Source organism: Rosa chinensis, chromosome 1 (assembly GCF_002994745.2).
Source record: "Rosa chinensis cultivar Old Blush chromosome 1, RchiOBHm-V2, whole genome shotgun sequence".
Taxonomy (NCBI): Eukaryota; Viridiplantae; Streptophyta; class Magnoliopsida; order Rosales; family Rosaceae; genus Rosa; species Rosa chinensis.
In genome coordinates this window covers 16,623,055-16,694,941 of record NC_037088.1, presented here as the reverse complement: position 1 = coordinate 16,694,941, position 71,887 = coordinate 16,623,055, and the positions used below count along the sequence as shown (strand labels likewise).

Sequence of the window (71,887 nt, the reverse complement as noted above, 5' to 3'; positions counted from 1 at the left end):
CAAAGTGCCAATTATAACCAGAAAACGATAAAACTAACTGCTTAAATGATATATGTGTTGAATACATATATACTTGAACTAACAATTTTAAAACAAATTATCCGTTTGTTTAACTATTTGGATGACCAAGTAATATCTGATGTGTTTAAACACAAATAATCTTCCGATTGATTTGGGTCATGACACAATATTTTACAGCAAGAGACTGGAATTTACAGCTAGAGTAACCCACTCGATCTGCGGGCCATTTTTAGGTAACTGTTGGTGGGTTGTTTTCTCTATTATTCTGCGTCTTGTTTTCATGTTTTGGGTCCTGAACGCCTTAACTCTTTTACTTTACTACAACTTAGAATAATTTACTAAGGATTTGCCACTCAATTCTTTGCTGAATACCCTTGTCATGAATTCCGAAAACTTAAACTCTTTGTAGAGAGCTGGCTTCTCCGGAGAGACCAACTCTGGCAGCGGACCAAACAACCCCTCTCTATTGCTCGGGTTCAAAAACACGGCTACTGAGACACGAGGCTCGTGGTGTGGATTCGCCAACACCCGGTGATCCACGCTTTTGTATTCCTCATTTGAAATAATCTGAATATAAATTTCAAGCTCTCTTAGTAAATTCAAGAATAAAACCCGAACGAAAATGATAATCTTATTTTAGTTTTACCTGAAGTAAATCACCAACATTAATCACAAGAGCACCGGGGATAGGTTTCACATCCACCCAAGCCCCATCGTGCTTAACCTGCAACCCACCAATATGATCTTGAAGCAGGATGGTCAACACTCCCGGGTCACTATGTGAAGTAAGCCCAACTGTTAGATCAGGCTGTGGGCAGGGCGGGTAGTAGTGGCCCAACATCACCCTTCCTTTCAGACACGTCATGTCCTTCAGCTTCTCCGTGCGCAACCCCAGTCCTTCACTCATCAACCCCAGCAAGTCCTCTCCCAACCGTTGGATCTCTCGGTTCCATGCAACAATTTCGTCCCTACAAACCTCCGGAACATCGGCGACCGCCAGCACAGGGCCGAGCCTCACCTGAAGCGTGTCGCGCCAGCTGGCAGCTTTGGCCTTGTACAGGTCGACGTTGGAGAGATATGACACACCTAGGCCCCTCCCTCTACGGTAGAATTGCGCTTTAACCTCCGTCGGCTGCTCATGGAAGACCTTGATGGCGGCGATCGTACGGTCCATTACCACCGAAGGTATGCCATGGTTGGTGATCTGGAAGAAACCAAAGTTGCGGCACAAGGCGCTGACTTGGTCGACTATGGCAAAGCGGCGATCAGAGTGGAGGTCGGAGAGGTCGATGGTGGGGATTGGTTGGGCGTCGGGTCGGGTCTTGGACTGCAACTGTTGTAATGTTTCGGGCGGGTGGATAAAGATTTGAGGGATGGAGGAGAGACCCGAGTCGACCAGGCCTTTGACTCCAAGCTTGGAGTCGTCGAATTGCTTCACTTCTTCAGCTCTATCATAACCCTGTTCGCCAATATTTGCCACCATTTCCTTTCTGTTAAATTGTGACTATTTTTCAGTTTTCTGGTATCTTGTTCGTTTTTAGGTACCTTGAGCTAGCCAAGAGGAGTTGAGTGATTTATAAGGAAAGTTTTTCTAATGACGTGTTTGGCCTAAACCTTAAATGATTCAAACAACACTGTAGCTAGAGGCTGATATAATTGCTGATTAAAACATGTTAGTTGCCCAAAATCTAGCTAGCATGGACCATGCCAGGAAATTCTGAGCCATTTAGTTAGGAGCCAGAAGTAGGTTGTAGGATGGAGTTTGGCATGGTAAGGTCATAGAGGTCGATAGGGGCCTGTAGTAGGGACCAGAGCAAGGAAAGAATAAAAAACAAATAAATTCAAAACATACTTTTTCATTCATACCTTGAAAATGGGGAAAGGCTAAAATTTAAATATGCTGAAAGATTCCTATAATGCTTATCCTATCAGCTAGCTGGCAAAAGCTAGCAAAAGTTGCCGTTACAAAAAGATGAGGATGAATTCTACTTTTAACTTTAGGTGACAAAAGGTGGGTGACCGTATCAATCCTACCCCCTCAAGAGTAGGCCTGTCCTTAGGTCCTGAAGTGTGGAAAGCGGTTCATCAGAGAGTGGGCTTCCTCCCACGTCGCGTCCTTAGCTGGCAGTCCTGTCCATTGCACAAGCCACTTAGTGATTAATTTGTTCCTCTTCTTCTCAATGGTCATGTCAAGGACTTTCAAAGGGGTCCAATTGATTGAGCCATCATCTCCAAAGGGAGGCAGAGTGGTGGAGACCTGGGTATGATCACCGATCTTCTTTTTGAGGAGCGAGACATGGAAGGTGGGGTGGAGTTTGCACTGAGGTGGCAGTAGGAGTCTATAGGCAACCTCGCTGACTTTGGCCGTAATCTGAAAGGGACCATAGTATCGTGGAGCTAGTTTCTGTGAAGGCCTGTGAATGAGCGTTTTCTGGCAATAGAGGTGGAGTTTGAGATAGACCCAGTCTCCCACTACAAAGGTTCGTTCAGTCCTATTCTTATCAGCCAGTTGGTTCATCCTATTCTGGGCAGTCAACATGTGTTGTCGGAGCTTAGAAAGAAGCTCATCACGGGTCTGCAAGGCTATGTCTACAGCGTGTACTGCTGTGGAGCCCGGTAGGTAACTGTTGACCATTGGCGGTGGTGTTCCATAGACTGCTTGAAATGGAGTGGTTTGAATTGTGGAGTGGAAATTAAGAGGTGTTATACCACCATTCTGCCTAGTGGAGTAGATTGGACCAGGATTTGGGTTTGTCAACCACAAAGCATCTGAGGTAATGTTCAATGGAACGGTTTACAACCTCAGTTTGGCCATCTGATTGAGGGTGGTAGGCCGAGCTCCTGCACAATTTCATCCCTTGAAGTTTGAATAAGGTTTCCCAGAAATGGCTTGTGAAGATAGGGTCTCTATCGCTGACTATGGAACGAGGTAAACCATGAAGACGGTAGATCTCTTTGGTGAAGGCTTCCGCGATAATCAGAGTAGTGTATGGGTGTGTCACAGCAACAAAGTGCCCATATTTGGATAGCCGATCGACCACCACCATGATTGCATTCTTACCATCTGAAAGAGGGAGGCCATCGATGAAATCCATTGATATGTCAACCCATGTATGTTCCAACACCGGCAAGGGTTTGAGTAAGCCTGGGGGTTTGAGAGTCTCATAGTTCTATCGTTGACAAATATCACAAGCTGCTACAAACCTCTTTACATCACGGTGCATGCCCGACCAAGCAAAGTTGAGGCCCAAACGCAAGAATGTACGCAGGTAACCACTATGGCTAACCTCTAATGATGAATGAAATTCGGTGATGACTTTGTAGCACCACTCTGATGAAGCCGGTATGAAGATTCGATCTTTGTAATGAAGGCGGCCATTAGACATTGAGAAGCCCTTCTTGTGCGGTTGACCAGCTTGGATGGCTTGGATAATAGACTGGGTTGCTGGATCTTTGTTATAGGCAATATCTATAGCTTTGATGTTGTCAAAGATTAGGCTCGAGACGGCCTGGATGGCGTGGAATTCCTCTCAGCGAGACAAGGCGTCGGGTACAGTATTAAGGTTGCCTCTCTGTATTGTATCCCATTTATGCTGAGAGGGGGTTGTAATCCTTTGGTCCAGGAGATGTTTGAGAATCTGATGATCGGTTATGATCGTGAAAGGGCGGCCCAAGATGTAATGGCACCATTTCCCCATAGCAGATAATATAGCAAACATCTCCTTGTCGTAAACTGACATGGATTGGTGTTGAGGTGACAAGGCCTTGCTGAGAAATGCCACTGGGTGGCGTTGCTGAGATAGTACTGCTCCTATTCCAACCCCACTGGCATCAGTTTCAATTGTGAACTCTTCCTCAAAGTTTAGGAGCGCCAACACAGGAGCGGATGTAACAGCCAATTTGAGTTGGATAAAAGCTGCATCTGCCTGGGGTGTCCAAATGAAGTTGTCTTTTTTCAAGAGGTCTGTCAAAGGCTTTGCAATGAGCCCATAATGCTTGATGAATCGACGGTAGTAACCAGTGAGACCGAGAACGCCTCTTAAGGTTTTCAAGGAAGTGGGCTTAGGCCACTGTGATACACCTTGTAACTTCTCTGGATCCATTGTAATACCATTAGCGTAAATTATATGTCCCAAAAAATGAACAGTAGGCATGGCAAAAGAACATTTTTCCAACTTTACCTTTAACTCATTGCTGCGCAAAACTTCCAATACTTCTCTTAGATGAACTATATGGGTATCCATATCCTTACTATACACAAGAATATCATCAAAGAACACAAGGACAAACTTACGCAAAAAAGGGCAAAAAATGTCATTCATAAGAGATTGAAATGTAGAAGGTGCATTAGAGAGGCCGAATGGTATTACCATAAATTCATAATGTCCCTCGTGAGTCTGGAATGAAGTTTTTGGGATGTCATCGACATGCATTTGGATTTGGTGGTATCCAGAATGAAGATCAAGCTTGGAAAAGCATGTAGCACCATGTAATTCGTCGATGAGCTCATCCACTGTAGGGATAGGAAAGTGATCCTTGACCGTTACGGCATTCAAAGAGCGGTAATCAACACAAAACCGCCAAGTTCCCTCTCACTTTTTGACCAACAAAACAGGGGAAGAGAATGGGCTAGTGCTGGGCCGTATCAATCCCCAGGCCAACATGTCACGAATCTGGGCCTCAATTTCATTCTTTTGTGAGTGGGCGTAACGGTATGGGCGGACGTTGACTGGGCTAGTGTGAGGGAGTAAAGGGATATGGTGGTCTATGGCTCGCGCTGGGGGAAGACCCTTGGGCTCATTGAACAAATCACCGAAATGGAGGAGAAGTGAGTCCAGGTTGTGGTTGCGCACAGAGGGTGGAGTAGTTGGTCTAGGGTCCAGATGTTCAGCTGGAATAAGACCCAGTAAAGACTCGTCGTCCACAAAACGATGCTTAGAGCTGATTCCTCTGAGAACATGCTTCTTGCCATTTAAGCAAACACCATGGTTTTATATAAAAAGTGCCAGCCAATATAACCCAGTGTGTCGAGCCATTGGGCTCCTAGAACCAAGTCATAGCCCTCTACAGCCAGGAGAAGGAACGAAGAGGTGAAGGAGTAGTCCTGGATTTGCACGGTGATGTTGTGTGCAATCCCAGTAGGTGAAACCACATGGCCGGAGGCAGAGGTGAAAAGCGGCCCAATGTGGGGTTCCACAGGTATACTGAGGCGTTTCACAATTGCAGGGTTTAAGAAATTTGTAGCAGCTCCGCTATCCACAAACACTTGGATGGGTATGTTTTCGATGACACCGTGTAACCGCATCATCTCACCAATTTGATTGCTCGTAATGGCATTGAGAGGGTAAGGGGGATCCGGCTCCGAGTTGTCCTCCAAGGAGGAGGGACAGTCATAAAACTCCGTTGGGTCCTCGGTCTGGGTTGGACGTTCAAGGATCACCAAAAATGGGTTTTTACAAACATGGTTTCTAGAGTACTGACTGTCACAGTTGAAACAAAGACCTTTGGCTCGGCGTTTGCGTTGCTCAGCTGTGGAAAGAATCCGGGTCATGGTGCCTTGTAGTGGTTGTGGGGTGGGAGGTGTATATATGGCTGGAGCTAGGGAGGGACTGTTGTTGGACAGGTTGGGTTGGTGGTCTTGGTGGGAATGGTCTGGTGGGTGGTGCGAAGCGTTGCAAGCGGCTCTGCCGGAGTTCTGTAAGTTTGGTTTCGAAACTCCTTGCTAACCGCTGAGCCTCTGCAAGGGTGGACGGAGAGTGAGCCATCACATCATGCTTGATTTCCATCCGGAGACTGCCACAGAAAATGGGTAAGAGTTGTGCATCGGTCCAATCAGTTGCTCTGCAAGAAAGTTTGGTGATAAAATCGTCAACAGAGGCTATTTGTTGCAAGTGGGAGAGGGAGGCCTTGAAGTCAGTGTTGTTGCCTGAGCCAAAGTGCTCAAGGAGAGCCTAAACAAAGGAATCCCAAGTGGGATATGGGTGGCGTTGCTCATAAGCATTCATCCAAATGGATAGGTCTAGACCGAAATGGGTGGCCACGGTTTGAATTCGCTCGTGTAAGGGAACATGATTGGCACGCAAGTACCTCTCGGCCATGGCGAGCCAGCCCACCACATCGTCGCCATGGAATCGGGGAAGCTCAAGCTTAAGGGGTTTGTATATGGGTAACTCGGAGTGACCAAAGTTGGGGGGGAGGAGAGGAACGAGGGAGGAAGTAGGGGAAAGGGGAGCTGTGATGTGGGGGTGGAGAGAAATTCTCAGAAAAGATGGACGATGTAGTAACTGTGGAATGAAGGGGTGAGGAGAGCATCGGTAGGGTGGAGGAGGGCTGGGAAGTGAGTGGTGGTGGTGGATTAGACATACCCAAGCCAGACCAAGCTGATGTAGGGCCTGGAATGGTGCCAAAGGTGAGCTGAAGGGGGTGAGTGGTGGTAGCAGAAGAGGCTGGTGGGGTGTGAGTGGTGGTAGCAGAGGAGAGTGGGGGTGGTTGCATAAGAAGGAAGCTATCGAAAAAGGCCTGTTGGAAGGAAGCCATCTGAGCAGCAAGATGGTTTTGAAAGGAGGCCTGATTGGCTTGTAAGGAGGCGACTGTGGTGAGAATGGAATCAGTTTGAAGTTGGAGCTGGGTTACAGAGGTTTGGAGGTCGATGGGAGGGTTGCTAGAGCCGGCTGCGGAAGTGATGGGTGGCACCGACAATATAGCCACCGTCGTCGAGGACATTGGTTGAGACGGTGTGCTATTTTGCAGGCCACGAAGAGTCATGGTCCTGATACCAAATAGTAGGACCAGAGCAAGGAAAGAATAAAAAACAAAGAAATTCAAAACATACTTTTTCATTCATACCTTGAAAATGGGGAAAGGCTACAATTTAAATATGCTGAAAGATTCCTACAATGCTTATCCTATCAGCTAGCTGGCAAAAGTTGCCATTACAAAAAGATGAGGATGAATTCTACTTTTGACTTTAGGTGACAAAAGGTGGGTGACCGTATCAGCCTGCAATTGCTGTAATGTTTGGCCTAGACCCTGAATGCATGATTCAAACAACACTTTAGAAGTGGATAGAATTGCCGAATGAGACTTGAAACATGTCAGTTGCCCAAACTCTAGCTAGCATGGACTATGCCAGGAAATTCTGAGCCATTTAGTTAGCTAAACGTTATTCTGGGCCACTCTCGTCCTGCTTATTGTTATTTCATTGATGATGAGATACTTTTGATGCTACTCTGAATCGATCGTTAATTATAATCACTTGGGGCATTTATGTGTTCTCTAAAGTCTAAACTTTAGGCCAACTGCTCCAAATTTTGACTCTTCGCACATTTCTTGTGAGGCAGTTGCTTATTCTTAGGGGGAAATTATTAGGTGGTCCCGGATTATAGTACACGTGGTGGGTCTAGATTGATGTTGTTGGCCCATACGATTTGTGTTTGTTTCTTATTGATCTTTTAATTTAACTTAATTTTTATTTTTTCACCCCTCTGCATGGTCCCATAAAATTTGAGTGATGTTATTGGCTTGGATCACCACATGGTAGTGCCACGTGTAGTCCAGGACCACCTAATAATTCCCCATTATTAGGAGCTTTTGCCGACTGATAGGTTGTACTATGGAGTTTGGTGAGGGCGATGCTCATAATGGAACATTGTGAGACTCACGTAGCTCTCGATAGATGCTTGTTGATGGTCATTCTTGTTCATTACCAATCAAGTCCTTTTATGTACCTAGAGATAGTTGTGTACTCGATAAGGGTGATCCTGTAGGAAAATATAGGAAAGGATCGTTGTGATTGGCGTCGTCAGACTGTTGATCACAATGGTATGGTGTCTTTAATCTAGACACAACAAGGGAAATCAAATTACTGAATTGTAGTGACAATGCAAAGGGCTGAGGTTCTATTTATAGACCTCAGCCATTGTACCTCTTGAGTGAACAGGGGTAACTAATTAATAGTTATACCCCTTCATTATAATTATCAGTATTCATGTACCCTTTCAGGATACGTGAATTTCCTTGTTCAAGTGTGTCTTGATGTACCAGTGTTATGGTATATCTCCTCACACATAGCATACTCATTGTGAAGCCACTTAATCACATGATCATATTCTAACATCTCCCACTTGATCATGATGATTCAAGTTTCTAAAGGCTTCTAGGTTCTGGATGTTTTTACTAAGTGTTGCTTGTTTCATCGCAAACACCTTAAACTATCCATCCTAATTTACTTTGGATATCCATTCTGAGTATCATATATTTGATTACCCGGGACTTTCCAAACGTCAGATAATGATTTCATTTACCACGTGTGCACACTTCTGAATCATTTTCCATCTGACCACAACTTATCTCATTTAATAAGTTGGCACCATTCTCATATATTAGGAATTTTAACCATCCACACCTAATATCAATAGTGACTTTAAAAATCCGCGCTAACCCGAATATTATACAAATTCATTCATGTTGCCTCAAAGTGGATTTTACAGACAAGAAGATTTGTTATAATTTCGTTTCTTGATTAGTGCCCTCTATCTTATTTTCGACCAATTTTAATCAGATAGAGTCGTATCAATTGTCACTTTAGGCGTCCCTAAAATACTACAATGATGCTTACCAGCATGCTTGATCACATCTAGATGACTTTAAACCCATTTTACACACATGCTCTCTGAATTTTTCCAGTTAACCCTTTGGTCATAGGATCAGCCACCATCTGTTCAGAGGGTATGTAGTCGACCTTTACTTCACCTCTTTCAACTATATCTTGTATATAATGATATTTTACGTCAATATGTTTTCCTTTGGAACTATTTGCTCCACTTTTAATCAGGTAGATGGCGGACTTATTATCACAAAACACATCAACAGCCTTTTTAGGTATATCTATATTCATATAATCTATGAAACGTTTGGCCCATACTGCAGTACTTACCAATGTGCTACAAGAAATATATTATGCCTCCATAGTTGATTTTGCAACACATTTCTGTTTCTTACTTAGCCAAGAAACAGCCGCTCCACCAAATAAAATGATGTTACCGCTCGTAGACTTTCTGTCATTCAAGTCTCCAGCAAAATCTGCATCACTATAACAAATCAAATTTAAATCACTTATTCCAAAACAAAGTTTCATATCTTGAGTGCCTTTCAGATATCTCATAATTCTTTTAACGGCTTGCCAATGTTCTTTGCCAGGATTAGATTGATATCTGCTAACTAATCCAACAGCATGACAAATGTCTGGTCTAGTACTCGTCATTGCATACATCAAGCTACCCACAGCTTGAGCATATGGAACATTTTTCATATAATTTATTTCTTCTTCTTGTGTAGGACACATCTCCTTTGTAAGAATCGTTCCCTTACTAATGGGTGTATTAACTGGGTTGCATTCTATCATATTGAATCTTTTAAAGATCTTATCCAAATAGTTCTCTTGGTCCAAGTAGAGTAGTTTGGAATTTCTATCTCTAGTGATTTTTATTCCCAAGACATAGGAAGCTTCTCCCATATCTTTCATCTCAAACTTGGAACCTAAATATGATTTTGTTTTAGTGATCATATCCATGCAATTTCCAGCAAGCAAGATATCATCTACATACAGAGACAAGAGACAAAACTTGTCTTGGCACTTCCAAGTATATACACAGTGATCTAGTCTGTTCATTTGATAACCTATCTCAAGGATAGCTTGGTGGAACTTTAAATACCATTGTCTAGATGACTGTTTAAGTCCATACAATGATTTCTTTAATTTATAGACTTTGTTTTCATCTCCATTTACATGAAATCCTTCCGGTTGAACCATATAGATGTCTTCCTTTAAATCTCCATTAAGAAAAGCTGTTTTGACATCTAGTTGGTGGATTTCTAAATCCATTCTTGCAATAATTGCCATGAGTATTCTAATTGATTGAAACTTTGCAACCGGAGAATATGTATCGACAAAATCTATGCCAGGTTTTTGCGTATAACCTTTGGCCACTAAACGGGCTTTGTATCTATCTAGAGTACCATCAGCTTTAAACTTTTTCCGAAGTATCCATTTGCAACCAATGGGCTTCCTTCCAATAGGTAGATCAACTAGTTCCCAAACTTCATTTTTCTTGATGGAATCTATTTCTTCATTCATGGCTTCTTGCCATTGTTGTGAATCAGATCCATCCATTGCTTCTTTAAATGTTCTTGGGTCTCCCACTAATTTATCTAACTCTTCAAGATTGAAAACATAATGATCCTTCAATCTTTTAGATGGTTCCCTTTTTCTTTTTCGTCTCCCACTGTTTTGTGCATTGCTATCAGGATCAAATGACATAACATCAATATTATTTTGATCATCTATATCCATGTCATTGTTATGATCACCAATATCTATATCTATATCTCCCACTTGATCATGAACAATGGCATGATCACCAAGTTGGTCATGATCAAAGTCATCCTGATTCATTTCTAGATCAGATTCTTGAATTTGTGTAATCACATCAGTAGTTTCTATAAAAACAGCATCTCAGCTTTCTATCAACCCTTTATCCTGGTGATAAAAACGATAACCTATACTATTTTCCGGATATCCAATGAATTTACATTCCAAAATCTTAGAATTTAACTTATCTCGAAGTGGTTTTGGAATCAAAACATGTGCCTTGCAACCCCAAACTTTTAAGTTTGACAAGTCTGGTTTTCTTCCATGCCATAATTCATATGGTGTTAATGGTTTAGCCTTTGTATTTACTCTATTTAGTATGTATGAAGCAGTGGATAGCGCTTCCCCCCAAAAATGAAGAGGCAAGTCTGCATTGGACATCATTGATCTTGTCATCTCCATTAGGGTTCTATTTCTTCTTTCTGCAATGCCATTTTGTTGTGGTGTATATGGCATGGTATAATTGTGTCTTATGCCATGTTCTTTGCAGAATTCATCAAAGGCTTCATATTCACCACCTCTATCACTATTAAGAGATTTTATGGGTCTTCCTAATTGAGTTTCTACTTCTTTCTTAAATTCCTTGAATTTTTCCAAGGCATCCGATTTTTGTTTCAAGAAGTAGACATACCCATAACGAGAATAATCATCGATGAAAGTAATAAAGTATTCCATTCCTCTATGAGTCTTAGTTCTCATAGGTCCACATAAATCCGAATGTACAACATCAAGTAGATCAGAAGATTGCCAATGTTTAGAAAATGATTTTCTAGACATTTTTCCTTTGATACATGATTCACATATTTCAAAATCATTCAAATTTACTTGAGGTAACATTCCAATTTTGCTCATTCTGAGCAATTTATTTTTGTTTATGTGTCCTAATCTCAAATGCCATAATAAAGTTGTATTTGAAGTAGAGACAAAAATATACTCGGAAGAAATATTTTTATTACTAATAATAATAATTGTGTACATATCATCGATTCTAGTACCCTTGAGTACTATTCGACCTTCCTTACCAATAGTGACTACACCATTTTTGAATCTCACTTCAAAACCCTTCTTTTCAAGCATAGCAACAGAAATAAGATTTCTTCTAATGGTGGGTGCATACAAGACATTTTTGAGAATCACATTTGTGCCATTACACGGAAGTTTGCAATCTCCTTCTCCGAGAACATCTATGTAAGTATTGTTTCCCATGTATAGACGATGATCTCCTTGTGCCTTTTCGTTGATGTTGATGAAAAAGGATTTGTCCTTGCAAACATGTCTTGTAGCTCCGGAGTCGACACACCATTGTTCTTCACATTCTGCTATGAGTGCTTTAGAGACTGTCAAAATTAATTCCTTAGGCTTGTCATTTGTCCTTTGACGTCTGGGACATTTTGATCTAATGTGACCAATTTCCCCACAGAAGTAACACCCATATTTTTTGCTTTTGAACTTGAAATTCTTCTTGTTGCTGGTCTTGTGGAGACTATGATTTTTCCTTTTATTATTATTGTTATATTGCGGTTTATGCTTTTGTGAGTCCACGGCTATTAGGAGGTTGCCTCTATTATTTTCCTTTTGTCCTCTTATTCATTCTCACTTCTTTAACTGCTAACATGGCAGGCAAATTATTCATGGACAACTCTTTTTGACCATAGGTCAAAGAAGTCACCACATGATCCCATGATTTGGGAAGACTGTTGAGAAATGTAGAAACTTGCATTTGATCAGGAATAGGATGACCAGCATTAGACAAGTCCTTTGCTAATACCTCCATTTTGGTAATATGATCCACCATATCATCATTTTCGTTCATACGAGTGTTGTTGTATTTCTCAAGCAACAATTGAATGTATGTTTGAGATTTAGGCCCGTATTTTTCATCCAACACATTCATGATTTCTTTGGCAGTCTCATATCCTTCATAGAGAGGAATCAAATCATCTTCCATATGATTGAGAATCGTAGCAATAGCTAATGCATTATCTTCTTCCCATTTAATATAATTCTGAGAAGCGACGGGAGGCCTCTCAGTTTTTAACGTATATAACGTTTTCTCATGGGTAAGTAGATAGGTGATTCTTCTTTTCCATATGCGATGATTGATATTATTGAGCCTCTCTATCTTTGTATTTTCTGCTTTGCATTTACTGGCCATGACTCACAATTCTAATAATGAAAACCACAATAATACCACAATAATACAATTGTAGTACAACTGTACTTGTAATGCTGTACGTTTGAATATGTCTAATATATATGTAAATATATATATATATATATATATAATATGTGTACTTAATTGTAAATTACTTACTGAGCACAAGATGAATTAAACCTTGTGCAATCAAACTTCTGCCCGTCGCTTGCTCCACTTATTCCCAACTTATTGCCCCAAATCGAATACCCAACAAAGTTTTGATCCTCAACCAAATTCTCACCCAAATTCCGTGAAAGGTCAGGTTGATAATAGAAGAAAGAAGTGAAATTGTCTTGAGTTTTCACTTCTGGTATCTTTCTTGGTGCCGATGAATCTGGTTCTGATGGGCGAATGGGAGACCAATTCGACTCGTCGTTCTTGTAGATTGGAGTTCTATAGAATTGACGAGGCGAGATGTATTGATTCAATGATAGATCCGTTGGCCTTTGGGTCTGGTGAATACGAAGATTCTTGTCAAAAACCGGCGTCGAGTCCAGACGAAACGATTTGAAGTAAGTTGAATCCGAACCCAAATGCTTCGAATGGTTGTCTTTCGGACCCAGATTAAATGCTTCTTCTTTTCTTTTGAACGACGCCTCTTTCTGTTGAAAAGATGCCTGTTTGTGATGGTTCTTGTTGAAACAGGGTTCCTGGTACGGGCGATTACACCACGCCGGGCCTGGAAGATTGAAACGTTTGGGTCCGTTGTTGTCGTTGTAGCGTGATCCCAAACTATTTTTGTACTCAGTATTCAGACGACAAGAATGAATCTTGCAAGGTCTGAAACTTACTCTTCCTCTCAGGTTTGATTCTCTTTTGAACCAACCGTAATTGTTTGAATGCTGTCTTTGTGGACTGTATTTGTATGAATTTCGATTTGATTTCCCTTGCATCACTAGAACTGCTCTGATGCCACTGTAGGAAAATATAGGAAAGGATCGTTGTGATTGGCGTCGTCAGACTGTTGATCACAATGGTATGGTGTCTTTAATCTAGACACAACAAGGGAAATCAAATTACTGAATTGTAGTGACAATGCAAAGGGCTGAGGTTCTATTTATAGACCTCAGCCATTGTACCTCTTGAGTGAACAGGGGTAACTAATTAATAGTTATACCCCTTCATTATAATTATCAGTATTCATGTACCCTTTCAGGATACGTGAATTTCCTTGTTCAAGTGTGTCTTGATGTACCAGTGTTATGGTATATCTCCTCACACATAGCATACTCATTGTGAAGCCACTTAATCACATGATCATATTCTAACAGATCCTGCTTAATGTGCCTTCGGACCAGGCATATCACTCTAGGGTTCTCATGAATGAGCAGGGGTCTCGGCTGAGGTATCCCTATTCGTTGGTATCCTGCAGAAAGGCTTTCTTTTTTTTTTCCCTTTCATGCGGAAGAAATAATCGAACTCATATAATTTTCTGCAGTAATTCCCTTAACTTCTACCCTTCATTTTATATGGATCAATAATTTTTACTATAGACCAATAACCGTTTTAACTGAAATTTGTATCTCACTATATCAGTACTACTAGATATGCAGATCTTGCCTCACCTAATTGTTGTTGGTTGTAATAAATCTCTTTTCTTTTTCTTTTTTTTTATGAAGAGTTGTTATAAATCTCATTGTGTTAAGGCTAGCTCTTTAATACCAATATATGGGTCTGATGCAATTTCAGGAAAGGTTTGATCGAAATGAAAGATTGACGAGCAATTCTACAAGGCTACAAGATATAGTTTCAACAATTCCCATACTTCACATTTAATTCATTCTACCTCTTGGAACACGAAAACCATCCCTAAAGATAACAACTTTTTACTGAGTTTTTCACGAAACCCTAGAACACTCTCTTCATCAATTTTAGAACAAGTAAAGGAGGAGTTTCTTCTTTACTCAAATCTTCGTCGTTTGGGAATCCAGGTCTTGAAGCCAGTCTCCTTCTTGATTAGAGCAAATGATCGATCATCATCTCCGGTATGTCGAAGTCGAATGAAACAACATCATATGCATTTATTTCTCCTTCGTGTTATTTAAGATGGCTATTGTTTTGTATTGTTAGGATGCCAGTCAGATCGCGACATTAAAAATCAAACTCATATTGTGATTATGCAGTACTCTCTCATCTCTACTACTATTAATGGAAGCCGTTCTTTTGATGTCAAAGGCTTCACACACACACACACACAGATTCCGCCATTCACATCAAGTAGGGCACTCAGAAGTTTTAGCAAAAAAAAAAAAAATTAAAATATATACCAACACTTTAATAAAAAATAAAAAATTAGAATAAAATTTGCAGTAAGATTAATATTTTTCTTAACATTACATATTTTATTAGTAAAATTTATAGCCTCAGATATTAGATAATTTTCTTTATGGAGACATAATTTATTTTTAACTTTTAAAACTATAAAGGAAAAGTGTGTAATGTCCCTAAAAAGAACCAAAAATATTTAGAAACCCATCCTCTCATTTTGCATGAGTTGAACCTGGACCAGTTGAAAAATATTTGCATGCCTTGCCACCATGCTAAGTTGGCTGTCAATGAAATATACGATGTCTAACCAAGTTATTCTTGTTTCATGTACAAAAAGTAAAAAAAAATATAAATGTGAGTGGGGCATGGGACCCACTGGGTCCCCATGTGGCTCTGCCCCTGCAGTCCTGCACACGCACGCGCGCGCGCACACACACACACACATATATATATATATATCTATACTATTATTAAAAGAATAAGTTTTGTTAGCCAAAATTAAAATTTTTGACAAAAATAACCCTAAAACATTAAAATACTTTGAGAATTAATTAAATCACAAGATCATTATGACAATTGCAAATTATTTTTTTATTAAAAAAATAAACAAAATAAATCCCACAAATTCCACTTTTCTCTCCCACTAGCCTCTCTATGCAATAACTGTTTTCATCCATTATTTTTCTTTCTGAAAAGAAAAATACATATACATGCAGAGCATGTGTAAAGAAATGCTAGTATATATATATAAAATAAACCTTAATTCATATAAAACACATCTAAAATGTCAATATTGGGTGCGGCTATTGCTGCCCTACCATTTTCTTTGTTCACCTTACTTGCTCATTACACCCTACATTTTAATTTCAATTATTAAATTTACTTATTTAACTCATTTCTCTTTCCAAGAATATTCTTATATAACATATCCAATTAGAAAATAAATATTAAAATTTCAATGTTCTCTATTAAATATTAAAATCTCTCATTTAATTTATACTCATAAAAAAATTAAAATTTATTAAAATTTCCTAATAAAATCATAATCTAATTTTATTCCCATTTTTTTAATTTTTTATTTCAATTTCAATTTTTCTTTTTATCAGGAATTTCAATGTTCTCTATTTCAATCTATGTAAAAAAATTAGTAATTTTACAACTATGTTCAATGAAGAAGAGATTGATTTTTTTTTCTTTGTGTTTTAAATTTTTACTTTCCGTGTTCACAAAGAATTTTGCAAAAATTTTGATGAAGTTAAAGGTAATGGTTTTGTGAATTGAATAACGAATTAACAATGAGGAGACAACAAAAAGACAAAAAAATGGTAATAAATTCAAATTTGGGTTGAGAAGATAAAGATTAATGTTATCCAATGAGAAATTAAGTAGTCTTTGTATTTAATTAATTACTTATATATTTATTTTTTTCTTCCATGTTTGGATTTTAGAAAATTAGTATACTTATTAGTCATTTTGCACTTGGGTAATATAGTCTTTCAATAATTCAAATGTTTGTAGGGTGAACAAAGAAAATTGTAGGGTGGCAATAGCCGCACCCAATGTCATTATGGTAAAATATCAAAATCAAATAAAAGAAAATCAGAAAAGAAAAGAAAAGAGTGGGTTAAAAACACAATTTAAATCCAAAAATTGTTGCAGGTAGTTTGTTAATTTTTGTTCTCTTTAATGACTGAAATTTGAGACCAAAACACATCAAGTTTTTTGTTATTACCTTGGCATCGCACATCGACACATGTATGACGCTAGTTATATATATAAAAGACCTAAACCTAAAATGTCTCCAAGTTCTCATTCTCACTTTCTTAGCCGCTCTCAACAAGTCGACCTATACCTCCATCGCTCCTCATACTCCTCTCAACCTCTCACATCGCTCCTTTCAAACCCTCCAATCCTCCATCGGTATTTTCTTTTCTTCCTCTTCCTCATCTCACGACTCGCATCGCTCCCCTCAGCCGCCTCGCAAACCCGTATATGAGAGCAAAGGCTTGAAACTTAGCAAGGATTTAGCTCTGTGGATAAGCGCTCTTTGTTCGTTGGCTATCTTCTAGGTGTTAGTTTGATTTGAATTGACTGGGTTTACTGATATTTCTCTCTTTGTTTTGGAATTTGGAGAAATGGACGCGACGATGCCTTTTTGCTTGTAAACCAATTCCGGTGAGTGACTATGTTCTTCTCAAATATTTGTTGAAAAGGAACGATCTTGGTTTTGTTTGTATAAAAAACTGTGTGGAAATTTGGTTGCAGAGAAAGTGATGCGACAGCTGTGAAAAGAGATTGTTTTTACGCCCACCAGGTGTTCGACGTAAGTTCAATGTGAGTGAACTCCAGTTCCTTTACCATTTAGACTAGGGGTATGCATAACATGGTACAAACCGGCCAAAACCGACCGATAAATATGGTTTGGTTAAGGTTTTTTAACTTTAAAAATTGAAAATTGGTTCAATACCGAACCAAACCATTTATGAACTGGGTTGGTTTGGTTTCTCTTGTGCTTAAACCGCGGAACCCGAACTAATCGGTATATGTTTGAAATATAAGAGAAAAAGTTTTTTTTATATATATACACATAATAAATATATATTCATTTGTCGAGTTAGTTCTAAGTAAGTTTAAAATCTCCAGTTACAACTTTATTGTCATTCCCCGAATTTCAACATAAATAATAATACAATTACATCAAAAATAGAGCACCGAACGTGAAGGTTCGGACACCAATACTAATTAGCAGAGAAATTTTTCCTTTAAACAAGGCACCCAACGATGTCCCGAACCCACAATGTAAATACAGATTCGTTCTTTAGAATCACATATTACATTAAGCAAAGTTACAAATTAAACTGAAACATCAATTCAATAAGTAACTACACACACAACTCTCATTACACAGCGGAAAACTAATAAATGCGTAGCACAATTAGGTAATAAACCTACCACTGCAACAGCAAGGAAAATCTACAGCTTCAACCATGCTCACCCTAACCTGCAGGATAACACTACTACAGAAATTGAATCAGACGACACCTTTCAGACGACAGTATGTAATTTTCTGTAGTGTGATTGAATTTTTTTTTTTGACGTCATTTTTGTAAGAGCTGTTGTGTGATAAGGACTTAGAAATTAGTTCAGAAGACGTTTAAGATAAAAACCGTTGTGTGACGCTCAAAAAATTGAGCGGCAAGTTTCCCATCGTGTTAGTGGTGCCATACCTGATATGAAACCCAAAATTTTCTCAAACATGTATTGATCAGACGATGAGAAATAATATAACTGTGGTCTGATCAAATAGTTTGACAAAAAGGAGGGAGATTTCCCACCACCATTTTTCTCCAACTCCCCAAATGGAGAAGTCAAGTTAACACGAGACAAATCCCAAACTTATGCATTGAGACCACATTGTTTTTAATTTCTGTTATGTGAGTCCTTGTAAGGGTTATCCAAATTGATATGGCCGGACTTGAAACCCTACACTTAAAGCAAAAAAAAAAAAAAAAAAAACAAAACAGATCGACCCAAAACCAAAATCCTCACTCCTCACTCTCAACAACGCCTCACTCCTCACTACTCACTCTCTCAAACAAAAACTTACAGCCAAAATCAATCTTCGCTCGCACCTCACTTTAAAACGAAAACCAGTCTCTCTTCCTCAAACCTCCAGAAGCCAACAACCCCAATTTTCTCGATACTCTTTTGGTGAAACTGAAGCACTCACTTTCCCTCGCACTCTTTCACTTCAGCCCGCTCACGAGTCAAGAAAGAAAAAGATCCTCATCTCTACTTGGTCTATGTGGATTGCAGCAATATCCCCAGAGTTTGACAGCTTAACGGCTTGATGCCCTAAATCCAAAACGAGTCGTTCTCCGATGTCCCTTCCAGATCCCCATCACATTCTGCTGAATTCAAAATCCCCAGTTTTCTAAGGTTTCAATTTTCAATCTCAAGAAATGTTGAAGCGGAGGGCGTCACGGAAGAAGATGTTCTCCCCCATCATCTCTGGTACGAGCCCCTGAAGGCCATCACCAATCATAATCCAAGCGGTTGTCATCAGGTCTGGGAGCCCAATCTCTAGTCCAAGGTTATGATTTATATATACTGCAGATCCTTTCTGTCGATTCGGTCTGGGTCCTTCAATTGATATTCACTCTGTTTGTTTTAGGTTGACCCAAATTTCAAAACAGGCAGAGGAGACCACAGTAGTGATCCATTTGGGGCTACGTCATCGAGTAGGTTTTGTTTCTATTTGATTTGATTCATTGATTAATTGGTTTTAATTGATTTAATTAAGTGAATTCTATTTTCGATGTTTAGGTTTCGTCACAAACCTACAGTCTTAATGCGAATCTCTGCCATCTTCGTCTCTATCAGGTGTGTAGACACCAAAAAATTTAATGAAAATAAATTCATTAAATAATTCGGTCAACACTCGAAATTATGGCTGAACAAATTTAGTCGGCACGTGGGTCACACAAAATGTGCACGTGGCTTATGAATAAGCAAAATCAAGCGGACTCAGGGAATGACACATGGCGGCGTACGAAAAGCCCGACGGCAATAAATAAATTTGTTCTGACTTAATCAGCTGATATTAAGACGGATCAATCAAATTAAATCAATTGATTCCGAGTCGAATCAAATATTAAATTTCGTCTGCTGATTAAAGGTCAATTTATTTAAATTGATAAAAAATAATAATAATCTCTGACGTAAGTCCAAAAAAAGTTACCTCATTTCGTTGCAACATCGGTTGTGAAGAAGTTGAAATGTCATCAAGAAAGTCAGTATTCAGAGTGAACTCAGCATTGGGATCACAATAAATAGGGCCAAGATTGGTGTCAGTTTTCCAGTGCTTAAAGTGCACTTCACTATTATTGCTACCGCTGCTTCCACTATGCCTTCTTTCTTTGATGGCAGGTCTTTTCAACTTAGGTGGATGAGCCAAAGCAATGTGAGAATCTAAAGAGTCCCCATCATCATCTAGAGTGTTGGGTAGATGAGTCTGGCAATCACTACTAGGAAGCAAAGTCCTATTAGGAGGCACAGGGACGTTGGTGCTACATTCAACTTCACAAGGAATCACATTTTTGTGATGAGGAGGTGTTGCACGGGTGACGTTCTTATCTTCTTTTGCTTTCAGAGTCTTGTGTAGTGGTCTACTAGTAGGCGCTTCTTTCGTTGCTTTCACTGGTGTAGAATGATACACTTTAGACCACCAGTCGACATAGTCTCGAGTAACCATGTACTCCATGATAGCACTCTGGATCGGCAATGTTACCGCGCACTTGGTGTTCATTTTGGTTCAAGAATCCCAATGCTTATAAATCAAAGCCAATACGCTGGTGCGAATGTCGTTCTTAAGACTGCCAGGAACGTCTTGGACATAACCAAACTGTCGACTAAACCGATGTGGACTGTATGGCTGAATGACTCGTCGGTTATCCTGTCTGAGAGAAAGATACCCAGATCGAAGGCTGATGAGATATATGAGGTCTAAATGGGAGATGTTCTCGCTGTTAATAATCACTCTGCTCTCCGAAAATACCCTGGCAAATGCATCCATCCTCACATTATCACATGCATTGAACAAAGAAAGCGCCTGTGAGTCCCCACAATATTTAGCTGAAAATTCTCCGAAGAAGCGAACCATACGGGGCCGTAGGTCGTTGGGAAGCGGAGACTGAAAGTGGGTGCCAAAGTACTTTGCTAGCCATGCATAAATATAATGAAAAGGAAGGGCAGCCGAGCAGTTACCTGGATCGCTGGAAACAAAAATCTCGCCTAAACCCTGATAGATATTGGCCAACACTGGTACTGTTAAGCAAAACTGTACACCCTGTGACATTTTGCTGGCAACTTTGAATACTCCCGGACGATCAAACCAGTGTCGTCTCTGGGTAAAACAAACATACACAACCAACAAGCAAGAAAGGCAGCCAAATAGGTGGGCTCTACATCTTCACTCTCAATGCCTAAGTCATCAAATACTGCGAGGTCTGCAGAAGTATGTGGTCGGATCTCATGGATCCTGCCAGATGGATTAAACACATTCTGGGGCGGATCTCTTTTGTTCCTGGTGCTTTTGTTTGGAGGTCTCTTATAGCGCAAAGCTCCTCTATACCAATATCGTATCCATGAAGTTATCTTCACTTTCTGCCCTTGGCCTTCTTTACAAAGCTTATGGTAGGCGAGAAACAAATAGCGGCAGCTCTGTTGACTCCCTTTGCTTGCTACAGTAAGCTCTTCAGCGGCTGGAACCACCTCATCATAAAACCGTCCAGCAATGGGCAAACCTCCGAGTTGGTCCAAATCCCAGAGGGAGATGGACATTTCTCCGCTAGATGTGTGGAGAGTATTCATCGCGGGGCACCAGTACTCGCAGAAAGCCCGTATGACAGATGCAACACGGTCATAGCTGAATAGTGAGGCGAATATCGCTCGATAGAGACTGGCCTCCCGAGTAAGCTTGCCATTCCTGCTTAAGATATCTTCAACCCATTCCCAGTAGAATTCTGTGTAAGAGAAACCCCCGTTTGCACGAAATGCATTGCTCCACTTCACTGAACCGTTGCGTACACGATCGCTGAGAAGCTTGAATGGGGTCTGAGGAGTGTTCTGATCATGATGCGAAGACTTCAACAACAGTACATGCGAGTTTTGTTGGTCTCTTCCAGATCTCGGTTGTCGAAACATAGCTAGTTGGCGAGGTACCACATGAGTCCACTGGAGGATGTGAGCTGAAGGGTCATAAGGAGGGATATCAATTGCTTGAGGCCCAGTCAACGATGGGTGCACTTGCAAAGTAGTTCCATCACTTTGAGCGTCCTCCGGATCCTCGAGGATGGTGACTGTCCCTTTCTTGAAGCACTTGAAGAAGGCCATGGCCACAAAAGGACGGGAAGTGCGATCGCAAGTGCCTGACGATGTACGCGAAGCCTAACCGCTTTCAGTGGACCCTACCACGCACAAATGTGGAGGAATCCAAGCGTTTAGGACGTCCGCTTTCTTCTCTCCGTTAGTCACCAAATACGCAAAGCCTAACCGCTTTCAGTGGACCCTACCATGCACAAATATGGAGGAATCCAAGCGTTTAGGACGTCTGCGTTCTTCTCTCGATGAGCCACCAAATACGTAAAGCCTAACCGCTTTTAGTGGACCCTACCACGAGCTAGGGTGGAGGAATCCAAACGTTTAGGACGTTCACGTTCTTCTCCTTGACGTCAATAAACACGCAAAGCCTAACTGCTTTTGGCGGACCCTGCCACGCACAAAAGTGGAGGAATCCAAGCACTTAGGTCGTCTGCGTTCTTCAATTGTCGCCAAAACCCTTAATAAAAGAAGCGATATATACATATTGAAATACATATGAAGTTGTGTGAAGTTAAAAAAAAAAGATGCGACATCTAAGAAAAAAAAAAGCGACATCATGATTGGAAAAAGCTAGTCATGGCATGTGTAAAAAAAAAACAATAATAACAGTAAAAGGAAGGGGACAATAAATCAATGAGAGATATTAAAAAAACTTGCCTCTGCCACTATCCACAGCTCATGTCAACCCAAGGTCCCAAGAGTGCAGCACACCCGGATTCCTGTCAATTCCTCAATTATCGCCAGAGCTCTGAAAGAAGGGAAAAGACAAAATATATATTTTCAGAAAATGTTCTGCCTTGCCATCACGTCAGGATCACCCAAAAAAAAAAATCAATCATGTGCATATGCATTGCTGGAAGAAGCTGGATAATTGGGGAATAATTGAACAAAATAAAGGACAGAAAGCCATACCTCAGCTTGATGACTTGCGGAGCCCAAAGTAAGAAATTAGCAGCAACAAGCAGTAAATAAAGAAGCAAACTGGCGTTCTTCAATTGTCACCACAATTCTGAACAAAGAAAAAATATATATTTAAAGCAATTGTCAGAGCACATATACTGTGCGATATCAGAAGAAAAAAAAAAAAAAGGCAATGACGTTGGCAAAACAAATAGGAAAAGGGAACTCAGACCAAAAAAAAAAGTGGAATCATGCTCTGCTCAAACAAAAAAAAAGGGAGTCATGCATTGAATTCGAAAAAAAAAAAAGATGCATGGCTGCACGTGTACGTATATATATGTTTATATTGTTAGAGCAACTCCAACAGCTTCCCTATAATTTTTGTATTATAGAGAAGTAAAAGTCAAACCTTTAGCCTATTTTTCTTCTCCAACTCCAACAGATTCCCTAGTTTACAGTAATCTATAAAATCTCCATATTCTTCTTTAAAATTTTGGAGTTTGCTGTAAATATGGGGAATTTGGTTTTTTCTCTCCTCACTTTCCCTAAAATAAAGATAGTTATAGGGAATCTGTTGGAGCAAAAGAGGCTCATTTTTCCCTAAAGTAGAAAAAAATTAAAATATAGGGAATCTGTTAGAGTTGCTCTTAGGGACTTAGGGCGTGGGGCATGTGGAAAAAGTGATTAAGGCAAAAGATGAATCAATGCTCTGACTTTGGCTTTGCACATGCATGCTTTTATATATATATATATATATATATATATATATATATAAATATATAAGATGAACTATTGATGTACAATTGAACGAAGAGACAGGTTATGAACACAGACACACATAACTCAAAAAACAAGAAGGGGAGACAGAGAGACATACTTTGGTCTCTGCTATGCGCTAACGATTCGCAGACTCCAAGACAAGGAAGTAGTACTAGTTCAAGCACCTGTCAGAGGATAGAGAAAGAGAGGGTAAGCACAAGCTATCATTGATTTCTTGACTGATAAATAAATAAATGAATGAAGGCAGATCACCTTTAATTGCTACACAAGGACAAAAGACAAGGGAGCAAGGAAACTGAAAGCCAACTTCGTGAGTCACTTTTATTGAGGAAGTCACTGAAGAAGTCAAGGTTGAGGGATGAATACGAAGGAGACAGTCCTTTTATATTAAAAGACTAAGACTAGAGTAAATTTCCTAGTTGGGACTAGAAAAATATGGCAGAAATTCTAAATTTTCTGCTGTAAATGGCGTCAAGTTAGATTAATTGCTGAAATCAAGACATATTATATTGATTTGCGCCAATATATGGTAAAAAAAGAGGATACATTCCATAAAATTACCTGCTGATTTGAAGTCTCTGATATATTTGTGAAATAAAATCATGATTGTAAGAAAATCTCTACTAAATTAAATCAAGATTTCGGGAGAATCTCTATAAAATTAAATCAAGATTCCAAAGGAATCTCTACAGCTTCGAAGTTCTAGAAGTTGGCCGCGGTGAAGCAAAGTGCCGCATCAAATTATGAAAAGAAAAAAAAAACAAAAAAACAAAAAAAACCAAATTCAAACTTCAAGTCACACCTCCAATACGTGACAGCATGTTTACGGTGCACCTTGAAGTAGGGGCATTTGTAGACACCAAAAAATTTAATGAAAATAAATTCATTAAATAATTCGGTCAACACTCGAAATTATGACTGAACAAATTTAGTCGGCACGTGGGTCACACAAAATGTGCATGTGGCTTATGAGTAAGCAAAATCAAGCGGACTCAGGGAATGACACGTGGCGGCGTACGAAAAGCCCGACGGCAATAAATAAATTTGTTCTGACTTAATCAGCTGATATTAAGACGGATCAATCAAATTAAATCAATTGATTCCGAGTCGAATCAAATATTAAATTTCGTCTGCTGATTAAAGGTCAATTTATTTAAATTGATAATCAAGATGAAAATCAGTCATCAAATTGATTGGCTAATTCCTTAATAATCGTGATTAAATCAGTTAATTAACGCTAATTGATTCGATTATGTTATTAAGGAAAATGTAATTAATTACGTGTCATCAAGGCATTCCAAATCAAGAGAGACGCCGACACTATAAATACCCCCTCTCAACTCGAGAGAAGGACTTCAGCCAAAAAATAGAGAAGAAGACACTCTCAAAATTTCTGAAGACTCCCAAGCTCGTGTGAAGAACCATCAAGCTGCCAAATAGCCGGTTCCTCACCAACCTCAAGTTAAAGAGTTCGTCACGTGTCAACTCTCGTGACCACCGTCCAACTCAAGATCAAACGTCAAGCCCTTGAGTGAAATTCATCGTCGGAGATCGAATCAGAGGATTACCAAAGATTGTAATCCACACTTAAATTAATAAAATTATTATTTTTTGTACACGTGTCTGCATCTTGTTTGTTTTCAGATTTTCGTGTCTACAAGGTGATTTAGGGTTTAGGAATAGAGTTTCTGGTTTTGACTAGTTTCTGTTTGGATTCTGTGCTTTGTTGTGATGGTTTGTTCTTGTAATTTTTGGGTGTCATTTGAGCCAGAGCATATTGGCACTCAAATTGTTGCTTGTATTCTGGTCAAGGTTTGCATTTCAATCTTGAAAAGCTTTCAACTTTTGATTTAGATTGTTATTAATTAAGTGGTGGAATAAGAAATTTGTTTGAAGTTTTCTATATGTTAATGTGTAGGCACTGATGGCAATGCCTGCTCTCGATTTCAACCTTTGTCTCTTCCTAATTCCAGAAATAGTGGTATTGTTCTATTCTATACCTATTTAATTGTTTCCATTGAGTAGTGCACTGGTTGTTTGTAAATCATTAGTGGTGGGATTTCTTCTGCAATTGTGGTGGGATTTCTCTTCTACAATTGATTATGGTGTTTTATTTTCTTTTCTTGGTGAATGATAACTCATTAGTGGCATGTTGATTTGATTAAAATAAGGTCTGTTTCTTCGAGTAGTATGTGTGAAGGTTACAACAATTGGACTTTCATGCTTTTATTCTGACAACAAAGGTCATCCTCACTCCATTGTTTACTGCATGAATCTTCTTTATTGAGTAAAACTATGGTGGTTCTTGAAGGGGCAGCAAGTCTTCTTTACAAAACATAGCAGTTCCGTAACCTGTCTTGCCATTATGGATTACTCACTGTTCCTATTAAAATAGATAAAACACCAAGGGGAAATTACTGGTCACTCCCTGTACTTTGGGTGCGTCAACAGTTTAGTCCTTGCTATTCCAATTTTAATAGATTACTCCTCACACTTCCAAATTTCGCCCAATTTGGTCCAAAGTGACTATTTTACCCCTCAATTCCTCTTCATTTTTTTTTTCACTCCTCTCTCTCTCTCTCTCTCTCTCTCTCTCTCTCTCTAATCTCCTCATCCTCTTCTTTTTCAAGCCTGATATGGCAACAATATTTCCCACAAGTTTCGTAAATACAGGATGCCAGGATGACTCTCTAATCCAAAGCCTTCTTGCTTTTCGAATTGCTATCACCAGCAACACAACAAAATCCCAATTCTGGAGATGGTGGTGGGATTAAGGTGAGTTCCCGGTCACCACCTATTGTGATGCCCCGGAAATTTGTATTTATTTTCCGAGGATTTTCCGAAATCTAAATTTTGATTATTGGACGGTTTCGTGGCTCGTGGATGGAGCGGAAGTATTTCGGGCGAATAATTATTCGAAGAATATGGTTTTAGGGGGGTTGCCAAAGGTTGACTTTTTATTCGTTGGGATTCTTCAAAAACTTCCTTCACGAAAGTTGTATAGCGCGTCGATACGAGTTCGTGGACATGTGGAACGCAAGAATCTGAGTTCGTATGAGAAAGTTATGGCCATTGGAAGGAATTTCCATTTTGGTATAAATAGAAGTTTCCCAAGTTGGAAACTTACTATTTTCATTACTTCCATTTCCGGAAGCTCACTTTCTCTCTCTCTTCTCTCTCGGCTGCACCTTCAGTATCGAAGTAATCCGACTGACCCGACCCGGACCCGGTCGACCCGACCCGACTTTTCGGGCGAACTACAGCAGTCTCCGGCGAAGAAACTTTCCAGATAGGATCGTCTCCTCCGTCTGGTCGTCCCTCTGGTGTCCTCTAGCGCCGATTCTCCTCCACGGCGGCGCTGCAAGGCGGTGCAGTTTGAGGATTTCGGACCCGGTCGAAAATCCTTGTTCCGACGTCGGCAAGGCTTCAAGTCTTCTTGGATGAGCTTAGAGCAGCCTCCTTGATCGATCCTTGGTGGTTGTTTGGATCGATTCACGTGAAACCTTGTTCAACTCAGTTTGGATTACTGTTCACGGCTTGTGAGGTAGTTTTCGACCCCTTATGCTTGTTTTCTGACTTCGAGCTAGTTTTGAGAATTCACAAGCATGCTTAAATGAACCTTTTTGATGTTGGGAGTTTTGTGAAATATTGAGTTTTGGCCCTCGGCGGTGCACCACCGTCTGTGGCGGCATTCCGGCGGTGTTCCGGCCACTTAAGGAACTGTTTTTGATATTATATATGTTCTACTCGTTGATACGAGCGTTTCGATATATAATATGCAAATTTTGGAGTTCGCATGGAATTGTTATGATTTTTGCAGTTTCATACCGATCGATTTATTCGATCCTTGAGGATTTGAGCATCCGATCGACTTGTCATTTTGACATATCGATCGTATAAGTGTTCCGGAGACATTGGATGGTCTCGGATGTGGTTTCGCCTCTTTTGGCGTCACTTTGGGAATTTTGGTTCGATTTAGGGTTTCGAATGTTATTCCTTGTGTTTCATTGACTGAATCAGAGCTGTAATTCCTTAGGTACGTGACGTAGTACTCCTTGGACGGCTATTTTGTGGATTGGCTGCCTTGTTCTGTATTGAAGACGCAGCGGGAGTTTTGAGGTGAGTAATCTCACAAGGTTCATTAATGAATGAATTACCTTAATCGTTTGGTGAGTAAATCTCACGATATTCGTTATGAGCAGGATCGATATTTGTTATGAGTAGGATCGATATTTGTTATGAGCAGGATCGATATGTGTTATGAGTAAGATCGATATTTTTTATGAGCAGGATCGATATGTGTTATGAGTAGGATCGATATTTGTTATGAGCATGATCGATATTTGTTATGAGGAGGATCGATATGTGTTATGAGCAGGATCGATATTTGTTATGAGCAGGATCGATATTTGTTATGAATATGATCGATATTTGTTATGAGCATGACTACCCTATTGTCTTTGAGTTATTAGGTTAACTACGACTATAGTTGGTGTTAGTGGCATTCTGAGTGGATGACTATGTGTGTCTATATATATATATATATATATATATTATGGGATATATATATACATATGTATTCATGTATTAGTGGTTTCGTGGTGAATCTTTGTGATGATTGTCATGTAAAGCTTGTGTAGGAATATTTGTGTAATGAATCGATGACATCAGTATGGTGAATCTTAGTGATGATCGTCATGTAAAGCTTGTGTAGGAATATTAATAGGATGGTTGATATCTGTGTGATGACTAGCCATGAATCTAGGTGATGATTGCTATCTGTGTGATGACTGGCGATATCTGCGTGAATCTATGTGATGATCGCTATCTATGTGATGACCAGCGATATCTATGTGATGATTAGTAGGATGATTTCTATCTACATGATGACCGGTAAAATCTATGTGATGATCAGCTGGGCAATTGCAATCTATGTGATGATGAATATCTGGGTGATGACCAGTGGAATCTGTGCGATGATCAGTGTGATGACTGCTCGGTAGCGGAGCTGAATTGTTATTAAGTTAACAATAATCGAGAGGACTGCTGTGATGGTTGGGGCTACCTACAGACGTCAGAGTGTGGGACTTCGATGACTACTTTGACTTGAATTGCTTGACTTAATGTGACCTCCGGAACTAAAGTATATGCAGGGGTTACTATGATTTGTTTTGCTTGTTTTGATATGTGATTGCCTTGTTTCTTCTTGATTGTATTGATTGATGGTTTGATTTATCTTAAGAGCTATATTGGTGACGAATTGTACTCTGTGTTGAGGATAGGAAGGTGATTCATTGATTTTCACGTTTGATGTCATGTTGATGACAAAGGCTCCTAAGGGGGGAAAGGGAATGAGTGTGATCCTCGTGACTCACCGTTGTACGTCAATGGATTTCAAACATTATCTAAGGAGGTTTTGTTTGACGGGTAATTTGTGTAATTGGATGCTAGGATTAAGGATCTAAGCATGAGGCTTTAGTCACCAGTTCACTTATGTAGGCACGATATGGAAGGATATGGAATTGATGGCCGTAGGTTGAGATATGTGCATATCGTGTTTAGGTTGAGGTGACTTGAAAATGCGTTTTGCTTTGTGGTTTTGAGTTACTCATACGAGCTTCATAAGCTTACCGGGTTTGTTGTGTGGCAACCCGGTGCACTATTCAATGAAATGGTGTAGGGGTTAATCCTGCAGGTCAGGGAAATAGTGGCTGAAGCTGAGGTGGCACCTTTGCAGCTGTACGGTAGGAAGCTATCTTTGTGACTTTACCGTTGATAAGGACTTCCGTTGTATAGTTACTCTGAGCTGCATTTACGTTTTATTTTGTTGTTGACAATTTAATTCATAAGCATTGTAATATATGACTCTGTGGAACGAGTCAATATTGACATAGTGGGTTCAGGGCATCAATATGTACTTGGGTTAAAAGGGAAAAAGTTCTAGGTATTTTGTATTGATGGCTGAACGTTCACGCATATGTAATTATGGGATTATATATATCGATTTTCTTGTGTGTAAAATCAGGGGCATGACACCTATATTGTCACCATTGCCGCAAACACCACCTGCACATCCCTCAGATCCTTAGCTTCACCACCACCAAAATCCTCACAAAACCCACAAATTCAAACACCCAAAACAGCGATTCCACATTTCACAAAACTCACAAAACCCCAATTCTTTCTCTGAAACCCAAAATTACCCAAAAACAATCAATCTGAAGCACTAAGATTAATAAACCAATCCCAATCCTCAGCATTGGCTCGCCAGCCTCCATCACCAACTCCCCCTCGCCGCCGTCGCCAACCACCTGCCAGTCCACAAAGTCCTTCGTCGTCGCCTCCAGCAACTTCTCGATCACGACCTATCATCCCCCTTAACGCTGTGCGCCGATATCCTCGTGGCAACGGGGATTAAGGCCATCTGCTTGGACTTCCCGGATCACTGAACCATCGGCGAGGAGACTCTGGTTTTTGGGTTTCCTAAGATTTTCGTAATCTAATCGCCGAAGGAATTTAGGGAAGAGAAGGAATGGGTGGTATTTATGGTGGCCTGAAAAAGAGAAGAAAAGGCTTTTGATGAGCTAGGTGTTTGGGTAAAGGAATAAGAGGAAGAAAAGATTGCAGCAGAGAGACAGAGAGAGAGCTTGGTGGTGGTGGACTGGTGGTTATGGTCAGTTTTGGTCTTGCGACTGAACTAGTCCCAAATTGGCTACTCTCTTTGTTTATAGGAGAGGGGGGGGGAGGGGGAGAGAGAGAGAGAGAGAGAGAGAGAGAGAGAGAGAGAGAGAGAGAGAGAGAGAGAGAGAGAGAGAGAGAGAGAGAGAGAGAGAGAGAGAGAGAGAGAGAGAGAGAGAGAGAGAGAATTATAAAAAAAAAGGTGAGGGGTAAAATAGTCACTTTAGACCAAATTGGGCGAAATTTGAAAGTGCAAGGAGTAATCTGTTAAAATTGGAATGACATAGATTGAACTGTCGACGCACCCAAAGTACAGGGTGTAACCAGTAATTTTCCCAAACACCAATCTACCACTCAATTATTTTGATAGGTTATGATATATGTGTTTTACATGTGTAGGTTCATCGAGATGATTTTATGCTGAATGTGAAACTTCGGCTATTTGTTCTTATTGCAAAGCAACCAGCCTTCCACCAGCTTAGATCAGTTGAGCAACTTGGTTACATAACTGCTCTTTTACAGAGGTTTGACACATTCAAATTACTGATCCAAGTTCATGCCATCTGCTTTTTTTTCTTTTTCTTCTTCTTCTTTTATTTAGCTTTGTTTTCTCTTGATGTAAGAATGATTGTGGTATCCGACGACTGCAGTTTATTATACAATCCGCAGTGAAGGTATATGGCATGCTTTTACATTATGAATTCATTATTTCCTTAATTGCTTATTTATACGAAGTATGTCATATTGGTCTTAACAAGGTCCGGGACATATTGATTTGAGAGTGGAGGAATTTCTCAAGACTTTTGAGAGTAAGCTTTATGAGATGACAAATGACAAATTCAAGGTGAGGTCAACAAGAATCTGGTCTTCATTTCTTTATCATATTTGACTAGATGATGTAATTCTTCAAATAATTGCGACTTACGGTTGAGAAAGTCAAACTAGCATTCTGACTTATTAAGAAAGAGCAAGTTGTGTGAAACCCCTGTTCCACATTGTCTTCCACACTAAGAAGAGGACAATGTATGTACAGTTCAGTGGCCTAATCTAGACCTTACTTTGTGTTTCGTTCTTTAAGCTGATATATTATGTTTGCGAGTCTTAAATTTTTCCACGGTAATTAGCTGCTATACTGTTTGTTATGTAGAGCAAATATTAAGTTTTTACACTATGTCATTGACCCTAACTGAGAGACAAAGGCCATCATAAATACTACTGCTTATGATACTTTTCTAATTGGACTGGTGTGTATATTAGTTTCTAGGTTGTAGTTTTGACCCCGAGGGAAAATGTGTGGACTTTTTGGGTATAGCTGTCTGAAGAATTCTCCTTATTGCTAACTTGAATTCACTAGTTCTTGATACGGTATTAGAAATCATGGGTAATTCTCTAACTTAAAAAGCAAGATTCTTCTTCCAAGTCTTGTTACAAATAGGCATTTTTGATTATATATATGAATGGTTTTTCTTGTTGCTAACTTTTGTTGCTAAAATAGAATAGTATAGTCAAACTTCAGTTTAATGTAGATAAAGTTAGCTTGCCCTTTTTTATTGATACTATGTTCAGTATACAATAAGCTCATATTTGCAGCTTTGGAGATAAGTGGGGAGAAAATTTGGAGACTGTCAATGGAGGAGTTATTGGGAATCAATGAAATCAGGAGTAGCTGATATGGTCAAAACTGGTGGTCGTCAAGGTGGTGCTATCAGTGCAGCTCTCTTCTTGAAACATGTATATGATTTTATTGTTCTATTCTCTTGGTTTCTTTTGTGCTTATTACTTTATCGACTTAAACAGCAAGAAGTATTTCTACTTCTCTGTTTGTTTCTACTCTTATATAATTATGCCTACATCTGGACTATGGCATTGACATATACATGGGGTGTATTACCAACAAGTCGCACAATTCATCATGCTTGTGTTATGGTTTCTGGCTTCCGAATAAAAAAGTCTTGCATATAATAGAAATCTTCAATAGAATTTAACTTAAACTATGGTTTTGCAGTTTGTTGATGAAAAGGTTCAGTGGATGCATATTTGACATGGCTAGGCCTGTTTGGAGTGATAAGAACGTGCTGCTACAGGGTTTGCTGTTCCTGGTGAAGTGGGTTTTGAAGAACTCTTCCTAGGTGCTGAAGAAGTATTGGTAGGAAGAACACCATTTACATGAGTTTACATACCATCGGAAGAAGACAAATGTACAAATTTATGAATATTTTGGGAGATGCTCCATGTTTGATATCAATTTACTGAATTCATTTTACATATGATGGGATTTGAATTAATTTGATTAGTATATATTTTGTAACGAAGACAACAAGAGTAAGTGAAAAGCATTGTGCAACATGTTATGGTACAATGATAAAATCTCAATGTGTCGTCTCAAAGCAGAAAACAATATTCATAACAACCGCCAAATAAAAACTGTCGTCTGAATTCAAAATAGATCATGGATGTTTAAAAAAAACAGTTGTGTGAATAAAGGTCACACAACAGTTATAAGAAAAAAACTACTTCTTAATCACAGTCATACAACGGATGCTCAAGTTACCCGTTGTCTGAGTAAACTTCACACAACAGTTAATGCTGTCGAGTGCCTATCGACATGTTGTCGACATAGATGTCGAGTTCTTCACACGACAGTTCTCTAAATGTGCCTTCATCAAACGTCATCGAGATAGATGACAGTCAGCCTCCTTATCAGATGACAATTTTTAGCTGTCGTCTGATTCAATTTCTGTAGTAGTGTAAACCCCTATACCGTGGAATAGTACACCGGGTTGCAAACACAAACCTGGTAAGCTTTTGCAAGCTTGTATGAGTAGACTCAAAACAATAACAACATGCTTAAGTCCTATCAACCTAATAGTCAATAGCATGTATCAACAAGGCTACTCATAAAGGAATCTATATGCTCATGTCTCAATTCAGCATTCAAATCCATGATCATAGTCCAAAACAAAACCCTTCAAGTAATGTTTGAAATCATATTTGATGCTCAAAGGCTTCCAAATCCATGGTAATGCAACTCAAGGAAGCAACTCACCCAAATGATAAGGAAAACAACCCACACTTTGATTTCTTAACACACGAAATAAAAGAGAACAATTCACACTTTGATTTCCTTTCAAATCGTAATAAAAGAAAGCAACTCACACCTTGATTTCTTTCAAATCACGAAACAAAGAAAACAACTCACACCTTGATTTCTTTCAAATCACGAAACAAAGAAAGCAACTCACACCTTTATTTCTATCAACATGAAGTAAAGAAGGCAACTCACACCTTGATTTCTTATAAATCATATATAAGGAAAGCAACTCACTCCTTGATTCCTTAAAACACAAACTCATGAGTTAGATATAACCTTGCTCTGTTGCCCCATGAATTACACTAGCAGACAGACTAGAGCTCTAACTGAAATCATAACCACTCGTCTGGCCAAAGACGTGATTACTTGATATACTGCCAAAAGTCAACTTGTGACATTAAATCCTCAGGCCTCTCGGTCCCTCGGAGTAAAACATTAAAGAAGTGGCACAAGACTCAAATGTTACACAAATCTCAATGCTTTTCAAAACAATAGAAATCAACATTTCTACAATCATTTGTTTTCCAAAAAGCCACAACCCAAAACAATAAAAAGCACCGTTCATGCATATTGTTTTCATCAATCAACAAAATCCAAAAATACATATATATTTCACGTAAATATATATATATATATATATACGTAGTCATTCACTCAGGAATGTCTACTAATACCAACTATAGTTTGCAGTTAAATAAATAACTCTTAAAACGATAAAGGTAATTTCGTTCGTAAATGAACATTGTGAGATTACTCACATTTGAATCCCGCTACGTCTTCACACACAAACCGAGATAAGCACTAATCGCCACAATCCACTTAACACACTTTCCATGTACCTAATCACATCAAGGTTGTCTTAATACCACTTGTGGTACGCAAACATCTAATTTCAAAGCAAGTGATTAAAGTTTGAATCCCCAAATCGAACTACAACCCGAAAGTAATGCCAATCGAGATGAAACCTCATCCGAGACCACCCAGAGTCTCCGGAATACATCTACGATTGATATGCCAAAACCACAAGTCGATCGGACGATCGAATCCACATGGATCGAAAATCGAACGGTTCGAAACCGTAAAAATCATAACATATTCATTCGATCACCAAAAATTGTGTATTATATATCGAAACGCTCGTACCAACGAGTAGATGATATATAAAATCTGAAACTGTTCCTTACATGGCCGGAACGCCGCCACCGGCGCCGCCACATGCGCTGGTGCACGACCACCAACCAAACTCAAAATCACCAAAATCAAGCCATCCAGAAATGTTCATCATGAAGAGTAGAGCAACTTTCATACCTGGAGCTAAGCCTAGATCGGTCTAGATCCTCCTAGATCAAGCTTGCAAGATCGACTAATTGCTGCCGTCTGATCAAGCTCCAGATTCGTTGTGCACCGCTGATCTTTCAACCCTTGATCTTTCACTCCTCACGCAAAATCGTTCTTCAAGGCGGGTATGAGGATGATCAAGAGGAGGAGGAGATTCCAAAACCGAGAAGGATCGACCGAGATGGCTTTGAAAAAGTGGATTTCCGACCAGGTCAGTCCGCCGCCACTGTTCACGTCTGCGATCTCCACTTTCCGGTGAACCACCGTGCAAACCATCACCACAGGGCGACGCACAAAGCTGGTCTGAGTCGGTCTTGACTTGTCCCTTTGCCGAAGGTGAGAGAACTAGTCGGATCGGGTCGTCGGTTTCGCATGCGGGTTTGGGTTGCGCGGAGGAGAGAGAACGGAGAGATTGAGGTTTTCAAAAATGGAAATTTGGAAATTATGACCCAATTTCCGGAAAAACCCAATATATACTAAAATAGAAACTTTTTCTGATGACTATAACTTCTTCATATGCACTCCGATTTCCGCGTTCCACATGTTCACGAACTCGTATTGACGCACTCTATGACTTTCATGAAGGAAGTTTTTGGAGAAACCTAACGTATAAAAAGTCAACATTTGCACCCCCCCTAAAACCATACTTTTCGAATAAAAATTCGTCCGAAACACTTCTACTCCATCCACGAACCACATACTCGTACCAACAACCACTAAATTAATTTCAAAAAATCCTTGGAAAATAATAACAAATTTCTGGGGTATTACATTTATTCTCAAATGATATACTACCATATTGAATTCAAGGCCCAAAGGCCTAAAACCTAAATATATAATTGCTATAAGTTTTTTGATCCTCTCACATCACATCTCTGATATCTTAATCTCACATTTTTTAACCATTAATACTATCATATTAAGCTAGTACTGTGACTAAGTCGTTAAATAAGTGAATCATTTTGAATCTAATTTAGATTTTAGTCTGTGACTATATGTTTTGGATTTTAATTATTGAATTTTAAATTTAGATAATTTAACATAATTTCAATTATTGAGATTGAATTTTTACTATGAATTTTTTCATAAATAGCATGTTATTATTATATAGGTGAAAACCACCTAACCGATCGAACCAAACCATCTTTAATTGGATTGGATTAAGTTTTTTTTTTTTTTAATCACCGGTTCTCCAAAATGCCTAAACCGCTTACTTTGACATAGAGACGGTTTGGAGTCAAAACCAATCCAACTCAATCCTTGTGTAGCCTTAATTTAGACTTTTAGTTATACGTACCCATCATGCTTGTATCATAAATAGTGAAATTATGAAAGAGATTTTTTTTATGAATTAGAATTCACGAATGAATATAGGACAGATATATGCAGTGGCGGAACTATGTAGGAGGCTCTATGGGCTATAGCCCAACCGAGATTTGGGCTGAAAAACCTTCAAGTATAGGTACATCTTACCCTTAAGCCCAGAGTAGCCCACATTAAAAAAAAGAAAAAAGGTTATGCCCTTATCTGTGCGACTTTGTTCTTCACTCCTCAGCCAAGACGAAGGGATCTCACAACTCTCAATCTCTCTCATCTGAAATTTCATGAACCCATTGTTGGAAAATTTGGTCGATGGATGCTATTTTGGTCACCGGATTTCATCTCCTACAAAATCACATAAATACAATATATTAATAACAAATAACAATTATCATTTCATTGTGATAATAGACTAAAATACCAATAATCATAACAATTATCTATTGGATTTGTAGGCTTCAGGAGGACAGATCATTCAAAAAGAGTTTGTGGTTGAGGCGTGTAAACACTGCACTTAAGAGTAGATTTCGCCCCTCGGAGACAATGTCTCGGTGTAGCAGGTTTGTGGCGCCCTACCCTCCAAGGTACAACAACCGATCCTTGTAAGCGTACACTCGCAAACTTGGATCCTAGAAATGCTTGATTTTTTCCTTTGGCATTATGGAAGAGCAAGAACAAGGAACACTCTAGAATATGTATGAACTCACTAGAGAAATGGCTATGGAGAAAAATATAGAAGATAATGAATTTTATTGTGTGTGTAAGAGCAAGAAGTGACAGGTATATATAGTAGATGAAAATACTTAGAGATATGATGCAAATTTAATAAGATAATTATTGGAATATTGTAACTCCCGTAACCTTAATATGCTCTAATATTATGAACATAATGAAGTAGTAACATTTAAGCATAAATGTATGGTAAATAGTTTTTCAAAGCATTGAGAGTTACACAAAGTATTTTGAAATACACAATCAAAATTTCCAACACCCATTAAGTCAAGTACCGAATTATTTCAATTTTCAACCCAATCTCAGTTACTCTGTGGTTTTGATGAAATAGCCTTAAAATCTTACTATTGGGGTTGGGGAGAGCAGAAGCTGGAACTCAGGAAGACGAGTAGTCGGAGCCACTGGCGGATCCAGATACATCCTTGGAGGGACTCAAGCCCACCCCAAAAATCTGGGGTTAAAAAAAAAATACTACATCTAAACTCAGGAAGACGAGCAGTCGGAGCCACTGGCGGATCCAGATACATCCTTGGAGGGACTCAAGCCCACCCCAAAAATCTGGGGTTAAAAAAAAAATACTACATCTATACTTATTTTTTATTTTTTATTGGGTATACAATTAACTCAAGCGCACCGGACCCCAGCCCAACCTTTCTTATTTGAGTTCTTGCGGTAGCCCAACCTCTTCTCCAGGGCCCAGCTTTGAAAGCATTTGAATATTGATATGAGGTTCAAGCCCACCCGACCCAACCTTTCTTCTTTAGAGTTGTTTCGGTAGCCTCCTCAAGTCCTCCCCCCAGCGAAACCATGGTTTTGCGTTGCTTCATGATGCTTGCCTCTCTCATTCCTCTGAATCTCTGATTAACTCGAAGTGCCATAATTGACTCAATTGAATGTAAGTATAATTTCAATTTTGTTTAATTCAATCAATCCAATTTGGCGCAATTTTTAGGGTTAAAGATTGATCTCAAACTACATCTTTAATTTAGGGTTTAAATGTTTCTTTGCTTCTCTGCTTCTTTCTTTCTGTGATTGAGTAATTCTGTTTACTTCTCTGCTTCTTTCTTTCTGTGATTGAGTAATTCTGTTTACTTCTCTGCTTCTTTCTTTATTTTTGTTTAAATGTTTAATTGTGAATGAGTAATGGGCACTATGAGGTATGACTGTATGAAGTATGAACTGGAAGTCTGGAACAGAATGTTTGTTTTTGCATTTCTATATTTGTTTATGTGATTATAGTTAAATTATCTCAAATGCTATAGGCATGGTTCAAATGCTCAACCTGGATCCCAATATTTAATGATGTTGATGAGAACAAATGTTCGAGTCCATTGTTAGAGTAGCTGAAATCTACTGCTTATGAGTCTATGAGCCTATGAGTCTTCATTTGAAAAATTGAAATTGCTTTGTGGCTTGTTTGATTATATGTGGCTTGTTCAGTTGTTTGATTATATGCTTGGCTGGTTAGTGGTTACTTCTTCATATGAAAGACGGAGAGGGATTGAAATTGCTTTGTGGGCCTTGTGGCTTGTTTGATTATATGCGGTTTGTTTGATTATATGAGTCTGTGAGTCTTCATATGAAAGACAGAAATGGTGAAAGGGAATTGGTCAATTGGATGATTATGTTTGGTCAATGGTCAATTGGATAATTATGTTTGGTCAATTGAAACTGCTTTTCTTCATCTGTTGACGTTGTGCACTTGTGCTGTGATAATTATGTTTGGTTATAAACTTATAATCTGGTGACTTACTAATGTATATATGAAATGTGTATAATGGAATGCGTGTATATATAATGTATCTATCTATCTATCTATCTATCTATTATACATACATCTAAGGACGGTCAGCTGTTCACAGCACTGTTCCTTAGAGCCCGAATTGAATGACGCTTTTGCCCTTCATTTTTGTCTCAATTACAGTTTGGTTTCGTTGGTTACTGTTGTTGTGTGATGGGTTTTTGTGGTATTTGGTTTGTTCAATGTATCAAAAGGGAGAGAGCAGAAGGATATAGGGTTTAGGGAGAGTTTTAGACTGAGAGAAATAGTGAGAGAGAGAGAGAGCGGGAGAGTGAGACAAATAGCTTCATAACGATCTAGGGATAGAAAGAAAAAGGGGGTTTCAGAGAGTTGCAGGCAGAAAGAGAGAGGTATTGAACCCTGCAAATTTTTTTTTTTCTTTTGGTTCTTCTTCTACTTCTTCTTCTTTCGTTCTGTCATTGGGTATTCTTTTGGTCTTACGATCTGCCCTTTTTCAATGATTGGTTGTTGATTATTGATTATCTATTTCGTTGTTTTAAATCGGGTTGCAGAAAGTGGAAGGAGGTTTCGTAAGTTTGGCTTATGTGAAGCTATTGGGTTTGTGGTGTTACAGCTAATTTGGATTGTGTTGAATAATTTGGATTGACCTTATATTTTGAGTAAATCTAATGTTCTTAGCATTGGCATAAGAGAGCCTACTTCGTTACCTTTGCATTGCGTTGAAGAGAAGCTGTTGGACTTAGATGTGATACTTGAATTAGATGAAATAGTTTTCGTCCTTGATATAGAACTGTGGTGTTGGATAGTTTTTTTTCTTCTTCTTAGAACTGTGGTGTTGGTTTTCGATAGTTTTGTTTCTTCATATGTTCTTTAGTATTTCCTCTGTCTTAGAGGATATGCTCTTAATTTTGCATTATCATACAGGGATTTCTCCTGTAAAAACATATGGGTTTTTTTATTATTTTTATTTTCTCGATTTCTTACCAACCTGAAAGTGGGTACCTATTTGTTTCCTGTAAAGTTCAGAAATTCAGAAGTGATCATACTCATACGGGTTGTTAGTTGGCTTGAATTAGAATATGATTGAGTAGGTGAAACCCAAGTCATCATTTTGAATCCCATTAGCCTCTTTTCTCATAAAGCTTGCTCCGGCTACTCAGGAAAGTAGAAAACTTGAGGTGACTTTCAAGTTTGCTGTGGTTCAAGACTTCAAGGTATTTAGAGATTTAAAATACAAGAAAACATGTGGTTAAGTCAGTATAGAATTGGAATTGCATGTTGCAGTAGTTTATAGTTGCTTTGTTGTGCTGACTTCGTGCAAATAAGAGCAGCATTTAGAACATTAGATCTTGGGGTGATTTTAGCTCTCTGTGTTGTTGTTTTTAAGTTTTGCTTTACTGGGTATATTTCTATTTTGCTAATGGTGGCTTTTGTCTCTTTTATATAATCTAGCTTTATAGTCGAACCTATTGACTGCCTTATGCATAAAAGCAAAAAAGAATAGCTGTTTGTAATTTTCATTATGTAAAACATTGAGGAGTTTTTGGGTTACACTTGCTTCAGAGTGAGGGTGATATTATACGTAACGATTGCAGAAAGAGAGAGGTATTAAGCCCTGCGTAATTTCTTTTTTTTCCTCTTCTTTCATTTTTTCTTTCTTTCTTTCTTTTGTGGTTTTCTTTGTAGTATGATTGGGTACTCTTTTGGTCTTACGATTTGCCCTTTTTCAATGATTGGTTGTTGATTATTGATTGTCTGTTTTGTTGTTTTAAATAGGGTTGCAGAAAGTGGAGGAGGTTTTTTAAGTTTGAGTTATGTGAGGCTATTGGGTTATGTGCCATATTTGATGTGAAATTTGAGATTTGTGTTCTGGATTTGATGTAAGATTTGTGGTGTTATAACTAATTTGGATTGTGTTGAATAATTTGGATTGACCTTATATTTTGAATAAATCTAATGTTCTTAGCATTGGCGCATTGGCATAAGAGAGCCTACTTGCTTACCTTTGCATTGTGTTGAAGAGAAGCTGTTGGACTTAGATATGATACTTGAATTAGATCAAATAGTTTTTGTCATTGATGTAGAACTGTGGTATATGTTCTTTAGTATTTCATCTGTCTTAGAGGATATAATCTACGAAACTCACTTCTCTGTCAATCCATTGCTGATAAAGTGAGTGAATTTTTAGTTATCTCATAATTTTTTAAATATGTGTGTTCCAATATTTAGTTTCAAATGCTGCGTTCTATAGTGCTATAGGTTCAGGAAGAAGCACTAGGTCTTTTCTCTAAGTTGCATCAGAGTGGATTAGGTCATGACAAGAGGCAAAGTTGATTATGATGAAGGCAGGAAGCACATGGAACAAGATCAAGCATGTGAAACGAGCTGGTGAAAATTGGGCTGGTATAGACTGCCTTAGAAATATGATTAGGTCAAAAGTTGGGTATGAAAGTGTGGCATTATTTATTATTCTATCTGCAATTGTAGGCACAAATAATTTGGAGGTGGGGAAACAGATTCATGGTGCTGCTTTGGGGGTTAAAGGTTTCAGCTGATAATAACGGTGATTATGATTAGGATTAGATGAGTGAACAATGAAAACATTATGCCATCACATATTTTGCTTTCACTTTTAAGGTCATTTTATATGCACCTTCAATAAGCTTCAGTTGAATTATTGTTTACACTTTTAATGTCATTTTCTATGCACCTTGAATTAAGCCTCAGTATATGGAAAGCGTAACAATAACTCTACTAAATGAAAGCGTGACAGAATAATACTATCCGTGATTTTTGAAATAAAATTTGCTTATGCAGTTTGCTATGAATGAAGATTGATATTACCTTTATTATTGTGATATCGAACCATCAAGTACAGTTAATTTGTTATTAATACTTTTGTTTTTGATTTTCTGTTTCCGTGTGTTGAGTACTGTATGTCAATGACCTGGCAATATACTAGCAGAGGCAAGGATTTTTGGGGGGCAGGGTTGGGCTTATATCTAGCCCAGTTCATTTTTCATTCTTTGGTTTTTCCCTATTTCAGAAACACATGAAATGTGACATTTACTTAAAATGTCAGTGATCATACAAGTCTTCCCTCCAGACAAAATTGTTGTGACATTTATAGATTAGATTTCAGAATATGAACTTTTGCTGTGTCAGTTTTGAAGAGAACATGTTCATTTTCATTGTATTACTATCATTTATGGTAGCAAAAAGAAAACCAGAATAGGGGTTACTGTAGTTTATGAATAGTAACTCCCTAAGTAACAGTGTGCTTCTAATCTCCAAACCAGTAAGAATAGCTTATGAACAGTACTCCTCCTCAGAATAGTGGTGCTTCTAATTCTAGACTTCTACTCTGACCTCTGTTTTTCTTCTTACAGTAGAAAGAAAGTTACTTTCGAGTCTAATCTCCAAATCTGAGTGAGCATGTTACAATCAATGAATCCACGGATCTTTTATTCGATAGTAAAGAGATCCAAACCTGTTTGTTGTAATATCACATCGCGCGGGAGAATTTTCTAGTATTTATTATATACCAAAGATGAGTTACTGTTCACTCAGGCCCAATATGGAGTGACGGTTTTGCCCTTGCTACTTGCCTCAACTACAATTTTGCCATGGTTTACGGATAAGGGCGATGGAAACTTCGAGAGAGAGAGACAGTGATCGGGAGAGAGAGATGTGACAGAAACTCTGAGAGCGACAGTGATCGAGAGAGAGAGAGAGAGAGCAACTCTGAGAGCGAAAAAATAATAGAGATTTGGGTTTGTTTTGGAAGAGGTCTGATTTAGAGACAGAAACACTGAGAGAGAAGTAGAGATCCATAGCAAGATTTGGATCGAATTTGGATCCATATTAATCCAAGATTGTGGTGTTTTGATAGAAAGAGAAGTAAGAGTGTTTGGTTTCAATTATCTTCAATCTGCTGTGTTGGTGGGTTTCGGGAGAGTGAGGATTGCAGGTATGGAACTTTTCTTTTGCTATGGTTTTTGTTAGTTGTCGTTTCCGTTGATTGGGTGTTTTCGGTGTTGTTGGTTTTGGATTAATATGAGTTTTTATGTCTTGCGGGTTTTCTTCGTCTTTGGATTTGGAATCTGGGTAATTGATTGAGAGGGTTTCAGGTTGTAGTTTTATTGTTACATGGTGGTTCACTTGATTTCATGGATTTGTTTTGTGAGTTTTGGTTGTATTGGTTGGTATTAACTTTTGATCAAATTCTGCAGCAATTTGGAGTTTATGTAAAGGGATGAGTTTAGGTGGTCTACTTAGGCGGCTAATTAATTACATATTAATGTATATAGAGCTCGATCAATTAAGGGAAATGAGAGATCTAGGTAGGGAAGACTATAGAGATTGTAGCAGGTTCTGCTGGGTGCAACGTATGTATCTGAAATTTTCTGTTTCTTGGTTTCTGCATTTTGGGTGAGTTTCTTTACCTCTTCTTCCTTTTCCTGCGTTTTCCTTTTGCTGCAATTGTGGCCATGTATATTGTTTTACAGTAAAAGGGTATCCCATTGGGTTAACTGGGTTAATGGGATTGAGTGGGTACGTTATGGTCAGCTCTTTTGGTAAAATAGCAATGTGAAAATCAGGAAAGCAACGAAAAAGAAAATGAACTGTATTTATTTGAGTTCTTTCGATACAATTTGTTTTTTGAGTTTGATCTTTTTGTTTGTTTTTTTCAGTTCAGTCTTTATGATCACTTTTTAATTGCTGCATGTATCTGCTTTGTTTTCTGCATGAAATTAACTTCAGACATTTTATGTTAATCTTTCATCATTCGATGTCTGCTTGCTCGAATCAAGGGATTTAAATTGGACTTCTCTAAGGCCAGTCTGCATGTATGGACTATTGAACTACAATCCTGTTTAAGAGTGGTTCTTTCACTGGTTGAAAGCTGCCTTCCCAATTCCAGTTCCAAACTTGGGAATACAATTAAATCAACTCGGACATGTTATGGTAAAATGATGTCAAAATCTTTGAATGTCCTTTTCAGTAATGGCTGCAACATTATTGGAGCTTTATTTAATCATTTGTTTTGCAAGCAACCACATTTAATATGGTTCTTCATAATGGAAAGGCCAGCTTGGCCAGAAGTGTTCAAATGTGTGTTGATTGTTTAATTTACTATATACTAAACGTGAGTGCACTGTTCCTGACTGTTCATAAGGGACAGAAAGGACAGTTTCGTCCTCACTTTATCTTTTTTCCGCCTCTGCCATTGGTGTCTGAAGCCATGTCGGTTTTGGCGCTGTGTCTTTACTCTTTAGGCAATAGAAGACGTTTAGAAAAAAGGGAGAAGAGCGATTGGTGTTGGTTTGGAACTTTTTCTTGCTGAGTTCTTTCTTTGGTTTGATTAAGGTATGTGGAGATTTTCCTTTGGTTTCTGGTTAGATTAACCTTTGTGGTTTGGCCATTTTCTTCTGCTTTTCCTTTTTGTTAGCTGGGTTGTTGGTCTTGAATTGTTATGGGTTTTTACGTTTTAGGGCTTTTGTTTATCTTTGGATTTGGGATTTCGGTGATTGATTGGAAAGGTTTCAAGGTTTGTTTCTGATGTTTGGTAATTTGACAATTTTCATTAGATGGTGGCTTGCTTGATTTCATAGATATATATTGTGTCATGTTCTGTTCAATCAGATTGGTTGGTATTGATTGGTTTGTTTCTGATAGATTTTCGATTCAACTGAGAGCACCTGTTACTCCAAAATCTTATTTGTTTTAGAATTGAACTATCTGTTTGTATGAAATCAATCTGTATTTGATGTTTGATTTTGGGTTCAAATGGATTATAAAATAAGGTTCAATTATTTGGGATCCTTCTTTTCTTCTGGTTTCAATTGATATGATCATCGCTTTTCTTAAAAAGATTGTGGGAACTGATCATCAGCAAATCACATGGCAGAGCTAATAGGTTTTTTTTGCTTCTATGGTTATCGTTTCAGAACCATATTTAGCGGAGGATTCTGAGTAAGTGGGGATTAGTAACAAAAGGGTGTGCCCTTGACCCTATATATTCTAGGTAAAAATGGGTAGCAGAGTTTGGCTTTCAGTCTTTCACTATTCTGTTTTTAATGGGGGTTTTGGCGTTATGCTTTACTACATCAGCCACAAATATAGAATAAAATTATATAGGGTTTAGAATCTTGGGTTTATGAAGTTACTACAACCAAGATTATACACAATATCAACATTTTTCCCAGTTAACTACTGTTCTTTCTCTTCTTTTTTATTTTTTATTTTTGGATATAAATTTCAGTCATGAGGACATAAATGATATTCAAATTTGGTTCGACATAGATATGACTTGGACTTTGATTCAGTTGGCTTCCCGTATTTTGTTTTCCAATTTGGACTTTTTCAAAGCAATACTCAATTATCTGAAATGGTTGGGACAACAGGGTAGTTAATTAGTTAAAGATAGGTTCATGAAATGGGGTTAAAGGGTGTATGTTGAAAGAACGATAAAGATATAGCTGTACTAAATTATACTGTACTAAGAAAAGATTGATTAAAGACCATGGACATTACTTTCAATTTTCTTTTGTACTTCTGCTTGCTTATATTTGCTACTAGCATAGTTGCTGCTATAACTGATGCATGTATAGAAACCACAATACATCATAAAATATATAGCTCCTCCAAAGTTGATATTTCTTATGCTGGTGTTGCTGAGGTTCAACCAATTAACTGCCTTTTGTTCTAAGCTAATTCTCATCGCTTTTCTGCTCATAGAGAGCGATCCAGAGAGATATCAAAGAACGATCCATAGAGGGATCGGGTGTGTGTTTTTTGCTTTGTAGGAAGTCTTAGTGTACTGTTACAAAGCATCATTAGTGTTTTTTTTGTCTATACTGTTATTTTCGTACAATTAGTAATAAAATTCTTCAATAAGTGTTTCGTTTTATAAAGTGGAAATCCTTCCTTTAATTTGTAAAACTTTCCTCCTACCTTTACTTGGTTTCTGATTCATGTATTGCTTTTGCAGCAAAAGTCTGAGGATCTGAAAAGCAAGGGTTGTCAATTTCTAGGTATGGATTGGTTGCCAAGACCATTTGCTATTTTCTGTATTGTTAATGGCTCCCAAAAACCAATGTTTCCTCAACATTCCTGGTTTGATTTTCATGATTCTTTCCGGCTTTTTCATCAGAGTATAAATATTTTGTGTCTTTTGCTTCTCAGTTACATTTTTTTTTTCAAGAAAATTCTGTGGGTAATAGCAGGGAAACATTGTAATGGTTATGTACTCTTTGAATGAATCTTCATGTTCTCCTAAGCTGTTCATCTAAAACAAAAGATGAATTAGATCATGTCCTATCTTTGAGATCTTATCAAAGTTTCCAATATCAATAGCAGCTGCCAACAAATAGGCTATCTTAGTTTATATTCTCTGTCCTTCTAAGATTAATTCTATACTAACAATTAGAGGGGATCAACAAGAGGGACTAGGAAAAGGCACTATGTAGTAAATGGAAGCCTTCAATTCAGAGACAGACCTGCCTAAACTTTAAGTACGTTTTGTAGTTGCAATGCACATCCCGCAGTAAAGCACGGGCACCGCTGCTAGTATATATATATATATATATTTGTGTTTTTAGTGAAATGAGCATTTATAGAAGTTCGCAAAATTTTTAAGTACTTAAAATTAGCCCACCCCATTTTCCGATCCTGGTTCTGCCACTGGATATATGGATGAGGCATCGTCGTGTATAATATATAGTACAGATATAACCTGAAACAGATATATACGTACCCATCTTTCTTTGGTTGTATCTGTTTCTATCAAATACGTAGTGTTTCAAATTTTGAATTCTAACTGTATTCTTTGGTTACTAGTTCATCATTACTCGCGAGTATAGTTTTCAGTGAAACTCCAAAATCAAATGGCGGCTCAGTATACCCAAACCATAAACCCTCCCAAAACCCTCATCCCCAAGCTCCCAAATCCCAACCCCTCTTTCTCCTCCTTCAAAACCCCAAAACCCAAATCCAAAAGCTTCTCAACACTCTCTGTCTCGGCCATGGTGGCCCAAACTCAACCGCCTCTGGATACTCTGCTCAACGGTGCTCGCAAACAAGAGGTGCTTGGCGCCATTGGGACTTCATTGTCTAACTGTCTTTCCGAAACCAACCTCCACCTCACAGTTCCTGGCCTGAAATCCAAAACCAGAGGCAAGGTATATATCTAAAGCTTTGTTTTCTGCTTCAGTTTTGTTCTTTGTTGTTATGTTTTTTGATGCATATAGTTAATTGGGCTCAATAAACAACTTAGGTTTTGTCTAGTTTGAGCTAAAGTTTTCAGTGATTATTTGTTTTTTCTTTCTCCCTTTTTGGGGTTTTGGGGGTGTTGTAGTGTTCTTTGAGCAATCCATTTGTGGGTTTGTAAGTCTCTTTATTTAGGGAAAGACTCTTACTTCTGTGTTTTCCAGGATAGATGTTGCTTTCCTTGATCACATTGCTGTCTTTGGTGGTTATTAATTTGTAATGCATTAGTTAATTAGAGAAAGACTCTTAATTCTCTGTTTTCCAGGTTAGGGATGTTTACGACAGTGGGGATTATCTAGTTATGGTCACTACGGATCGGCAGAGTGCATTTGATAGAATTCTTGCTTCCATTCCCTTTAAAGGCCAGGTCAGTTTCCATCTACCATCCCAAAGAAATGAATAGATGTCAGTTCTCTTTATTGGATATAGTGTAATTTAGTATGAAAAAAGAACAAAGAATGGTCAGAAAGCCTGCTTTAATTAATAACGATACATCTGTGATAGATTATTAGTAACGATATTTGAAATTATTTGGTTCTGTCTTTTTAGGTCCTTAATGAAACAAGTTTATGGTGGTTTGACAAAACTCAACATATAACGTCAAATGCTGTTGTATCGGTCCCAGATGAAAATGTAACAATTGCGAAGAAATGTTCTGTTTTTCCGGTGGAGTTTGTGGGTATGATATTATTATCATAATATGTTGCAAGTAAAATTGTGAGTACAGGAAGATGCTAATGACTTTTAGTAAAAGCAATAGTATGTATTAAAGATGTTTCATAATCAATGCAGTTGAATTGTTGTATTTTTTCTTATTGTCCTGGAATACTTGTGCTTGCCATTCTGAGTATAAGAATAAGATTATGGTTTTAAATTTCTGTGAAAAGGAAATTATTTTCCCACGTATGTCTTAGTTTTGAAGTTTTGTGTTCGAAGCTTCAATCTTACCTATAGAATATTTGTTTTGTAGTATTCAATTGTTACGTGCAATATTCAATTTGTTTATAAGAAAATTAGCTAAATTATGTGTACATACCTTGTGCATTGCAAAGATAACAAAACCAGATAAGAATACAAGTGCAAGTTTTGGCAGGAAACAACTGTAAAGAGACTATTAGGGTGGTAGTTTAGGGTTGTTGCAAACAAATCGTGAAGAGATCTTATATTAAACCACATATTTCAGATAGCCATGAAAATCCCATTATAAGCTTATTGCATAATGTCGGTGGATATTGATTGTTATTGAATCCACATTGTGCATAGTATGATATCCATGTCAGAGGTTTTGGCTTATTCGAAGATGAGGGTACTTGCAGTCTTTATACATTATTACTCTCTATGTCTTTGTACTGATTGCTTCTAATTTGTAGTCAGAGGTTTTGTGACTGGAAGTACTGATACATCATTATGGACGGTCTACAGAAGTGGCGTTCGAAATTACTGTGGCAATGTACTTCCAGACGGTGCGCTTTGTAATCAATGTCTTGTTATCTTTCTACGCCTAAAGTTTTTATCTGATGGTCTATTGATGTTATAGGCTTGGTAAAAAGCCAAAAGCTTCCTGCAAATATACTCACACCAACAACTAAGGCTGCAGATCATGATGTTCCTGTTACTCCAGATGAGGTTGGTCTCTATGATATTTTTTGGTCACCAAAGAAGAAAGGGAAAGGAGAAGAGAGATGCTTTAGGTTAGGGCCATTAGGCTGACAAACTTGTTAGTGAAGTATCTTAAGCCAAGTCAAAATGGGAGAGAAGTTCATTCTGGAGATGAAACCAAGTTAGCAAGGAGTCTTAGATTTTCTATCCAATTGGGAAGTATGACATGTGTTATGTTTCTCCCTCCTCCATATAGTCAGATTACTTAATATGTGTGGTGCAATTTTCTTGCAGATAATTGAACGTGGACTGATGAGTCGAGCCGATTATGATGAAGTAAGTCGGAAAGCATTAAGCTTGTTTGAGTATGGACAGGTAATTTGCTTTTCTTGGTATCTTCTTAAGTTATGGACCTCTGCAGATGTAGTTATCTGAAAACACAGTGGGATCGTATAGACTTGCTATGTAGTGCAAAACATGGAATAGAATGAAGAGCAATGAGGACAAGTTGGAAGATGAAGCATGAACATCACATCTTTTAATTAGTTTCTACAGCTTTTGTTTCATTTTTTTGTTTGTTTATTTTCCTTAGAAGTATGTCATGATTTGATATCGGACCTTAATTTATGCACTGCTTAGTTTATACCTAGACACGCGGACTAAGCTTTTTTGGCTTTGTGGTGTAATTTTGTTATAGGATCATATACGATCAAAGTTGAATAATAATATTGGCTGAGTTAATCACACACATGTAGGCCACTATCATAGTTGAATTTATATTGATCTATCAGCTTCTTATCTGAATTATAAACTCAGCCAAGGTAACCAATTCTATCATTTCTCTAATGGTGCAGCGTGTGGCTTTGGAGCATGGGTTGATATTGGTAGACACAAAGTACGAATTTGGAAAGGGACAGGATGGTTCCATACATTTGATTGATGAGGTACATTGTCATGTGTAAAGTAATTATCATTCCTCCATACTCACGATTCACATTTCAGTTTAATAATGATATTGGAGGTGACTTTGGTTTTTTCTTGCTATTCTAGGTGCATACACCTGATTCAAGCAGATATTGGATTGCACATACTTATGAGGAACGTTTTCAGAATGGTCTTGAACCTGAGAATGTTGATAAGGTATGTATTGTATTTCATACTATCACGTATGATGTGTTGTTTTGCACTTGTAGTCTTTTGAAAGGTTTTCTTTATCAGCTTATTGCTGACATTTAAACTTTCATTCTAAGGAGTTCTTGAGGTTGTGGTTTAAAGATCATTGCAATCCATATGAAGATGAGGTAAGTGACATAAAATCCAATCATATATTCTATTTCTGTTTGAGAATGTATAAAAATCAAATCTGACTCTGATTATACAAAAATTTAGGTCCTCCCTGATGCCCCTGAAGAACTTGTTCGTGAACTATCTTGGCGGTATGTCACTTGACTATTGTGCCTTGCCATTATTTGGACTGTATAATAATTTCTTCTACATACTTTATTGTGGTTGAGTTTCGATGATCCATTGCTTTTCCTTAAGTTAACTCTGATCTGATTATGATTGCAATTGCGATTGCTATGTTGACGTTTACTTGTCATGTAGCCATGTTGGTCAGCAGCAAGCATAGAAAATGATTTGCCCATCAAAGTATATATACTAAATTTAATAGCTTTTTGGTCCTACAGGTTCATTTAAGCATACCGCAGATTTTCATCATATTGTATAAAATCAATAAATTTTCTTTCCTTTTTGTTAATAATAACCAAAGGTTTTTGTTAATGCTTCTTTCAACAAGATCATGCCAAACAACTAAACATTATTGTTGATATCTTTTCCACAGTTGCAACGATATGCTGGTTATGTGCTGGGTAGTATAGTGAATCTGTTATTAGGTACAAAGTGACAACGCGTGTCATAGGTGATTAGATTCAAAACCCTTCCTTAGCTGATAGAAAACTCCTGATCTGTACTTGATAATCCAATTTTTTAATGGAAAACCAACTGAATTGTAAGATATAATGCCTACCAGCACGGTTTTCTGCATCTTGTATGAGGAGTTTGTTAGGTCATCCTTTCCAAATAAATCATATCAAGGGATATACTGAAGTACTCATGCTTGATATGTTGTTCTTTCTGTTCATCTGCCAACACTGGCCTTAATAAAGTTTCACAAGCATCTCAGTCTTCTCTTTCACTGGTTCTGCATGTCTTCCATTACAATGCTAGTCAGATTTTTTGGTCAAGGTCGATTATCATGATTCTGGTTGTCTATAGGAAGTCTATTTAAACTTCAGGGAATGCTCATTAAGAGTAGTTTTTAATTTGCTGAATTCTTCTTTAGCCCAATAAACTACTGGAACTATTCTTGTTATCCTCTCTCCCTGCTTCCCCTCTAATGTGTAACTAAGCTACTGTTCTGATCAACACCATACAAGTGTGTGCGAGTTTTTATATTTTATATCAACCGGTATATGTTTTAGTTACTCAATGCATTGTTGTTTCTTACAATTGCAGATATATTTTCTTGTATGAGACAATTACAAAATCAAAATTCAAGATGCCTTCAACAGAGGTAAAGACCTTGTTTTGATTGATATTCTATTTTTGTGATACAAAATAATAGTGACATAATCTGGCCTTCCATTCAGGAGCCAATACATGATCGAATATCTCGCAATGTGGCACAAGCACTGTCATCTCTGTAACTTCATAGTATGGAGCACAAGAGAGCACAAGGATTTAGAGGAACTACCTCATACCCCCCAGACCCCAAAAAGAAATAAAAAAAAAGTACTAGAAATGTGGGGCTTTTATTCTTGGGATGCATTTGTGCTTTCGTGTGTAGTTCATGGAAATTACCTTGTATTATTATCTTGATCATATTCTCTGAGGACATTAGTTGTTAAATTAGATTGGAAGTTTGAAAAGTGTATGGAAGAAGCTAGAAGAGAAAAGTCTACAAGGCCTATGAAGGTTTCCTAGTTCAAAAGGAAAAGCAAAAAAAGGTAATAGGCTGGAAGAAAGCCACCGTCGATTGATTGGCTTCAGTTAACATCAAGATTGACTGCGAAAGTTCCTCCCGTTAAACATTTTGACTGCCTGGTCATTTTTCGTCTGAGATAAAGATGTGAAGCAGCCATGAAATAATACAAAAACCAATCCCTCTGGAATCTAGAGTCTTCGATTTTGACATCAGCAACATTACCCCCTAAACTAAGATGTGTATTAGATAGCCTTGTGTTCAGGATTATGATCAACAAAGACTAATCTTGTCTGGAGATACGGTGAAGTTGCTGGGTTGCTGGGCAAGTCCTTCTGCCCTAGGTGTCACAGGGACTTTGAAGCTGAAGGAGATCGAGTACGAGTATGTTGAAGAGGACCTCCCAAACAAAAGTCCCCAGCTCTTGAAGTACAATCCTGTTCACAAAAAGATACCAGTTCTTGTGCATGGTGGTAAGCCTTTAGCAGAGTAGCTGGTTATACTTGAATACCTTGACGAGACTTGGAAGCAAAATCCATTCCTGCCAGAAGATTCCTATGAAAGAGCTCAGGCGCGCGTCTGGGCCAAATTTGTAGATGACAGTGTAATAGAACAAGCTAAATTGTAATACCATTACAAGTTTACAACTCTACTCTTAAGGACAATAATAATAATTACCAATCTTCATTTCAGTGTGCGCCAGCAATCATGAGTGCATTCACAAAGAAAGGGGAACAGAAAGGGAAGGCTGCAAAAGAAGCTAGAGAGAATCTCAAGATTCTGGAAAGTGGACTTGGGGAAAAGCAATTCTTTGGAGGTGAAAGCATAGGCTTTGTGGACATAGCTGCTGGGTGGATTGGAATATGGGCTAGAATGAACGAGGAGATTGCAGAACGAAATCTAATTGATACCGAGACGATGCCTCTGCTTGACGCTTGGTTCAGAAGATTTCTTGAGGTTCCAATTATTAAAGAATGCCCGCCACCTCAAGATAAACTGCTGGAGCACATGAATGGCTTTCACAAGATGTTGACTGGAGGTAGGATTATAATTATTATACGCAGACATTGAGAGCGGGGACAAGAGCAGAAGTCTCATCATCCATCTTAATTCTGTCCTTCTCCATCATCTTGACGATGTGAGAAGCTGGCCTCTGAGCAGAATGGTGCATTCTTAGCAATGATTTGTATAATGGCAAACTTGCAAAACCCAAGTTATGGATTACTCATATATACCAATTTGCATCCTCAAATTTTCCTTGCCTTTCAAATAATCAGCAAAGGCCATAACAGTATCATCTGATGGCCTCCAATGACAGTCTTGCAACATTGCAAATCCTTGTTTCATTGCTTCAACTGCTTCATCCATGTTTTGGTTTTTCAGCCTTCCTTCCATAAGAATCTCCCATGTCTTATAATTTGGGCAACCGCCTCTATCCAATGTGTGCTGATGTAATGACTCGGCTTTTTCCACCATCCCATTCCGCATGTATGCACCTAGAAGGACACTGGAGACTCGAACATCATACCTAAAAGCAAACTGACTCCCATTCCCTAAAAATCCCCTCGGCTTCTATAATATCACCTAGCTTAACCAAGCACAATAATATATGCATGTAGTTGGTACTTGGAGTTCTCCCAGCTACTCTCTTACTAGCTCTCCAAAGTCGTAGAACATCCTAGTTACTCTTTAACGACGTACACAGTGCAATGAGGAAGAAATAACCAAGGCGACTTCTATTAGACAGCTTCTCTTCAGCATTTCTTACGGCCAACTTGGCTTTGTCAATAAGGCCTGCTTTCATATCAATACCAGCCAAAGTAGACAACGTGTGCTCCATCCAACCTGAACATTCTCATCACTCACCATTTCTCTATAAACCATCTCAACCGAAGCAACCCCAGATAGCTCTGCACACGCATTCATACAAAGATTATACGAAAGACCAGTCAGAGGTATCTTGTTACTCCGCATTTGCTTTATAACAAGCGGTACCTTCCCAAACTGCGCCGTGGCCGTATACAACTTCATCATCTCATTATACAAATGAGGGCTCACTACCAGCCCCATCCCACCAAGCTTCTGCACCGGAACGAGACCACTACGAAACTCTTGGGAGCGCAAGCAAAGATGAGATTAAAAAGGCTTTTTGCACGGTCAGTATATAAATATTTGATTGCCTGTAGTTTTTGGAAGATTTGAGGTCTTGTGTCACGAGCCGCACTTAAGAGTAGTGCTATCGTGACACTTTGTGAAGGAAATGCCGAGAGGGGTGAACCTTGGGACAAGGAGAAGCCAAGAGAGGTGAGCCCTGGAAGCCCGAGGGCGAGCTTGAAGCTAAAGTGAGGACTAGTGGCATTGTCGTAATTAAGTGAAAGTTCGGGTTCGAGGTACTTCGGCTTGGAATTTGGGAAAACTCAAAACACAAGAAATGTCCGGGACGTCGAAATGAGTTCAACGCACTTGACGGCATGTCATTTGGATTTTCTGTGAATTAGTTATGGACAATTAGTCTCCTTGGCTATTTTGATGTTTCCTCCTGCCAGGTTCATGTAAGCAAGATATGCTCCATAGGGGGAGGCATGGTGTCAAGCTCTCCACCAACCCCGGTGCTGGCCTTCATGGGGCACTAAGTGAGCTTCTCCCGGGCACCCGTGGGGGCCTAGGGGACCGGGCATGTGTCGTCAGAAAGGGGCGGCATATGTTTCCACGAGTCTAGAAGTCTCGTTGACGGTATTGGCCGAAAGGCTGATATTGCGGGTCGACGTCGGGGACGAGGTTCGTATGAGGGCGATCCTTATGCCATCGGCGTTAGACAAACATGTGGGCTTACGGAAAATATGTCGGGACCCCGTGGTGCTCATTGGCCACGGAGCAAGTGACGTGGGCATATGTTAGGGTTCGACCTTGCCCAAAGCAAAGTGATGCCAGCAAGCACGGGAGGGGCGACCCCGTGCTAGACTGAAGGAACCTTAAGAGGGGCATCAATGATGAGTTGCTCACTCGAGCGGCGTGCCAACAAGCAATACAGTATGCCATCTTGAGGATTGGCCTACGGGCTAGAATATGCCTCGGAACCATGATAGTCATCAAGAAGAGAACATGGTAGCCTTGTTAGATGGGAAAGGCCACAAGGCCTCGATGGCTTGTCTGGTTGGTACTCAAGGCTTGAGTAGACGGGCAAGTGTTACCCATGAGCCGAGTGGGCTGTCTAGGTGATGCCCATGAGGCGAAGTATGAGGGCCGGTGTTGCCCAAGAGCCAAGTGGGTTGTACAAGAGATGCTCACGAGGCGAGATACGAAGGCAGGTGTTGCCCACGAGCTGAGTGGGTTGTGCAAGTGATGCTCATGAGGCGCAGGATGAGAACAAGTGTTCCATACAAGTCCATTGGGTTGTGCCAGTGATGCTACAAGATGAAGTAAGCGGGCACGTGCTGTCCATAAGTCAAGTAAGCTGTGTAAGTGATGCGTACAAGGTTGAGGTACGTGGGCATGGGTTGCCCTTGAGCTGAAGACTGAGTGGGTTGCATAAGTGATGCCTATGAGGTGAAACATGCAAGACATGTGTTGTCTTGGAGCTGAGTGGGTGGTGCGAGAGATGCCCACGAAGTGGGGAAGGTGTGCAAGCTACTAAGGAATGTTTAATTGTGTAGACCCATTTACATCCAACTGGCCTTTTCCCTTTAGGTAACACCGTCAATTCCCAAGTATTATTCCTTTGTAGGGCTTCCATCTCTTCTTCCATCGCTTTTGACCACTTTGGATCTCTTAGAGCATCCTGCACTTTGTTAGGAATAGATACAGAGGAAATCTGATGCAGAAACGACTCATATGACTCGGACTAGGGGTCATCATTTGGCCCTTCGGCCCTAAGCCAGCCCAAAGCCAACCCAGCCCATAGGGCCGAAGCCCTACCCGGCCCTTGCATTAGGGCGGGCCGGCCCGGCCCTCTAGGCCCGCCCGTTTAAGCCCTAATATTTTCTATTTTTTCTATTTTAAAAATAAATTTCTCTTTTTTCTATAGCATACAACTTATCTCTTTTTTGGTAATTGATTTCCTAAGCTTTATTTTCTTTAATTCTTGTTTCCTTTGTTAAATAAAAATTAATTTAGAGATTTAAAGAGATAGTTAATTAAATATAACCTCATTAACTAATATTTATACATGTTATAACTTATAAGTTAATCTCAATATATATATATATATATATTAAATATGATCAACAAAAAACAATGAGTCTTATATTGCCTATATGACCATGGAACCACATCAAGGGTGGGACTGGGGTGGGGTTTTTTAAAAAAAAAAAAAAAAAAACCATGGAGCCACATTTTAAGGAAAAAAAGAATAATGCATTTCTTTTTGTTAAACAAATTAAAGCCCTTTTAGGCCCATTTTGGCCCTATTTGGCCCTATTTGGAAGGCCGGCCCGACCCGGCCCTTTTGGCCCTAGTGACTCGGGCTTTTCGGGCGGGCAAGGGTTAGCATATTTAAGCCTCGGCCCTACCCTACCCGGCCCTAAATTTTGTTGACTTTGACTAGGCCCGGCCCTGCCCTACCCTAAGCCCTAAAATTTAGGGTAGGGTCGGCCCTAGCCCGGCCCATGATGACCCCTAACTCGGACAACCTATGTGTAGATACATAATTGGAAACCGGGTACCTAGACTTAACTTTGAGACTAGGTTCATATTTCTTTGGTGGCTTACCACGAGTAGAACGAAAAGGTAAAATAGATAAATTGGGTTCGGGTATTACCTCACAGTGACCTTCAGGACTTTGGAGAGATTGGCTCGAGGGAAGAGATGAGGAAGAGGGAGAAGTGTCCAGCAATCTTGCGCCTCCCTCCGTTTCTATTTCTTTTCTTTCTTTTTCGTCTGTTTCTTTTCCTTCTTTTTCTGGCCGTACTTTTTCTTCTCTTTCTTTTCCTGTCACGTGCCTTTCTCTTTCTTCTTTTCCTTCTATTTCTTCTCTTTCTTTACCCTCAGTCACGTTCCTTTCTCTTTCATCTCTTTCTTCTTTGTCCTTTTCTACTTTTCCTTCTCTTTCTTTTTCTTCAATTACGTTCCTTTCTCTTTCTTCTTTGTCCTTTTCTACTTTTCCTTCTCTTTTTTTTTTCTTCAATTACGTTTCTTTCTACTTCTTCTCTTTCTTTTTCTTCTTTGTATTCTCTTTCTCACTCTTCTTTTTCGTCCGTTGTGTCACCTTCTTGGTTTTTTCTTTCTTTTGCTTCTTTTTCTTCAGCCTCTTTTCCATCGATCTCTTTGTCCCTTGTACTGCTGCCACTGCCACTTACCGTCTCTTCAAAATAACCATATTCCTCCACCTGAAGAGAAGGGTGTGTAACAGAAAAATAGCAGGCATCCTCGAAAAATGTGACATCCATTGTCACATAAATTTTTTTGGTAGGAGGATGAAAACACTTATACCCCTTCTGATGGGTCCCAAACCCAACAAAAACACACTTCAAGGCACGAGGTTCTAACTTCAAGCGTTGATTTTTAGGAATATGAACAAAAGCAATGCACCCAAAGACTCGAGCAGGAGGATTATGAAAAGAAGGAAGAGATACATGGGATGAGAGGACCTTAAGTGGAATATGATTTTGGAGAACACTAGATGACATCCTATTGATAAGATGAGAGGCAGTGAGAACTGTTTCTCCCCATAAGTACTAGGGCATATTTGCACTAAAGAGAATCGAACGAGCAACTTCAAGAAGGTGACGATTCTTACGCTCAGAAACACCATTCTATTCTAGGGTTTGAGGACATGTGGTCTGATGTATGATACCATGTGTACAAAGATACTCCTGGAACTCATTGCTCATATAGTCCCCCCCATTGTCAGACCGAAAGAGTTTGATCTGACCATTGTACTGTGTATGAATCATATTTTGAAAATTTTTAAAAGCTGGAAACACAGCATCCTTGGACTTCAACAAAGCAATCCAAGAAACACGAGTACAATCATCAATAAAAGACACAAAATAGCGCATACTAGAAGGAGTAGGATCCCGTGAGGGTCCCCAAAAATCAGAATGAATCAATTCAAAAGGTACAAGACTTTTATTTGAAATACTCAAAGGGTAGCTAACTGGATGACTTTTGGCCAGAACACAAGTTTCACACTTAAAAGATGACTCTGAAATTCCTAGAAACAAAGAGGGCATAGACTTTCTCATATTGCTAAAGGAAAGATGACCAAGACGACGATGCCACAACCACACTTCATTCAATCGCTGCTCAGAACTCGAAATCAAAGCCATTGGGGCCTTCTTCCCTGGTGTTATCCCCGCAGACATGCGATCCAGATGAAATAACGTCCCCCTCAAATCTCCTCAGCCAATTATCTTCCTTGTCTGAAGATCCTGAAAAACCACATACATGGGAAAAAAAAGTCACAGAGCACTGAGATTCAGTATTTAATTGAGGAACAGAGATTAAGTGATGTGACAAATCAGGAACTAGAGGTGGCAAACGGACCACTAAGCACGGGCCCGGCACGCTTTAAAGCAGCCCGGCACGGCCAAAGCCCGTTAGTGGCCCGGCACGACCCGAGCACGTTAGAATAACGGGTCAGGCTGGGCCTAAGAATATTGGCCCATTGGCCCAGCCTGGCCCGAACCCGTAATGGGCCCAGCACAGCCGGAGCACGACATATTGTGGGCCGGCCCATTACAAACACAAAATTTCATTTTGTTTTTAAAAATATTAAAAAAATACAATGATGAGATTTGAATATGAGACATTTTTATTTAAAATCTCATGGCAATTCCACCAATGTTTTCTTTTATATTGTCAAAATAATGAAACAAAACATTATATCCTTGTTTTGACATAAGTATTTTTTCTAAATATTAAATATATGTTTATTAATAAAAACTAATCTCATAATAATACAACTATAGAATGAAGGAAAGAATAATAGATACTAAATCTCCATTATATTAATAAAGATTAATCTCACAATAATATACTAAAAACAATATATTTTGAGTTTTTTTTTTCTTCTTTCTTTCTTATAGTGGAATATAAAAAATTATTAGAAATCTAATCTTAAAAAGCTAAGATTAAGAAAAACGTTGTATAACTAAATTTATTTTAATTTTCTAAATAGTTAAATAAAATTAATTTTTATTTGTTCAAATTAAGATTTTAAAATAGTGCTTTATAGTTGGTAGGCACGAGCACGGCCCGACATGATATGGGCTCGGGCCATGGGCCGGGCCGGGCTTAATGTTTAAGTAAATGGGCCGGCACGAGCTCGACACGATAATAAATGGGCCGGCCCAAGCACGGCACGAAGCACGACTAGGCCTGTTTAAAATGGGCCGGGCTGGCCCGTTTGCCACCTCTATCAGGAACATATAACACATTCCTAAGCTCTAAGTTTGGTGTGACTCTAACAGTTCCTATTCCTAATACGGGAAAGGCTTCACCATTAGCATTAGTTACTTTGGACAATGGTGGGATTGAGAGAGGGGTAAAGAATGATTTATTGTAAGTCATATGATCAGATGCACCAGAATCAATAATCCAAGTATCTTCCCCAACAAAGTCAGAGACAAATAAAGCCTTACCAAACTTACCTCTTTCAACAAAAGAGATTGAAGCATTACCAGGGTTCTGATCCGTTTCCTCCATACCCTGGTAGTTCGGGTTTTGAATTAAATTTGCAGCAGTGGTACGACCCTGTTGGTTAGGTCCAGATTTATTCCAAGTATTTTGTTGATTCGGATACCCATTCAATCGATGACACTTAGTCTTTCAATGCCCATAATTCTTGCAAAAAGTATAGTACTACCGTGTTCCTCCTTGAGAACTTGGTTGGGGTCGAAGTTGTTGAGGTGGTGGTACATATTTTGACGGTGAAGGCTTGGTTTGGACAGTGATACTTGATAACTCTGAATGGATTGCTTTGGTGCTATCAAGTTGAGTCTCATCTTTGCGTATATATGCAAAGGCATCCTCAAGGGTAGGTGAAGTTCCATGTCTGAGCAACTCACCCTTTGCACTAGCATGCTTGTCGTCGAGACCATGAAGGAAGATATGCAGCCTCATTAGATCCTTCTCTTCATTGTGTAGCTTGATGTCATCAGCATTCTTCATCTTGTTGGGACGCCTTTGATCAATTTCCAGCCATAGACCTTTAAGGGCAGCATAGTATACTGCCACAGGCTGCCCATCCTGCCTCATCATGAACGCCTTGGTATGAAGCTCATGTATTTGAGCAAAATCCGAGTCATTCAGATACAATTGCTTCAAAGTACTCCAAATTTCTGCTGCAGTTTCACACCCAATAATTAATTGTACTACCTCATCCATCATGGCTTTGTAGAGCACAGACATCACGACACCATTATGAGTTTCCCACTTTGCATAACCCACATCTTTTTCATCCGGTGTCTGAATCAATCCATTCACATATCCCATCTTGTCCAGACCGCAAAGATGAGCAGTCATCATCTTCCTCCAAGTATTATAATTCGTACCATTTAACTTGGCACCCCCAAATCCCCCTCCTGAGGATTCTTGATTCACAGATACCTCTACCTTCTACACATCAGAAGTCATAATCTGCTTGGAACTCTCTTCTCCACCCATGATACTTGAACTGCAACAATCTTCTCACTTTACACTGCGGAAGCAACGAACAATAAACCAAGACCAAAAATCCAAGATCAGATTCTTGGCTTTGATACCAAGTTAAAACTAAGAAACTCTAGAGAACAAGAAGCTTTAGAGGATGAAATCTCTCACACTTTTATTTTAATATGCAGAGGAATATTTATACAACCATATACAACCCTAATTCTAGACTAACAAGGAAAGTAATCAAATCACAATTACAATCATGATTCTATACAATTAGTATAATTCTATTCCTAATAGTAATCCTAAAATATCTATGACTCACAACAGGGGAAACCGTGTTAGAACTGCATTTGCTTGTTTGTAAGAGCAAGTTCACCCGTTGGGTCACCTACTATTCACTGCTTTTTAGTGTATATTTTCATTCTCTGGGTCATGAAATACACTGTGCCCGTGACCCAGAGCACGAAATACATTGTGTAGGTCACCATGGTGACCCAGAACACTGTACAGGGTGACCCATGGCAAGAAATACACTGTGTTCGTGACCCAGAGAGTGAAATTAACACTAAAAAATAGTGAATAGTGAGTGATCTGGTAATCCAACGGGTGAACTTGCTCTAAAAGAAGTGCTCTACGTGTGGATTGGAGAAGCTTTTCGACTGGAATGTATCCCAACATAATTGAAATGTAAACTGTGCCATGTACTCGCACCGAATAAAAAAGGGAACTGTTGCTGATGTTTCTTTCTTGGGGGAAGGGGAGGTAGGTAGGAAATGGTCAAAACCTGGTCTTTGTAGATTGAATAATTTGTCGGAATATCCTATATTATAAACGTCATCTTGGTTTTAACAGTAGTCTATATGTAACTGTATCTTTTCTCATCCATAATAGTTTTCTATACCTGACCAATCCCATCTGGTTAAAGGGTTCCTTTGGGATTGCTGCTGAGTTGAGTATCGATTTTGGGCTATCAATTATATGGTTGTACTTTTACCATTATGTATTGCTAAAGCCATGTCAGATTTTTAGTTTGAGTAAATACAACTGTCTATTGCCATTACTTTAGCAGTTATTATTCCATTCAAGCTGTTGACACTGAATATGTATACAGCTGGCCAAGAAATACCATCCTGATGCAAATAGGGACAATCCTTCTTATAAGAGAAAATTTCATGAGATAAGAGAAGCTTATGAGGTTTGATTTGTGACTGGAGCAAAAATTTACTAACCTCCTATACGAGTTTTTCAGAGCTGTCTCTTTTATGTGTTCATATCTCATTATTACCAAAATCTGGAATAGTTTGAATTCCAGACATTGTTGATTCCAGACATTGCAAGATCCTGAAAAGAGGGCAGAATATGACATGGTAATAACCCTCTCTCAAAAACACACATCGCAGTTTTGTTGTTATTAGATGTTGTATAACACTAGCTAATTTGTGCACATCAGAGATTCATTTGTAATTGTCCTCCTTTTTTTTTTTTGGCACATTTGTTATGTTTGTATTTGGAAGAAAGAGAATCAAATTGGTGTTCATACTGAGCTTCATCAAGCTTTGTTTAGGATTGCTCTTCTTGGTGTCCTTTTGTTACAAGAGCTTCCAGTGGAATTGGTATTGTTAGAAGGAAGTTTTCTACTATTTTATATACGAGCACTTGCAAATGCTTCTTTTAAGAAGTGCATTGCTTCTTCAAAAACCAGTAAACGTGCTTCTATAACTCAAAACACACTTCCAGCATTTTTTGCAAAACACTGTCAAAAATGCCTTTGATAAGTGGTCCTTAACATTTCACTCCTTGTTTGGTAAATTCACAAAAGGTACATTTGCCTGATGAGTGCATTGACATGGGCACACAGAATGGATGGAATGTTTTATTAGTGCACTGCATGAAGCTTGATTTCATCTGATGGTGAACATTTGTTAGCGTCGAGTATCCACACCCCTGTCGATCTGAGCTTTGCTGCTACGAATAGCTCTGTTTCTTTTCTTATGGATGCCACTCCATTTTCACTCAACCCTGTCGGATGAAGAGCTGGTTCTATAGTAATTTGCTTCTACTATAATCTAGCCCCCGTTGTAAACTTTTAGATCCCAATGCCTATCACATTTTTGTAACAAGTTGACTACGTACTATCTCAATAGGCCCCGATGTGATGCCCTCAATCTGGTTTCATACTTAGTTGCCGGCTACATGCATGAGAACTAATAGCAGAAGAAGATGAGTTTATATTGAAAACCCCATACCTTGGTTTTTGGTTACAAGAAAACCCCATAACATATATTTAAGAGAATGAAATTCACATTTCTCATTTTACGATCTACACTCTCTCTTTCCATTTTTGGTTGAAATTTTTATAAAAAAAAAAAAAAATTAAAGTTACTATAAACAAAATTTATGATACATTTATTTACTTAGAATAAAAAAAAAATCATAAATCGAAGACAACTAGAATAGAATAAGTTATGAATCGAAAACAATTGAAAAGGAGAAAAAAAAATCGGCATGTGAATCATTCAAAAACCCATACCCTTACTTGGTTATCAAATTAAGTGTAATTGAGGAATCAATTTCTAATAATAAGGTGGCAGCCACATTCATTTCATATATTGGAATCATTCTTATGGCTATATAGTTAGTAAACACATGAAATCTCATACACCAAAATCATTTCTTTAATTTCCATTCTCATTACAGATAAATAAACATGTCATTAATTTATAAGAAAATAAAACATAAAATGTGGATTTACAGTCCCTATAATTTACTCTATATACTAAAGGAGAGATACAGTGGCCTGAAATGGAGTGACGGTTTTGCCCCTGAATTTTTTCTCACAATTTTGGGTTGCCACAGAAACCCGTCCACTTGCACTGTTTTTAGCCTCCACTGACCCTTCCAGAAGTTCCATGACTTCCAGACGTTTACTGAGTCAAATCTATAGGTAAGAGAAATATATAACCTATGGCAAGATATTTCAGATCGAAAGCCCCAAATTACAAGCTGCCATTCTTTACAGGAATCTCGTAGAACCAGTTAAGGTGGCTTCATCATCAGTATATCTCTACGACTCTACTCATTGTTCTCCCATACTTCACGAACAGAGACTCACTGTCGTAGTCAAGCCAAAGCAGAGCAGCTCACATCTCTCTCTCTCTCTCTCTCTCTCTCTCACACACACACACACACACACACACACACCGCACGATCATTCATTCACCCCCAGAAGCTAGATATGCAAATGGAAGTGTCATTAGGCAGCATAGCAGTATCCGTTGTTTTGTTGATTATAGCTTCATCATGGGCATGGAGGGTGCTGAATTGGGTGTGGTTGAAGCCAAAGAAGCTAGAAAACTGTCTGAGGCAGCAAGGTTTTGCCGGAAACTCGTACCGCCTTTTGATTGGCGATCTTAAGGAGAACATCAAGGTGGTGAAGGATGCCACTTCAAAACCCATGAACCTCTCCGATGATGTAGCCCCGCGTGTCCTGCCATATCTCCATCAAACCATTAACAAACATGGTACGTGCCATTTCTTCACTTGTTACTTCCTTGCATATACTACAATACTAAGCAATGAAACTGGGTTAGTATCTCACTGTCTGCTAGTCTACTTCTAACTGAGATGCCTTGGTACAATCGCTATGGGTTAATTTGATGCCAGTCTTTGACTATTTTTGTTTTTCTTTTTATTGATGGCATACTCTTTTTTTTTTTTTTTTTGTGTAAGATTGGCCATTGAACCTGCCTGAATAAATTCAGATTAACCACTAATTAGAATTGAAAAGAATGGCCGTAAAGAAACAAGAGGTACTTAGCAAAATACTTGCATAAAATGTCTCATAACTGTCGTTTGAGAGGCTGAATGTGAGTGACATTTAACACAACAGTTGATTACATGGTTTTTTCTCCCAAGGAGCCACTACAAGAGAACTCAATAAGGTTCATCTCTGCTTTCACGTTCTGGTGTTATGTCATGCATTTATTTTTCCCTTTGCTATAGATAGAATGTAGATCATGACATTCAAAGGAATTAGCATTACCAGGAAGTTCTGGTGTCATCTTAAAGTTAGAACACTCAACCTAAAAACGGTTGCAAATGGGTGGACTGGCCTACAAATTTATACATTGTTATGGTAGGCTTAGGCTTAAATAGCTAGTATCAGATTTTACATGCTTGATAGTATGTCTTTACATGCTTGATAGGCTAGATATTCATATTTCCTATGCAGCACAGCATCAAGACCTGACTTAATTGTGTTTGTTTAGTGCCGTTCATTTTATCTTGTTAGGATCATGCCATGCTCATGTTGGCTGGTTTTACAACTAGGGAATGGGGAGGAGTGACTGTTGTTTTTCCCTCCTCCTTTTCTTTTTTCAAACAAAAAATTATTTGGCAAACCCACTACTGTAAGTTTTAATTTGAAAAATGGCACTGGATGCCTTATGTACCTCAAATTCTAATAAAGCTAAAAAAAAATCCAGGTAAGAATTCTTTCATGTGGTTTGCTACTACACCAAGGGTGACCATCATGAATCCAGACTATTTGAAAGATATATTCACAAAATACGATGATTTTCAGAAGCCACATACTAGTCCTATTGTCAAGTTGCTGTCATACGGTCTTGCACACCTCGAGGGAGAAAAATGGGTTCAACGGAGAAAGCTTATTAACCCAGCATTCCATATCGAGAAGCTAAAGGTATTATCAACCCTTGTCAACTAAAGTTAATATTCAGATTAGTTATCAGGCTAAAGCAAGAAGATGTCTTATAACTATGACGTTTTTAATTTAACCATGTATATCAGAGGTTTAGTGTCACTGCAAGTTCAAGATACTTTTATACATATGAATGCGTTTTATTTTATATTTAATTTTTCAAAATAGAGGTTTGGAGCCCAGTTAATAGGTCTCCATGGCCATGTTTATTACTGTTGAAATTAACAAAAAAAAAAATTTTGGGGGGGGCCCGGGGTGGGGAGGTGTGAAGGGTTGGGGTTTGACATAATGCCTATAACCCCGTGGAGAAGTATTACATGTGCTTTACTTTAATGTGAAAAATATGAATTAAGCAGAAGTCATTCTAATGAGCTCATTTTTTTTTTGTCTTAGAATATGTTGCCAGCATTTTATCAAAGCTGCACTGATATGATTAGCAATTGGGAGACCAAGGTGTCGAAGGAGGGATCATGTGAATTGGATATTTGGCCTTTTCTTCAAAATATGTCAGGAGATGTGATTTCTAGGACAGCATTTGGTAGTAGTTATGAAGAAGGGAGAACAATATTTGAACTCCAGAAAGAACAAGTACAACTCTTAAGTAAAGCCTTATTCATTGCTGTCATTCCAGGATTGAGGTAATCAAAATTATATCAAACTCTTGCTAACTAAATCAGATTCTTTTTTTTCCCCCTATGGTCCAACTAGATCCATTTGGCATGTGGAAGATTACATCATTCTTATGAAACAATAATTTGAATTTCTCTAGTCTGATCCAAGTATAAACAAAGTAACAAGTCACTGTGATAGTTTGCTTCCATCAGATTCTTTTGCTTTTGTTTCAGATAGTTTGATCTGTCTCAGCTTTGGGTACCTAAATAGAACATTGAGTCAGCTAATATGATAATGTAATTTTTGTTTGTAGGTTTCTACCAACAGAGTTGAATAGGAGGATGAAGGCAATTAGCAAAGAAATAGAAGCAACATTGAAGCATATTATTAGTAAAAAAGAGGAGGCAATGAAAACTGGTGATGAAGCCTCTAAGAATGACTTATTAGGGATACTTCTGGAATCCAATTGGAAAGAAATTCGACAGTATGGGGGGAACAAGAATGTTGGAATGAGCATAGAAGAGGTGATTGGAGAATGTAAGCTGTTTTACTTTGCCGGGGCAGAGACTACCTCAATCTTGCTTACTTGGACTATGATTCTACTCTGTAGATATCCAAATTGGCAGGCTCGTGCCAGAGAAGAGGTTTTTCAAGTATTTGGCAACAAGAAACCAGATTTTGATGGGCTCGTTCACCTAAAAGTTGTAAGTGTTTTCACAGAATATGCATTCTTAACATTCCAGTATTAGGACTCAAACACCTGTTCCAAGTCCAGACCTATGTAATAAGGCTTTTTGGTGCTAATAATATGTCCAGAACTGCGTCATTTTGTTGTTCTATTTAATCATTTTTTAACATAAAGTCCTAAACGCAAAATGCTTATCTCAATCTCAAAGCGCTGTTGTTTTGACCGCAAAGACATTGTCAGCATAGTAAGCATATGTAGAAGATCATGTCTTGATAAGTTGTCACCATATCTTTCACATCTGATGGATAGACATGAATGAAACCATCTACATAAGTCATAAGTGAAATGCTAACTCTGTGACATGTAATTTTGGATTTTTATGAGTCTAATGGATGACTGATAACCATGACACAGGTCACCATGATTTTATATGAGGTTCTGAGGTTATACCCGCCAGTACCTGTGATGACTCGAACTGTTCAGAAGGAAACACAGCTCGGAAATTTGTTACTCCCACCTGGAGTGCAGTTGTCATTACCAATATTCCTGGTTCAGCAAGACCAACAGCTGTGGGGTGAGGACGCAAAGGAATTCAACCCAGAGAGATTTTCAGAAGGAATTTCCAAGGCAACAAAGGGTCAGGTTTCATTTATCCCATTCGGATGGGGTCCTCGGATATGCATTGGACAAAACTTTGGTTTGATGGAAGCAAAAATGGTGTTGTCCTTGATATTACGTAGCTTCACATTTGAGCTTTCCCCATCCTATACTCATGGTCCAATCACGGCTATAACGATTCAACCACAATATGGTGCACACATTATCTTGCAAAAACTGTAACTGCAGTGCGGTGTAAAATGAACTTCATTTTGTTGCAACCACTAAGGAAGTTGCATGTGTAAACCGCTACATACTGATGGTTTCATATGTCATTAGTGGAATATTAGTAGAAATTGTTATATGTTAGTTGTTGCTACCTCGCTTGTTTCTGTTGGGTAATGTTAGCTACTTTGGTCTATGTTTTGCCTTGTGTTTAGGCTTTGCTGGGTTTGCCACTGCAGTTTGCTCTTGTTTGCAGCTTTTCTGTTTGTGTTGTTTTGAGATTTCCTTTTCTTTTACTGACCCCCTTGCACGCATGTACGGTCGTGTGGAAGGACTGCATTAGCACTTGTGAAAAGTGTTTTTTTTTTTTCAATTATATGTATATAGTCTAATATTCAATGACCAAAATATCAACTTGTGTGCACGAGCTTTATCGAATTATATTCATTGCCGATGTACTAGTGAAGTGTATGTATTATTCTTCCTTTTATCAACGACTAGTGTTGACAGGACTTTGCCCCGAAATCATACCTTGAAATCCGAGTTGGCCCTGTGGGGCATTCTTTTCAAGAAAATTTGACGGAATTTGTCCTGAAAATGGACAACTCAAAACCTGTTAAAACAATAAACACTTCTAAACAATCACCCTTAAACCCCTGGAGCCACCCTACTCCCAAAACCGAACAACTCCACAATTTAGAGTATCAAAATTATCCAACTTTCTCAAGTTAACAACAACTCATAGTTTACAGTATTAAAACAAAAGTCTCATGGTTATCAGAGCAGTCTAACGACAAAAGAAAAACGATATACAAAGTGGATTAGTAAGTAACATACGAAGGTTAGATGGCAGTGGTGGTGCTAAGTCTCAACTCCTAAAGCCGAATAGCTACATTGCAAACTGGGCATTTGAAACCAAAGAGCTCAAGGAAAAGCATAAAAAAATGTTAGCGTGAGTGGACAAAAATAAGCAGTTGTAAAGAAAAGAGATTTGTGCTTTCCCACAATTTTTCCTTTAAAAACTCAATGCATGCAACATTTAGATAAACATAAACCGATTGAAGCTCAATGCAAGAAAACCGACTAGCCTTGCTAGTCTCAAATCGAGTACTGAGGAGCCTGTGTTTTTGGAACTAAAGTAATCAAAGTATGATTAAGGCTAGCAGGAATTTTACCAGTGAGAAAAGCAGTCCTAACAATATTGATAACCTCAGAGGAGCAGAGAGACCAATGCTTTTGGTAGAACAAGGTAGGGAAGCCATCAACTCCAAGAGCTTTAAGCCTTCCAATCTTAAACAAAGCATCATGCACATCTTGATCAAATATGTGCCTATTCATCTGTTGAAGATTATGAGTATCAATATTAGGGAACGGCCAAGGAATGTGAAATCTAAGGTTATGATCAACTTCAGCAGTAATTTACTTCTTGAAAAAGTCAACAGGAACTTGCTTCATAGTAGCAGGGTTATCAGTCTAGACTCCAGCAGCATCAAATAGGCCATCAATCTAATTCCTTCTCCTCCTTATCATTGTAGTTAGATGAAAGAATATAGTATTTCTATCCCCCTCACAAAGCCACTTATCTCTAGATTTTTGCCTCGAAAAGAAGGCTTCAGCATCTCTAATTTGCTCATATTGAGAGATCAGCTCCTTCTCCAGGTTCAAAAGAAAAGGAATATTTTGTCTCCCCAAGCTCCTTTGAATACCACAAATTCTAGCCAAAAATTCTCTTCTGTTTGAATATATTACCAAACACTTCTTTATTCCAGATGCTGAGAGAGTTGGCAAGAGTAGTAGTTTTAACCTGCAATTCCCCAGGGCAGTTATTCCAAGTTTCATTGACCATATCCACATAACTCTCACGCTGCATCCACATAGCATGAAACCTAAAGGGAGAATTTCTTCTAGTAGCCCTGCTATTGTGGTTAAGCTTGACAAGGATAGGACAGTGATCGGATTTCATTCTAGCCAAATGCATAATACAAGCATCAAGAAAGAGGAGCCTCCAATCACAGGAACAAAAGCCTCTACCAAGCCTCTCTTTAACAAAATTATTTTTTCAGGTATAATCAGCACCCTAGCAAACCCATATCAATTAGACCATTTCTATTCACCCAATCTTGCATACCAACAAATCTATAGTGCTGAGATCTACCAATCTTGTCAGAGTAGGACGACAACTCATTAAAATCTCCCACAAGCATACCAGGAAGCTTAACACGATTAGCCAAGTAATCTAAGTAACTCTATAAATTACATCTAGAAGTATTGCAAGGGCTAGCATATATACCAGTTAACATCCAACTCTGGAAACCATTCCAACCAACTCCCACAGAAATGGATTGAAAAGTAGTATCAATGATGTCAATAGTATATGTTAATGCTTAGAATCGGTGACTCTAATTAACGATAAATAAAGAGAGAGAGAGAGAGAGAGAGAGAGAGAGAGAGAGAGGACACAAGAAGTATAGTGGTTCGTCTCCCGCCCCAGCGGGAGACTACGTCCACTTGAATGTTTAACTATGTGTGTTGGGCCACAAGGCCCAAGAGGATTACATGAGTTGTAATGGGATGATGTTTATGTGGGAGGAGAGTTCCTTTTATAGGTGAACGAAGCCATCTCCTTTACATTTTCTTAGATGTGGGATGTAGAAATCACTATTCTAGTCTAGAAAGTATGTTTGTGAAGGTAACTTTGCAAGGCCGGGAAGGTGGCTTCCCGACTACGTATTTGCCGCTTCCGGATACCGTAGCATAGCTTGAACATAGGGCTACAAGATGCAAGTAGTGGTTGGATCCCATGAGGGTGTTGTTTATGCTTGGTGAGGTAGCAAACTAGCCTTGCTAGTAGAGGTATCTACAGTATACTTGTTTCTATTCCAAAGTAGCCAAAGGCCACCAGAGAAACCATTGGCTTCCATCACTTTATAGTCAGTAAAACCAAGGGAGAGTAAATATTTCCTTACCCCATCAAATTGTATACGAGGCTCACACACAAACAAAAGATCAACATTATGCATTTTCACTAGGTTCTGAATTGAGGACCTGAATTTCTCACTCCCAGCTCCACGAGCATTCCAAAAAAGGATGTGATCCATTAAAATAGTAGAGAGGAGGAGGGAAAATCCCAGTTTACGCATCAACCATACCTTCCCCAACTTGGGAAGGCAAGTTGTCATCACTAGTCAGTTTGCTATTATCAGCAAAAGTCTTCTCAACAAAACAATCAGAGGCCTGAAACGAGGATGGATCAGACCTAGCATCCAACATCCTTTCCTCAGGAGGACAATGGCCAAAGACTGCAGAAATACCATCATCAAACACATTTCCAACATTCTCAAAGGATAGTTTCTTGAAAACAATAGGTTGGTGTTTAGCATTAGAAGGGATGGTACCTTTGGACTTCCATTGGTATTGCATAGTTGACTTAGAGCCACTGTTGCTCTCCATATTAGAAACATTTTTAAGTGGGGCTCGAGGACTAGCCTTCATAGTTCCAGATGTAGAAGTACCAATACCAGCATTTTTAGGAGTAGGAGATAAGTCAGATTTGGCAAGGTTGGCCTTGTTTAGGTTCTTCTTCTTCTCTTGGAAGCTAGTCCAAAGTTTCACAATTGGCACAATTGAAGTCTTGGTAGAATTGTCAGGAATCATCTCAGGCACAACTTCAGTAACAGCAGCCTCATCTTGCAAAACTGTGAACCTAGAATCCTTATTAGCATTTTTCTTAGGACCATTAGCCTCAATGTTTTTCTTCTTATTCCGATAGTTCATCAACATCCATGGATCCATATTTTCCTTGAGCATAGTTGCCTGGTCCACAGGGCTACCAAAGTCATGCTTCACAGTACCATCCTTTCAGCATAGTCCATAATTTGATCATCAGTGTTGTTGACTGTGTGTGAAGGTTGAGAATGAGCATTAGAATTAGTCACAATAGAGCGGCACCTGTCCTTAATTTGCATGTCCATAACAGCCACATTCAAAGCAAATCAAAGATATCCCCTCATATATAACATTGTACACCACAGTTTCCATTTCCACAAAAGGCTTAAGAGGCTTATTAAGATCAATTTCAACACATACTCTGACAAATTTTCCTCTAGCTTGGCCTATAGTGACCTAATCAATCTTGACAACATCACCAAGAACTCTACCAATTTTGTCAATAGTGTAATCCTTAAAGTATTTCACAGGCAGCCCACAGATTCGAACCCATAAAGCCATTTTCCCAATTACCTTAGTCATTGGGTCAAAATCAAGTCTCCATTTTCTAACAATTAAGGTCTGCCCAGCCAGGATCCAAGGTCCCCCACAAAGAACATAATTCATATCTTCCTCCAAATTGAACTTGACAATGAAGAAATCATTAGGCAAATCAATCAATTGCCAGCCCCTTTGACTTGCCACTTCCTTCATAATCCCTTAAGCATGAAATCGAAGGTGTTAACAGAGTTTGGTTTACCCATGAGTTTAACCACCACAGCACCATGCCAATCATAGTCAAGTTTGTTGTGGACCTTCTCTAAGAAAGAGACATTCTGGCCATGCTTGCCTTGAGTGTAGGTACAATCCTCATCGGTGAACTCAAAATCCTCCATCATTGTCCTACTGTAGTGGTCAATTGGATTTTTGAGCTTGCTAGCATAGCTCGCATTGAAGTGGGGAGGTGGAGTAGCCGTAACAGTAGAATCAAGGTCCTCCATGTGAAGAGCTTCAAGATCTGAAGAGATATCTCCACCTTTCTTAGTATGTTTTCGTTGTAGCATTTGAGAGTCACTTGCTCCGCCGCTTCCAGGTGGAAGGGCGGAGAACACAAAGGCCGGCGACACCACCAGTAAGAGTAGGTAGACAATCAAAGCCGGAAAGGATGAAGGTCAACAGTGGCCAATCGGTGTGAGAGTTAGGTAATGGCTAGGTCTTGGGAAAGGCGCGTGAGACGCGTTCAGCAAAACCAGATTATATGAGTGGTAGTAAGTGTTTTTGTTAATTGAATTAGGTGTTTTTTTTTTTTTTTCATTTTAAATTTGGTAATTGTTTTCCGATGAAGCTGAATATTTTTGTAGGGGTACATTGGAGAACATTGGAGACTCGAACATCATACCTAAAGCAAACGGACTCCCATTCCCTAAAAATCCCCTCGGCTTCTATAATATCACCTAGCTTAACCAAGCACAACAATGTATACATGTAGTTGGT

At 38.8% G+C, this 71,887-nt stretch overlaps 3 protein-coding genes, 1 long non-coding RNA gene and 1 pseudogene across 8 annotated transcripts; 4 read left to right on the top strand and 1 right to left on the bottom strand.

Annotated features, from left to right (window-relative positions):
- Positions 1–321: 321 nt before the first annotated feature.
- LOC112202388 (1-aminocyclopropane-1-carboxylate oxidase homolog 4) lies at positions 322–1,504 on the bottom strand. Its single transcript, XM_024343389.2, has 2 exons — positions 668–1,504; positions 322–588 (listed from the first exon to the last, which is right to left on the bottom strand). Exons 1-2 carry the CDS (start codon positions 1,502–1,504, stop codon positions 340–342), a joined length of 1,086 nt encoding a protein of 361 aa, XP_024199157.1. The 3' UTR covers positions 322–339.
- Positions 1,505–19,116: 17,612 nt separating this feature from the next.
- On the top strand, positions 19,117–30,669 carry LOC112202372. The gene is made up of 5 exons (XR_005804403.1): positions 19,117–19,156; positions 19,242–19,298; positions 25,139–25,289; positions 25,396–25,458; positions 30,555–30,669. It is a non-coding gene; the product is annotated as an uncharacterized LOC112202372 (long non-coding RNA).
- A 6,714-nt stretch (positions 30,670–37,383) lies between these two features.
- LOC112194455 (phosphoribosylaminoimidazole-succinocarboxamide synthase, chloroplastic) lies at positions 37,384–51,943 on the top strand. Of its 3 annotated transcripts, none has more exons than XM_024334696.2 (14): positions 37,384–37,531; positions 45,393–45,435; positions 46,241–46,581; positions 46,935–47,036; positions 47,219–47,348; positions 48,040–48,132; positions 48,207–48,295; positions 48,563–48,643; positions 49,123–49,212; positions 49,319–49,408; positions 49,519–49,569; positions 49,658–49,704; positions 50,786–50,843; positions 50,920–51,943. In XM_024334696.2, the coding sequence occupies exons 3-14, from the start codon at positions 46,288–46,290 to the stop codon at positions 50,974–50,976; spliced, it is 1,182 nt and encodes a 393-aa protein (XP_024190464.1). In that variant the 5' UTR covers positions 37,384–37,531; positions 45,393–45,435; positions 46,241–46,287; the 3' UTR covers positions 50,977–51,943. The 3 variants fall into 3 exon arrangements, with proteins under 3 accessions (XP_024190464.1, XP_040370737.1, XP_040370736.1); XM_040514802.1 differs by lacking the exon at positions 37,384–37,531 and adding an exon at positions 41,987–42,368; XM_040514803.1 differs by lacking the exon at positions 46,241–46,581.
- On the top strand, positions 51,203–52,600 carry LOC121053085 (annotated as a pseudogene).
- Positions 52,601–62,819: 10,219 nt separating this feature from the next.
- On the top strand, positions 62,820–66,884 carry LOC112176337 (cytochrome P450 CYP72A219). Of its 3 annotated transcripts, XM_040510450.1 has the most exons (6): positions 62,820–63,023; positions 63,054–63,367; positions 64,331–64,548; positions 64,960–65,204; positions 65,492–65,882; positions 66,281–66,884. In XM_040510450.1, the coding sequence occupies exons 2-6, from the start codon at positions 63,082–63,084 to the stop codon at positions 66,704–66,706; spliced, it is 1,566 nt and encodes a 521-aa protein (XP_040366384.1). In that variant the 5' UTR covers positions 62,820–63,023; positions 63,054–63,081; the 3' UTR covers positions 66,707–66,884. The 3 variants fall into 3 exon arrangements, with proteins under 3 accessions (XP_040366384.1, XP_024169977.1, XP_040366387.1); XM_024314209.2 differs by having other exon boundaries at positions 62,820–63,367; XM_040510453.1 differs by lacking the exon at positions 62,820–63,023 and having other exon boundaries at positions 63,231–63,367; positions 64,429–64,548.
- The last annotated feature ends 5,003 nt before the right edge of the window (positions 66,885–71,887 follow it).

Excerpts from the sequence above, each read along its gene's own strand:
- LOC112202388 (XM_024343389.2), bottom strand. The coding sequence starts at position 1,504 with ATGGTGGCAAATATTGGCGAACAGGGTTATGATAGAGCTGAAGAAGTG. Across the intron at positions 589-667 it reads ATGTTGGTGATTTACTTCAG|ATTATTTCAAATGAGGAATA; the intron begins GTAAAACTAAAA and ends ATTTATATTCAG.
- LOC112194455 (XM_024334696.2), top strand. The coding sequence starts at position 46,288 with ATGGCGGCTCAGTATACCCAAACCATAAACCCTCCCAAAACCCTCATC. Across the intron at positions 47,349-48,039 it reads TTTTCCGGTGGAGTTTGTGG|TCAGAGGTTTTGTGACTGGA; the intron begins GTATGATATTAT and ends TCTAATTTGTAG. Across the intron at positions 49,705-50,785 it reads GTTCGTGAACTATCTTGGCG|ATATATTTTCTTGTATGAGA; the intron begins GTATGTCACTTG and ends TTACAATTGCAG.
- LOC112176337 (XM_040510450.1), top strand. The coding sequence starts at position 63,082 with ATGCAAATGGAAGTGTCATTAGGCAGCATAGCAGTATCCGTTGTTTTG. Across the intron at positions 65,205-65,491 it reads GCTGTCATTCCAGGATTGAG|GTTTCTACCAACAGAGTTGA; the intron begins GTAATCAAAATT and ends TTTTGTTTGTAG. Across the intron at positions 65,883-66,280 it reads GGCTCGTTCACCTAAAAGTT|GTCACCATGATTTTATATGA; the intron begins GTAAGTGTTTTC and ends ACCATGACACAG.